This window comes from Rosa chinensis, chromosome 1, assembly GCF_002994745.2.
Source record: "Rosa chinensis cultivar Old Blush chromosome 1, RchiOBHm-V2, whole genome shotgun sequence".
In the NCBI taxonomy this organism is placed as follows: domain Eukaryota; kingdom Viridiplantae; phylum Streptophyta; class Magnoliopsida; order Rosales; family Rosaceae; genus Rosa; species Rosa chinensis.
This window is the reverse complement of record NC_037088.1, coordinates 47,418,615-47,490,703: the sequence shown is the minus strand read 5'-3', so window position 1 is coordinate 47,490,703 and position 72,089 is coordinate 47,418,615. Positions and strand designations below refer to the sequence as shown.

General features: G+C 37.5%; 4 protein-coding genes, 3 long non-coding RNA genes and 2 pseudogenes across 9 annotated transcripts in view; 4 read left to right on the top strand and 5 right to left on the bottom strand.

The window, feature by feature from the left end:
* The window catches only part of LOC112181520, a 14,943-nt gene extending 13,772 nt beyond the window's left edge, over nucleotides 1–1,171 (bottom strand). Inside the window, exon 1 of the mRNA XM_024319881.2 lies at nucleotides 617–1,171. Coding sequence (XP_024175649.2) covers nucleotides 617–1,171 — 555 coding nt within the window. The remainder of the gene's footprint in view (nucleotides 1–616) is intronic.
* A 1,659-nt stretch (nucleotides 1,172–2,830) lies between these two features.
* On the bottom strand, nucleotides 2,831–20,179 carry LOC112168214 (annotated as a pseudogene).
* A 1,883-nt stretch (nucleotides 20,180–22,062) lies between these two features.
* On the top strand, nucleotides 22,063–24,753 carry LOC112168208 (leucine-rich repeat receptor protein kinase MSL1). Its single transcript, XM_024305335.1, has one exon. It carries the CDS (start codon nucleotides 22,063–22,065, stop codon nucleotides 24,751–24,753), a length of 2,691 nt encoding a protein of 896 aa, XP_024161103.1.
* Nucleotides 24,754–27,141: 2,388 nt separating this feature from the next.
* Nucleotides 27,142–28,329, bottom strand: LOC112168204 (serine carboxypeptidase-like 17). Its single transcript, XM_024305325.2, has 5 exons — nucleotides 28,303–28,329; nucleotides 28,120–28,221; nucleotides 27,927–28,013; nucleotides 27,681–27,835; nucleotides 27,142–27,358 (listed from the first exon to the last, which is right to left on the bottom strand). The coding sequence occupies exons 1-5, from the start codon at nucleotides 28,312–28,314 to the stop codon at nucleotides 27,142–27,144; spliced, it is 573 nt and encodes a 190-aa protein (XP_024161093.2). The 5' UTR covers nucleotides 28,315–28,329.
* Nucleotides 28,330–28,574: 245 nt separating this feature from the next.
* On the bottom strand, nucleotides 28,575–29,823 carry LOC121051065. Of its 2 annotated transcripts, XR_005805017.1 has the most exons (4): nucleotides 29,624–29,823; nucleotides 29,463–29,490; nucleotides 28,734–28,877; nucleotides 28,575–28,654 (listed from the first exon to the last, which is right to left on the bottom strand). It is a non-coding gene; the product is annotated as an uncharacterized LOC121051065 (long non-coding RNA). The 2 variants fall into 2 exon arrangements; XR_005805016.1 differs by lacking the exon at nucleotides 28,575–28,654 and having other exon boundaries at nucleotides 28,668–28,877.
* Nucleotides 29,824–38,735: 8,912 nt separating this feature from the next.
* On the bottom strand, nucleotides 38,736–55,141 carry LOC112189450 (annotated as a pseudogene).
* Nucleotides 51,873–53,859, top strand: LOC112189459. Its single transcript, XR_002931931.2, has 2 exons — nucleotides 51,873–51,994; nucleotides 53,045–53,859. It is a non-coding gene; the product is annotated as an uncharacterized LOC112189459 (long non-coding RNA).
* Nucleotides 55,142–59,339: 4,198 nt separating the features above from the next.
* Nucleotides 59,340–60,533, top strand: LOC112168196 (receptor-like protein EIX2). Its single transcript, XM_024305316.2, has one exon. The coding sequence runs from the start codon at nucleotides 59,340–59,342 to the stop codon at nucleotides 60,531–60,533; it is 1,194 nt and encodes a 397-aa protein (XP_024161084.2).
* A 6,502-nt stretch (nucleotides 60,534–67,035) lies between these two features.
* On the top strand, nucleotides 67,036–68,088 carry LOC121052162. 2 transcript variants are annotated; one of them, XR_005808229.1, is made up of 2 exons: nucleotides 67,036–67,202; nucleotides 67,487–68,088. It is a non-coding gene; the product is annotated as an uncharacterized LOC121052162 (long non-coding RNA). The 2 variants fall into 2 exon arrangements; XR_005808230.1 differs by having other exon boundaries at nucleotides 67,036–67,230.
* The last annotated feature ends 4,001 nt before the right edge of the window (nucleotides 68,089–72,089 follow it).

Sequence of the window (72,089 nt, the reverse complement as noted above, 5' to 3'; positions counted from 1 at the left end):
TAGATAGATAGATGGGCAAAAAAGTGGTGGAAAACCCTAGCCTCCACTTTATTTCCACATTTTTGTTATGCATTATCATCCCTATGAGATTAAGGGCATGTTTGAGATTTGTTCTCAAATGCTTAAAAATGCTTTTTAAATTTGTAAAAGCAATTTTGTAAGAAGAAGCCCTTGTCATTTGTCAGGTGTTACTAAAAAGCTTGAGTCACCATGGGGGTAGGAGTGAAATCCTTTGATCCTCTTTTTGACAAGGAAAAAAAAGTGTTACTAAAAAGCTTATGTGAGACATAATCTATATATTTTAATTTTAATTTTAAAAGCACTTATATGCCTCAAAAAAGAATCTCAAATATGCCTTAAGAAAGAGATAAAGTATTAAAAAAAACTATCGATAACAGAAAGATTTAGTATGATCACATAAACAGAAGTCAATACTCTATACATATTGACTTTCGATACTACACACACACACACACACACACACATATATATATATATATATAACACAGTCCATGCATGTATTTATACAAAGACCAACAAAAGCAAGGAATAACAAACACTAATAGAAAGAAACAAAAACATCCAACAACTTTGACATACAGTATTGTAACTAAGCGTCAGACCATGTAATATCTAAGCCACCCCAGTTGTCTTTAGACACACCTAAAGCTTTCCAGACAGCCTTGGAGGCATCAACAATGTTGTTAGGACAAGGAGGCTGGTAATCATGATCAGCATCACATCCCTCAGTTGAGTCACACTCATCCACCACCATGGCCACCACGCTGTGCCCATTACCGTTAATTTTGATGTTGTTAAGGCACCTTGATCCACCATTGTACCATCCGGTAGATAATGCCACAACTGGAGTGTTGTCATTGTGGTACTTTCCATCACATTCAGATGGGCCACCCCCGTCACCACCCGCCTCAAAGCTGTTGAGAGTGAGGTATGCCTTAGTGTTGCCAGATGTTGGTGGTGAGCACGAATATGTCGGGTACATTTTTCCGGCTTTGCAACAGTCAGAGTCGTCTTCTTGGTTACATTGTCCTGGAGGGGGCTTCCTTCCCCTAATCCTTCCGCTTGGACGACATTGCTGAGCTTCACTAATCAAGCAAAATGCCAAAAGAAGAATGGCTATCATAGACCCTTTAGAGAAGAAGCTCCTCATTTTCTCTGTTTCTATTTGGCTTTATCTATCTCTCTGCTTGTGGGACTGTGTGGAAGGCTTGATGCATAATAGCATTAGAAGGCGAGTATATATAGCAATCAGAATACCAGAAAATACCAATCAAAAGTTCAACATACCTTTTTCTACGCAGTTGTGTATCACACTCACATCAACGTAACGGCCATGGCCCATATCCCTCATTGATCTTTTGAAGTAAATTCTTATCTGATCAATACATTTTCCCATTGCAGTGCAGGAATATTCATGTCTTAATTTGTTGCTTTTCTTGGTTAATTAATTAGTTCACATCAACATATCTTGTCTACTTAAAACTATATCCAATTTTTCAGAAGCACATACAATATAATAGTCTCTACATCAACATCAATATTGTGATTGCATTTGAGCTGTACAACTGCTAGTTAAGACAACAATGGTCCCTACCTTTTCACTAAGAATTTAATTTGTATTATAATTATCATGACTGTTAATATGGTAGTATGGTACCATCTTTACAAAGCACCATCTCCAACTGAGAAGCATCCTTGTGAAAGACTACTTAAGCTTAAAGCAGCATTGTTCTGGTTTTATTTTAACCTAATACGACGACATCGGGCTGCTCTGATTTTTCGTATTTTTTGTTGTTGTGAAAATTATGTTGTCTTCTCTGATTTGGTATAATTTTAGAAAATAGGCATGCATTTACTCATCAAGTTTTCTAGGATGGCATTGGCCATCATCGGTTCGTGGCAATCCGGTCGCGATCTTCCTTCGCGAGTGATTGTTGGCCTTGCTGGTCGGTGTACGTGTTGGCGCGAGGTATCCCCAATGGCGACAAGGGGAACGGAACGGTGCGAAAGTATGATGATCGTGGACTTGCAGGATGCGCGGACGTCGGTGGTGGCGCAGTTGAATGTCTCGGGTCCGGATCCTTTTAGTGGATATAGGGTTGCGACCTTCGTCATTAGTTCTAGGCCTCTGATTTCAGTTTTTGCTGGAGCGAAGTGCGTGTTGCAGCTGGATGATGTAGGGCCTTCGTCAGCTTCTGTGGCTGAGTTGGGGTCTTCCCCCAACTAGTTTATTTTCTTTAGTTCCTAAATGTAGGATATATTGTCTTCGGATTGCTACCCTAATCTCATCCGGTTACTTTTCGGTGCTAATTCACATAGCTAGAAAGACATTCATCTAGGCTTCTAGTTTAGGCAATGATTCAATATTGACATAGCCCTACTGGGGAAGTCATTGTCGTTAATGTTGCTTACATCTTCATTTTAATATGTACGTACCACATGAAATTCCCATCTGACTGATTTTGATCATTAGTTTCTAAATTTTCAAAACAAATTAACTTCTAATTTGTCATTGCAAAATGAACGGTGTTAAACAAAGTATTAGGTGTGATCAGCTCCAATTCTCATATTAGCCGGCCAAAAGGGTGGTCGAAACCCCTAGCCCTCCACTTTACAGAACTGGTTTTTATTTCAAATTATTACCATGTTTCTGTAATAATAAATTATCAGCAGTATGAGGTTAAGATACAGATAATAAACTAGAACAAAACACAGATGATGTACAGAAGTTTTAGAATTTTTAAATAAACAGAAGACAATGTTCTATATTGATTTTAGATACGGTACATACATATAACAGATTCCACCCAAATGTATTTATTCATAAACCAACAGAGTATGCAACTTGCAATACTAAAATAGAAAAGGAAAACAGAAACCGGGAACGATTTTGTCAAAGCACACGATGCAACTAAGCATCAGACCATGTGATATCTAAGCCACCCCAGTTGTCTTCAGATACACCTAAGGCTTTCCAGACAGCCTTGGAGGCATCCACAATGTTGTTAGGACAAGGAGGTTGGTAATCATGGTCTGCATCGCATCCCTCGGTAGAGTCACACTCATCCACCACCATTGCCACCACGCTGCGCCCATTACCATTGATTCTGATGTTGTTAAGACACCTTGATCCACCATTGTACCATCCAGTAGATAATGCCACAACTGGTGTGTTGTCATTGTGGTACTTGCCATCACATTCAGATGGTCCTCCTCCATCACCGCCTGCTTCGAAGCTGTTGAGAGTGAGGTAGGCCTGAGTCTTTCCAGACATCGGTGGTGAGCACGTGTATGTTGGGTACATTTTTCCTGCTTTGCAGCAGTCAGAGTCATCCTCTTGGTTGCATTGTCCAGGAGGGGGTTTCTTCCCTCTAATCCTTCCGCTTGGACGACATTGTTGAGCTTCGCTAACCAAGCAAATTGACAAAAGCAGAATGGCTAGAATAAACCCTTTAGAGAAGAAACTCTTCATTTTCTGTGTTTCTCTTTGCCTTTTATCTGTCTCTCTAGTTGTGGAATTGAGATGCTTGATGCATAATAACATTTGAAGGTGGAAATATATAGTACTCAGAATGCCAGAAGATACAATCAAAAGTTCAGCACCTCGTTTTCTACGCAGCTGTTTGTTACACTCCTTCAACGCAACGGCCATGGTCTGTTGGCCTCAATAATTGATTTTTGAAATATCCTACTCAGATCAAAATCTTAATTCTTAATTTTTATTAAAAAAATATATGCAATGTATCGCCATTGTTGGTTTCCTTGGTTAATCAATCCCCATTAAATCTTGTCTCCATTGCAGAAATAGAATTAGCTAGTCAATATTGATATCAACCAGAGGTCCCCATTGTTTTTGAGCTGTGAAATGCTAATTAAGATTACTATATAGTAATGTTGTTCAAGCATTTAGATAATGAGGCTTAATTACTACAATGACTGTTAATTTGGTGCTACCTTTTTTGAACATGATAATGGAAGCTATTGATTTTTCAAAGCTCCATTTGCACCCCGTAAAAAAAAGCATCCTCATCGAAGCATCGATCATTTTTGTTTTATTTAATTTCATCTAAATGAGACATCCATTTGTTTTATCCTTGTGAAAAAATGAACCACAATTAGTTTCGTCATTTTGTGAGAAAATTAGTAGGCATGATGAGGATTTTTTTAAATATTTTTTTAATTTTTATTCAAGATCCCCCGTTTAGTGCCTTGTTCAGTAGTTTGACCCAAACGACCGGCCCACCAGTTCAACTGTGAAAAGAGAGAAGCTGATCTAGAGGAACCCTAAGAAGAAAGTGTTCTAGGTAAGTCATTCGGCCTGGATTTGCTGATTTTTCCCTATCAAAAGAAAGAGTTTTAGAGCAAGTCCAGTGGTTTCTGTTTGATCGGGCAAAAACATGGAATGATGATGTGGTGACCGGACAAGACAGTTTTTGCAACTCCACTGGGCCAATATTGTCTAGCCATGTTTTGGCTTTTGATGACCCTAGTCAAAATAAAAGGCAAGCCAGTGACTAATTTTATCACCCATGTTGCCTAGCTGCTAGCTCGGCCCAGCATGCATGTGAGGTGACTGTTGCGACCGACAACCATAGAGTGACACGGAGAAGACGACGAGTGCAGGGGACGCACCAATGAGGCGCTAGACTGCAATTGCTGACCGCAATTGTTGACTGCTTTTGTCGCCTAGCGACATGAATTGGGAGGCAGACTTGGACGCGTGGAAGCTAGCCGTTGGATGAATAGAAAATTTGATTGCAACGGTCAAGTAATCTTAGCCGTATGTTTCAATTAACTTGCAGATCTGACGGCAACCAATTAATATGTATATATATTAAATCAAACGGTAAGAAAAAAAATTGTAAAAATTTCTAAAAATTTATCTATAAATACCTAGCATTTTCTTTACATTTCACACCCAAAAAATTAGGGTTCATAGTTACACCTTCCTCCTCTTCATATAGCTCTCATCATCCAAATTTTTCATTATCCAATATGGCCGAACAACCAAGAAACACACGTCCAGTGGCCGGACAAGAGGGAGATCAAAGTGAAGATACCCAAGATAAAAGGAGATGGACGGATGAGGAAGATGTTCAATTGTGCAAGTCTTGGAAAGTTGTAAGCCAATGTCCGGCTGTGGGCACAAATAAAAAAAAAAAAAAAAACGACTTATGGAGGCGCGTGAAGCCACATTTTGACGCAAATTGGCCGCAGAGCTGATCAGCCCAATCTTTGCAGGGAAGGTGGAAAATTTTGAAGGTTGAACTCTTTGAGTGACATTGTGCATTAAGGCAAGCAAAAAATTAGTACAAGAGTTGTGTTTGAAAATTCCTTTTATTAAAGCACACACCCTATATTCAAAATAGTAAATTGCATAAATCTCCATTATTATCATCTATTTACATTAAATATTCTAATTTAATTTTTTTTTTTTAAAAAAAAAAAATTTAATGAACAGTGAAAAATAAGTGAACAGTACAAATGAGCAGTTAAAACACTAAATGAATAGTTAAATTTGATGAACAGTGAAAGATGAACAGTCTTGACCGGTCAAGAAAAACAACGGGTGTAAACCCATGTCCAGTGGCAGTGAACAATATCTTGACTGGTCAAATTCTTGACTTCACGACCTTGATATTTCTTGATTACTGGTGAACTTGCTCTTAGGCTTTTACCGGATGTGATGGCGCTGTTCAATAAAGATAGCTAAGTTCGCTTACCGCTTGAGCGCTTTACTCACTCTGCAGAACACGTCTTTTCCAGCCAGCTTGGTTTCCCTACATAGAATCACTTAAAGCCTGAAATCAAAAAGATTTTCTATGCATGATGAGATTGATTTTAAACATATAGAGCTAATTTGACTTCTTAAAATTTGTTTTATATGAATGTGATATAATATTCCTCATATTCTAACTGTGGAAGCTAAAGAGCTCACTTTTGTCATTGCCCAAAAATCATGAACTGATCATTGATTTAACTACCCTTCTGCGCATAGGTGCTGCGAAAAAAGACATTTCTTTGAAGGAGTTGGATCCTAAGTTAATTAGCAATGGTTATCAAGTTAAGAAAAAAAAAAAAAGATTAGAGGATCGAATGACATTTTTCAACGAAAAAGCTGTCGGCAATGTTCGTCAATGATAAAAAATTCTTTAGGAATAACTGACAAAAATTCATGAGTCATATTTAAAAAATAAAAGAGAAAAATGCACCAACAGTCCCTCAACTCTTGTGCACCGGCCAGTTTGATACCCAGACTCACAATAGTATCAATGTGATACCTAAACTTAAAATTTGCTATCAATGACATACTTCCGTTAAATTTCCATAACGGTTTTGTTAAAGAGCTGACGTGGCAAACACGTGGAGAAAACAGAGATGGCAAATGACCAAAATAACCCTCAATTTCTACCAACAACTTAATTATTTAATTAAATGATTTTTTTATAATTTTCTCTCTCCTCTTCTTCTTCCTTGGTTCCTGGGTTTGTCGTCTGTGTTTCTCTTTTGTGAAGGTGATGGCGTCCAAGCGGATCTTGAAGGAGCTCAAGGATCTCCAGAAAGATCCTCCTACCTCTTGTAGGGCTGGTAATTGAGATTTTCAATCCCGATTTGTTCCTTTTTTTAGTTTTTATTTTGAGATTTTTGTGTCTGCTGCTGAGTTTGTTCCATTGGTGAATATGTATCTTGCCATGTGTTTGAATAGCTTAGCGTACTTGTTGTGGGATTTAGTTTTGGTTGTTGGATTTGAATGAGGAAATGAGGATGGATTTGACTTCAAAAAAAAAAAAATCCAGACAAAAAGGAAATAAAAAAAGAGAGAATTGAAGCAATAACCCAAATCATCTATCATCATGCGCTCTGCCTTTCTCTCTTCACAATCCACACCATCATCTATCATCTTCTTCACATCTATAACCCAAATGAATTTACATTTGGGTTTAATTCATCGAGGGAGTAGCAGATGTGTAAGGAGCCGTAGCTATGAAAGGAAGAACCTGCAAAACCTAGATTAGTACAAGTTTTCGTTGAGCGGATAGAGAGGAGTCTCCGTTGACGCGATGAGGCAGAGGAGGGGGGAAAAGCCATCTAGACATGGCGGGTCTGGGAGAGGACCAACTGGGGCTGGAAACAACGAGTGAGGATTTGGAGACGAGGGCTTTGCTGGGTAGAGATGGGAGGTGGGGTAAAGAAGGTGTGGAATGGAGGATTGACTGAGAGTAGGGCGGAGATGCGGCAGTGTGGATTGACTGAGAGTAGGATTGAATGAGGGTGTGGATTATCTTAATCAGAAGACGTCATCTGGGCTTGGATTTGTACTAATGGATATCCATTCATGGCTTCTTTTGGAGTTTACTTAATTGAATGGAAAAAGAGGACTCGTTCTAGATTAAGCAAGAGCCAAAGAAAGGGAAAAAATAAATTATCATGATGTGACCAACAAATAATTTTTTTTTAGTGTAATTCAATTTATTTTATTAACAAGTTAAAAAGACCTTTTTGCCCCTATCTTTTGCCCTACGTATATGCCACGTCATCATATTTGACGGACGATTGATGGAAGTATGTCGTTGATAGCAAATAATGAGTCTATGTATCACATTGATACCATTGTGGGTCTAGGTATCAAACTGGCCGACGCACAAGAGTTGAAGGACTGTTGATGCATTTTTCTCAAAATAAAATTAGGGGAGTGACCTTCTCCGACCAATATATCGTCGGCAATTTTTCAAAAACCAACAAAGATTCACTAGAAATTGTTTGATAACCGACAAAAATTCATCGGCAATAGTTGCCATAATCAAAAATAAAATTAAGGGAATGACCTTTAATGATGAAAAGGTTGTTGGGATATTTTATTTTGAAAGTGAATTTATAAGGTTTTATCTATGCCAATCATATGGTTTTTAAGAGTAATAAGCCATATTTGAGATGTTTTTTCTTTGAGCTCTGTTTTTAAGAGGTTTTTGATGGGGATATGAGTTGACAAACAGATGTGAATTAATCAAACTCGACAGAAACCTCCATGTACCAAAACGTACATATATATATATATATATATATATATATTTGGTTTTAGATATTTCACATATATAAACAAACTATGAGATTACAGGAGATTCAGTATATTCATATAAACACAAGTCAATGGTCTATATTGACGTTGTATAAAGTACATGTACATATACATAAAGAGCTAATACAAAAAGAAATATAAATAAACAACACCAAACCAAAAAGAAAGAAAAAGGCAAAATTAAATCACTATTGAGGCAATAAATTAACTAAGCGTTGGACCATGTGATATCTAAGCCACCCCAATTATTTTTAGATACACCTAAGGCTTTCCAAACGGCCTTTGGAGGCTTCAACAATATTGTTAGGACAAGGAGGTTGGTAATCATGGTCTGCATCACATCCTTCAGTAGGGTCACACTCATCCACCACCATGGCCACCACACTCTGCCCATTACCGTTAATTCCGATGTTCTTAAGGCACCTTGATCCACCATTGTACCATCCAGTGGATGATGTCACAATTGGAGTGTTGTCATTGTGGTACTTGCCATTGCATTCAGATGGGCCTCCCCCGTCACCACCTGCCTTAAAGCTGTTGAGAGTCAGGTATGCCTGCGTGTTATCGGACATTGGTGGTGAACACATGTATGTTGGGTACATTTTTCTGGCTTTACAGCAGTCAGAGTCGTCCTCCGTGTTGCATTGTCCCGGAGGGGGCATCCTAAATTCTTTTGATTCTTCCGCTTGGACGACATTGCTGAGCTTCACTGACCAAGCAAATTCCCAAAAGGAGAATGGCTAGAATAGAGCTCCTTGAGAAAAAGCTCTTGATTTTCTCTTTTCTCTTTGCCTTTATCTATATCTCTGTTTTAGTATGACTTTGCGGGTTGCTTGATGCATAGTAGCATTTGAAGGCGAGTATAAATATCTATCAGAATACCAGAAAATGCCAATCAAAAGTTCCACATATCATTTGTCATCAATTATGTGTTAATCTTCATCAGCGTAACGGCCGTGGCTTATTGGCTAAATGAATTTTAAAGAATTGATCCTATAGCTATGTAGACTACAAAGTTATCTTTTTCAGTCAGATAAGATGGTGAGATTTAGCATCACTGCTTACATGGTACCTGTTGGAAATTTTATGATTTAAAATTAAAATATATTTTATTTATTTATTTATTTTGGGGGTTATTTTTATTTTGTGTTTATTTCTCTATTTATGCTTTAACGGTTTTATGTTTTAAATATATGATTATTATTTAACCGTTATATGGTTAATGAGGCTATTGATGGTATGGTAAGTGTGCCCTATATAAGGGTACGTGGCTATGGTCGGAAGGCATATGGTGAGACATGAAACATGCACATGTGTGGGTGTTTAGATTGTCGGATAATGAGGGTATACATGACGGTATAATCCACCATAATGCAACCACTCTAGTCAAATACCTCTACTAAAGATATTCTTACAAACTATACATATACATACTTTACTTATACACCGTTTTGAGTGCACGGGTGATTAAGGTTCAATGGGGCTTCTTAGCTGCACGACGGAGCTCGAAGAGTTGTTGTATCTTGGGAAAAGTTCATCATTCAACCTTGTGCAGTAGGGGACGAATATTCTCTCAGGACAGTGCGCTTGCATGCCTCGACTCGATAAGTTTTCCTATATATAAATCCTATATATTATATTATATTATTTTCTTACTTTATTTCATTTTCTCATCTATATCATTATTCTTATTTCCCAAGATATTATCATATTATTTTGTGTTTTTATTTTACAGGAATTCCATTTTTTACAACAATCTAAGAGTAGATTCGAACGGAGTCCCTCTTAACTTGTTAATCAAATTTTTCTATATTATTAGTCACCTATTCTGCACTATTTGTTTATACTAATTGTCAATTCTATTTTTGCCAGTTTTTGTTCCGAAGCCGCAGTTGAAAGTAAAGTAATACAAGCATTATGGTCTTGTGCAACTATGGCAAACCGCAAATGTAATCAAGTGTCCTATTATTGAATGTCAAGGTTATAACTAGCAGGGAGTATGAAATGGTTTGTCATTAATTCTATTCTACTGTGTCTTGGTTATTCTACCATCGGGTGTCTAATGTCTATCGTATGAAGCTATCATTCCCTTCATATCTTAGTGACAATTTTTTGGGTTGTTGAATACCTTCATATGTGCATATATGTATATAGACAACTAACCAATTACAATTATTTTGATAGTTAATTGCCGGTTTGTGATTGATGACCATGTGAAAGCCTTGCTTAACTTGTTATATTTCCCAAGTATAATTGTCTGTATTCTATCAAGATCTTTCGTACCCACCAGAACTGCTACTATGGTACTAGTTGGGTAGCAGATATCTTTATCTCTGTCGACAGTGTAACTAAATTTTCATGCATAATATTGGCCACTTGGAAAAATCCTTATCAGGTGCATGATAATACTAATATTTCACTGTAAACTTTATATTGCATAGTAGTTTGTAGCTACTATAGATTGTATAGGCATATGTTTCTTGCATGCCAACATAATTTGTGTTTAATGGCAATAGCTATTTCTTGTTTTAATTTGTTTTGGCAATCAACCAATATTACCTTGAGCAATGATGGTAAAGAAACGTGTTACTATAGAGGTATGTACATCTTAAATATGAGATATTGTTTGAATTATATGAGTTATTATTTTAATGCACTTATATACATGGTAGTAAAACTTTTGTGCGCATACCATTAAATATATTAACAGTCGTTTAAAATAATAATATGTTAATAGTTATATTATGAATGCGATTGACCTAAAGTCTATTGCAGCTCTTTATATGTTGTCAGGTCAATTACAAATGGCATTTACTTTTTGTTTTTAGTAGCTTATATTTCGTTGGAGTTGCATATCATAATTAATAAGTGTCTATATTTTCTTTATCTAAAATGATGCTATTCCAAGTTTTGGTGATAAGTATTAATTTTGTCTCATTATTAGATTTTAATAGAGTTATTAGCAGTAATATTTATTGAGTTCTTGAGTTATTGCAGAGAAAGAAACAGTGATGGTATGTTTTCTTTTACTCTCAAAATTTAATTTGTAGATATATTACGAGATATACATATGCTATTGGTTATCTCATAGACTAGAATGCTTCAAGAATACTTGTAAGTTCAATTTGTGAGAAGATTTCATTTTGCTTTAATGAGTCAATAAGAAGTTATTTTCAATTTCAATAGTGGGGGTTACTATTTGAAATTTTAAATATTTCATCTGTATTCTTTAATGTTTATTATTATTACGGACTTTTACATAACTGATTTTGTTATGACTTATGAGTATTATTCTCTCATGAAGAGCATCTATCGTTGAGATGTAGGGGTAAGCTCTAGCTATAACTCCTATTAATATTTAAGATTAATTTCAGTTTACCCCCCTGAGGTTTGGGGGTGTCATCATTTCACCCCCTGTACTTTCAATTTTGAATTTTTACCCCCTAAACTTTCCAATTTCAATCAGCCGTGTCCAATTTCTACTATTCCGTCCAAATTGGATGTTAAGTTTGACTTTTGAGGGCTAAAATGGTCATTTCAACATAAAAAAATTTAAAAAAATAATTTTTTTTTCTGTTTTTTAGTTTTTTTTTTCGGTTTCTTTGCTTTTATATTTTTTTTGTTTCTTCGTTTTTTTTTTTTTTTTTTTTTTTTTTTTCTGTTTCTTCGTTTTATTTATTTATTTATTTTATTTTGTCTTCAACCTATACACCACAAGTTATAATAGGTTTATAAAAACAAAAAAATACTCTAGGTAGTTGAAAGCCACTCGCTGGTCTACGATATTTGTGACATATCTCCGATAAAGTGAAGAATTTAGGATATATCCCCAATAAAGTGAAGAAATATCTGTAAAAAATAATTTTACACTTTATCTATAAATAAATATCTGTAAAAAATGATTTTACACAGATATTTCTTCACTTTATTGGGGACATACAGATATTTATAGATAAAATGTAAAATCATTTTTTCAGATATTTCTTCACTTTATTGGGGATATATCATAAAATTCTTCAATTTATTGAAGATATATCACAAATATCGTAGACCAAAAATGATTTTACACAGATATTTCTTCACTTTAGTGGGGATATACAGATATTTATTTACAGATAAAATGTAAAATTATTTTTTACAAATATTTCTTCACTTTATTGGGGATATATCCTAAAATTCTTCACTTTATCAGAGATATATCACAAATATCATAGACCAGCGAGCGGTTTTCAACCGCGTAGAGTATTTTTTTGTTTTTATAAATCTATTATAACTTGTGGTGTATAGGTTGAAGACAAAATAAAAAAAAAAAAAAAATGAAGAAACAGAAAAAAATAAATAAATAATTTTTTTTTAATTTTAATTTTTTTTAAAAAAAATTTTTATGTTGAAATGACCATTTTAGCCCTCAAAAGTCAAACTTAACGTCCAATTTGGACGGAATAGTAGAAATTGGACACGGTTGATTGAAATTGGAAAGTTTAGGGGGTAAAAATTCAAAATTAAAAGTACAGGGGGTGAAATGATGACACCCCCAAACCTCAAGGGGATAAACTGAAATTAATCCTAATATTTATAAACATATCTTGAAGAACATTTAATATCATAGTAATCTGGGGGTTATGCTTTATTCAATATCAGGAAATGTGGGGGTTATGGTTTATATTTTTGTTCACCATTTAATATTTATTTCAATGGTGTTTAAAAATTTCCTATGGTAATGTGGGGGTAACACTCGTAGCGATTTATTTTACGTGATCATTAAATAATTTGTGTAGAATTATAAATTATCTTATTCTCATATGGAGGGAAAACACTCCTATGAGAATTGTGGCTGATGGTTTATTTAAGGCTTGCAGATAAATTAAAATATAGGGTTTTGTGAGCTAAAGGGACAAGCACGATAAGACCAAAAGGAAAATAAAATAAATAAAATATGACATAAGTGTTAAACAAAAAGCTCATTATGTGCCTTCATCAAAGAAACAGACGAAGAGGGAATCAAGCAATTACAAATCACAGCTTAATCAGCATTTAGTATCATCAACGTAATTGATATTTCCGTTGTAATCATATCCCTATATAAAGGGGTTATGAAATGAAATGAGCAGACTAACTCCAATTGTCATTTTACTTTAACACGTTATCAGCACGCTCAGAGCCAATAGCCAAAAGAAAAATTCTAGCTTCGAAATAGCCAAGAAAAAAAAACAGTTGTGAAGGCATAATGCCTCACTTTTAATTAGACTATTGTTTGGTCTTAAAGTTTATTTTCAATCATGGATTGATGAATAAGATTTCTGAACAAGACCATGATTTGATTATCGTTGGCTTATTAATAAATTTTGAATTTTATTCTGAAGCACTGAATTTATTCAAATCTATTTACTATACACATATTTACATGGTTCGACATAGCACTATAAAGATGCAAAGCAATACATCTAGAGAAAAATTATTAGAATGAAAAGAATACCATTCTACGCAAATAGAAATACTCTAAAGAATATGAGTTATATTTTCTAAATACCTCCCATTTATTTGTAGGAATGAATGGAGGAGAACTTGAGTGCTTAGATGATAGTGGGACTACCCACACAATATTCAAGAAATAGGCAATTATTCATTGAACTAATAGCCTATAATTCCTTTGTGACTACGATGATTGAATTATCACAACTAATAAAAGGGCGAGGAACTGCCAAAAATTTTTGCTGCCTAATGGCACAACATTTAAAGTCACAGACGCTCTATATGCACCAAGAGCTAATCGAACCTTGTTAAAGTTTCAAAGCTATTTGTGCCAACGGTTATCATGTAAAAACACACCGTGAGAATGGAACTGAATACCTTGATATTACATCTAATGACTGTGGAAGGAAACACATCTTAGAGAAACTTATGAGTCAATCTAGTGGACTGTACCTTATTACGATTCGGATCATTGAATCTTATACTGTCACCAACAATGAAATGTGGGACACTGACTCATACAGGCTTTTGCATGATCGCCTATGGCACCCAGGTCGTGACATGATGATCCGTATTTTTAACGAACTCAGACGGACATCCCTTCTTTTGAGTGAAAAATGGGAGAAAATCCGCCACATTGCAAGGTGTCGGTTCTAGTATTGCTCAAATGCAGTCATTGCCTTCTGAAGTACCAGAAGCACTACCTCCCTCCCATTATGCCTCATTGACTATTTCAAAGGCACATCACTCATTTTGCAAACCCTGCTCTTTAGCAAAAACAGGATTGAGACCTTCCTATGCTAAAGATACAAAACAAAACATTCCATTCTTACAAAGGATATAAAGAGATGTCTGTGGACCTATCCATCCAGAATGCGGACCATTCAAGTACTTTATGGTTCTGGTGGATGCTTCAACAATATGGTCACATGTCGTTTTATTGTCCACAAGAAATGCTGCAATACTCCTAGCACAAATTATTCGTTTAAGGGCTCACCACCCTGATCACCATATCAAGTCTATAAGGCTTGATAATGCTGGAGAGTTTACATCAAAAGCATTTGATGATTATTGCATATCTATTTGGATCGATGTAGAGCATCCTGTACCCCATGTGCATACACAAAATGGTCTCGCAGAAGCCACCATCAAAAGGCTACAGATGGTGGCTAGGGCTTTGGTTATGCGCACCAACCTGCCTATATCTGCATGGGGTTATGCAATATTGTACGCAGCTTTACTCATTCGTTTCAGACCCACTGCTAGCCAACCAGTTTCTACGTACCAGTTGGTAACTGGATATGAGCCTAACATTTCACACTTACGCATATTTGGTTGCGCAGTATATGTGCCTATTGCGCCCCCACAGCGCACTAAAATGGGTCCTCAGAGACGATTAAGTGTTTATGTTGGATACGAATCTCCAACGATTATCCGCTATTTGGAACCCTTGACAGGCGATCTCTTTACCGTTAGATTTGCGGATTGTCACTTTGATGAGACAGTCTTCCCGTCGTTAGGGGGAGATAGGAAAAAGGATTTTCCAAGGGAACGACAGGAATTGTCGTGGTTTGTCCCCACTCTGTCTCATTTTGATCCCCGCACTTCACAAAGTGAAAGTGAAGTGAAAAGAATAATCGATCTTTAGAACGTAGCAGATTCGATGCTTGATGCGTTTACTGATATAGCAAAAGTGACGAGATCACATATACCAGCTGCAAATGTGCCTGCAAGGTTAGAAGTCCCCAACAAGGGCCACGGTGCCGCAGATAAAGGCACTACAACCGCACTTAGTGGAGGTGTAGTTGAGGCCGTGGCTCCCCAAGGAAGAGAGGGAGGCCACTTGGTTCGATTGACACTCACCCAAGGAAGAAGAGGGTGAGTAAGGCACAAACCAATCATCAATGTATAGAATCCCTCTCATGAGATTGTCTCTGATTATAGTTATGTCCATGAATCAATACTGGAGGACGCTCCGATGTTAAAAATGATTCCAGAGAACAAAGAAATCTCAGAGGATTATGAGAGTGCGTATGAGTTGATAGAAAGATCTTCCATACACATTGATGATATGTACTGTTGCTCAAGGAATCATAGAGCACGATGATATCGAACCACGCTCTGTTGAAAAATGTCAACAAAGAGCAGATTGGCCTAAATGGAAAGAATCAATCTAGGTAGAATTAGATTCTCTGACAAAGAGACAGGTATTTGGTCAGGTAGTGCTAACCCCACCAAGTGTAAAGCCTGTAGGACATAAATGAGTCTTTGTCAGAAAGCGTAATGAGAAGAATGAAGTCCTCAGGTACAAGGCTCGCCTTGTGGCGCAAGGTTTCTCACAACGCCCTGGAATTGACTACGAGGAGACATACTCTCCCGTAATAAATGTTATAACGTTCCACTACTTAGTTAGCTTGGTAGTTTCAGAAGGACTGGAAATGCAGCTCATGGATGTGGTTACTGGATATCTCTATGGGGATCTAGATTCAGATATATATATATATATATATATATATGGAAGTGCCTGATGGCCTTACATTACCCAAGTCAAGTGACTCTAAACGACGGAGTGCATTTGCAACTAGGTTGAAACGCTCACTTTACCGATTAAAACAATCCAGGTGGACATGGTATACCCATCTAAGTGACTACTTGATGGGGAAGGGATATAAGAACGATGAATTATGCCCCTGCATATTCATAAAGAAAACAAGTTCCGGATTTACAATTGTAGCAGTATATGTCGATGATATGAACATAATAGGTACTCTCGATGAAATGAGAGAAACCGCTAGCTACTTGAAATCTGAATTTGAGATGAAAGATCTTGGGAAAACTCGATTCTGTCTAGGCCTTGAACTAGAACACCAAGTTTGTGGAATACTAATCCACCAGTCTGCGTATGTCCAAAAGATGCTCAGGCGATTTAACATGGACAAAGCGCATCCTGCTAGCACTCTCATGATCGGTCGAAGTTTGGATGCAAGGAAAGATCCATTTCGTCTAAAGGAAAATGACGAAGAGGTGTTGGGAGCTGAAATTCCCTATCTAAGTGTAATAGGCGCATTATTGTACTTAGCCCAATGTACTCAACCAGACATTGCATTCTCAGTGAACTTGTTAGCTAGATTTAGCTATCGCCAACACAGCGTCACTGGAATGGTATCAAGAACATTTTCCGATACCTAAAAGAAACCATTAACTTGAGACTGTTCTTTCCCTACAGAGAGACAAGAGGGACCACAGATGGAACTGCAATCCCTAAAGGAAATGTTGATGGCGAAAGCGCCACTTCCTACACTAAAACACCAAATGACGTTTTGGTCGGTTTTGCTGATACTGGGTACGTCTCTGACCCACATAAAGATTGTTCCCAAATTGGTTATGTATTTACCAATGGGAACATGGTGATATCTTGGAGATCAACCAAGCAAACCCTTGTGGCTACCTCCTCGAACCACTCAGAGATCATTGTTGTACATGAGGCGGTTCGTGTGTGTGTATGGTTAAGAACTATCATTGCACATATTCGAGGGATTAGTGGTTTGAGTTCTACCACTGAAGAGTCTACTTGCATTTATGAACACAATGTAGCTTGCATCGAACAGATGAAGCTAGATTATATTAAGGGTGATAACACAAAACACATATCGCCAAAGTTGTTCTACAATCAGCAACAACAGGCTCTCCTCAAGATTCAAGTGAATCAAGTAAGGTCTGAGGAGAATGTGGCAGATTTGTTCACCAAATTATTGCCCAAGGCCACATTTGAGAAACATGTGAAAAACATAGGAATGCGAAGTCTTTCCAAACTCCCTTGATTAATGCAAGTATCAGGGGGAGGTGTAGACTTCAGGGGGAGGTGTAGACTTCAGGGGGAGTCTAACACACACATGTCAGCCTCAAATGTAGAAGGTGCGTTGTGCTCTTTTCCTTCGACCAAGGTGTATTTTTTGTCCCACAGGGTTTTTATTGTTACTTGGCAAGGTTTTTAGTGAGGCAACAACTCATGCACCATTTCGTCTTTGACTTGGCACAATGGGGAGTGTTAAAGGAAAAGCACATTATGTGCCTTCGTCAAAGAAACAGACGAAGAGGGAATCAAGCAATTACAAATCACAGCTCAATCAGCATTTAGTATCATCAATGTAATTGATATTTCCGTTGTAATCCTATCCCTATATAAAGGGGTTATGAAATGAAATGAGTAGACTAATTCCAATTGTCATTTTACTTTAACAATAAGTCATATATATGCCTCCCGGATGAGGCTCTTCTAGTCTCGAGAAGGAAACTATATATAAAATCGCTGAAGGAGGATGTGCTTAAGCCCATAAGGGAGCCACCTAGAGAGGTAACCCAACTTCTGTGATTGGAGATCCCATGAAGGAAGTTCAATGTGGTATAAACAATCCATACTGTGTGACTCAAATATAGCACACATAAACTTTAAGGATATATCCAAAAGAGATATTATCTTGTACATCCCTAAGGCATTAGGTGTTATATTAAATGTGACGTTAGGAAGGGAAAACAATGATACCCTGAATAAGTTTAGAGACGGGCAAACTCCCGTAGGGTTTGGGCACACGTACCCTTGGAGAACTCACCTAAGTGAGAGTTGTTCGTGAGGCCGCGACAATGAGAATTGGGCTGTTCTCTAATACTCTCATGAAAATCAAGATACGCGTACGACCATAAATGCGCCAACACGCGAACCTGTCTAATTACCCGTACTGTGTGTGTGATATGTTAAAGTTTGGTCAAATGTATCAAAGTTCAAGAATGTGTCACTTTGGTTCCTCAAATGGAGACTATCACACTAAGCTAGGTTCAAACCCGAAAGGTACCTATGCCGATTGCACAGTAAAAGCACTCACTTATTTTGTTTTAAATGATTTTATTTTAATTTTAAATCAGTGGGGGATTGTTGGAAATTTTATGATTTAAAATTAAAATATATTTTATTTATTTATTTTGGGGGTTATTTTTATTTTGTGTTTATTTCTCTATTTATGGTTTAACGGTTTTATGTTTTAAATATATGATTATTATTTGACCGTTATATGGTTAATGAGGCTATTGATGGTATGGTAAGTGTGCCCTATATAAGGGTACGTGGCTATGGTCGGAAGGCATATGGTGAGACATGAAACATGCACATGTGTGGGAGTTTAGATTGTCGGATAATGAGGGTATACATGACGGTATAATCCACCATAATGCAACCACTCTAGCCAAATACCTCTACTAAAGAAATTCTTACAAACTATACATATACATACTTTACTTATACACTGTTTTGAATGCACGGGTGATTAAGGTTCGATGGGGCTTCTTAGCTGCACGACGGAGCTCGAAGAGTTGTTGTATCTTAGGGGAAGTTCGTCATTCAACCTTGTGCAGTAGGGGACGAATCTTCTCTCAGGACAGTGCGCTTGCACGCCTCGACTCGATAAGTTTTCCTATATATAAATCCTATATATTATATTATATTATTTTCTTACTTTATTTCATTTTCTCATATATATCATTATTCTTATGTCCCAAGATATTATCATATTATTTTGTGTTTTTATTTTACAGGAATTCTGTTCCATATTTTTTACAACAGTACCATCTTTTAATCATTGCAATTGAAGCCATTGTTTTTTTTTCGAAAGCACCTCTTTCTATAATTGTAAATATCCTTGTCAAAAAATTATGCTTAAATAAACATTGTCTTTATGTCAATGTGTTTCCACCAAAATAGTACTCATCAATCCTTTACCTATATATCTCAGATTGTTTTACCTTACTAAACAAAGGAGAAGCTAAGAAGGTAAGGAAAGGAGAAGCTAAGAAGGTAAGGAATAATTGCTTGAAGATGAAGTCAAGTCGTCTGCATTATTCATAAGTTGATAACGGATATGCTAAACTGTTAAATGCCAATCTAATATGGATTGAAGCGTTGAAGCCCACTCGAACTTGAGTTATCTGCATCAGCAACGCTTGAATATGAAGAACTTGAAGTTTGGGGAGAAGACTGGGTTACATCAAAGCCATATAAATCCAATGACCAAAATATCGAATATTATGGAAATGTCGATAGTTATAAAAAAAAAAATAGAAGGAAATATCGAGATAATATGGAATATCGATGAAAATTTTATCAAAATTTTAAATAAAGTTGTATGATCAGCTAAAAATATAGGGGCCGTGACCACTTACCCAATTTTAACCTAAAAATTGTCCACTTGCTCCACTAAGAGTTTTTTGACCCCATTTACCCAATCTAACTTCTACTGACATAATTACCCTCATTTTAATCTCTCTCTCTCCCCCCTCACCGATCTCTCTCTCTCTCTCTCTCTCTCTCTCTCTCTCTCTCTCTCTCTCTCTCTCTCCCCTTCCCCCCTCTCTCTCCCCCTTCCCCCCCAGCCGGACGGCCAGATGCCGAGCCACGACGCCTTCAGCACCATCTTCTCCGAGATCGGTGCCGGCAAGCATGTCCCAGGCGTAATCTTCGCCGAACTCGAGCCCACCATCTTCTTCTCCAAGATCGGTGCCGGCAAGCATATCCCAAGCGTAATCTTCGCCGACCTCTAGCCCACCGTCAAAGCCCACCATCTTATTCTCCGAGATCGGTACCGGCAAGCATGTCCCAGGCGTAATCTTCGCCTACCTCGAGCCCACCGTCAAAGCCCATCGTCCCAGTCGCTGCTGCTCGTGCTGGAAGCTCCCGGAGGCGCTGGTCTCGATGTGGGAATTTCGGTCGGATAGGAACATCGGCGTCCACCCCCGACTTGTAAGAATTCTTCCTCACCTCGGTTCTTGTGCTCGGCCGCAGAGACATTGCACCTCTCTTTGCATATCCCAGGCGCTACAGGTCCTCGTTCGTCTGGGCCTAGCGACGGCGCTGCTGGTGTAGCCGGAGGAGTGACATGGATTACTCCGGTTGCTGCGTTTTTTTTTTTTTTTTTTAAGTATTGTTGTTCAGTTCTTTTTTTTGGCAAGGAATAGTTTTTTTTTTTTTTTGAATGTCTATTGGATTGGAGGCCAATGATCTACTATATGTTCAACAATGTAAGTAATCTGACATTGCAATGTAACTGTGGGGTTTGTTTGATGGTCTACTGGGGGGCAGTAGACACATTATTGGCCCTCAGTAGACTTTGATACGAGGGACAGGGATCACTATAGTGTGGTGTTTTGATAAGTTACATGTTGTTTTCTGTGTATTAAAGTCAAATTATCTGTGAATCCTACAAAAAGGAGCATTTTTGGTGGTCTATTGGGAGGCAATAGAGACATTGGACTTTGTATTGGGGGGCAATAATATGATTATTGGGAGCCAATAATATGATTATAAATTGATCAATTGTGCCTGTAGTGTATTCATTTTGGTTTTGGGAGTTCATATAATTCACTGGACGGCAATAATATGATTATTGGGGGGCAATAATATGATTACTGGGGGGTAATAATATGGTTACTGGATATTATTAGGGACCGGTCGCCGGCGCCCTGCCACTGGTCACTGGAGGCCGGCAAGGTGGAGGATGACTTCTCCCTCTAAGTGAAAAAGAAGGAGAGAGAAAAAAAGTCTCAAAAAAAAAAAAAAAGAATTAATTGGGTAAAGGGGAAATAATCCCTTAGAGTGTTTTGGGTAAATGAGGTTAAAAAACAGTTGGTGGAGTAAGTGGGCAATTTTTAGCCTAAAATCGGATAAATGATCATTTCCCCAAAAATATATTTAAAAAAAATATCGAAAAGATGTTAAAATTAATATCGGTGTTTGTAAAAAAATGAAAATTTCTAAGATATTAAGGATATTGAAGATATTTTAATCCTTAATCTGATAGCATACTGATACACGCTCTTGCTAAATAATTTGTTCATTAATTATTGTCACATTTATTCTCTATAACGAAGGACTTCTTCGCAAAAGATGGAAAGAGTCACTGATAGTGTCTACAGCTAGCATTCTGGTCATTTTACCAAACTTTCACTCCCATAGGAAAATGACACAAGTAAAGTCTAATATTTTTTTCTTTGCAAAATTGAAGACTTGGGTAGTACCAAACAAAATAGAAGCTATGAGGGTGAGGCGTAATTGCTGGAAGACTTGGAAGACTTTTAGTCATGTCCTTTGCATTATGCATCACGCAAAGCCAAATGCCTTTGTCCCCATTTGGATGTATTTAAGTCTTGAACCTGACTTGAAGGGAAGTCGAGTTGCCATCGGTACTTGAGTACCTATCAAATCGGATGAAGAGATTTTAGGGTCTGGAAAGCAAGACTGGGTTACAGTAGAGGCCCAAACCCCAAACGCTTTTTTGCATAGGAATTTTCAGCTAATTATCCAGAACTGTTCGGTCAAATATCATTTTTTATTCACTTGAATATGTGCACTGAGATACTTTTTCATTTTGGTCACCCTCCTCTTTAACTTATAAATGGCATCCAATTAGAGCCAAGGAAATTCATTACAAGTCCCTTTCTTGGGGACAATGGGTAGCCACAAAACTTTCATTCATCTTCTTCTTCTTGTTCATTTTTTCCTTCGAGCCACAGCTTTTGCAAACTCTAGGGCTGCTAATGAGAGTTTCAGTGCGGCTTGCATTGAGGAGGAGAGGAAGGCCCTCCTTGAATTCAAAAAAGGCCCTTTCGAAGTGCTTCCTGATTGGGATGGGGTAGACTGCTGCAAATGGGATGGCATAGCCTGCAGTTACCAAACAGGCCATGTCATCTCGGTACACCTTTCCTTTTATGCACTCTCTGGTCCACTTCCGAAATCAATCGGAAACCTGTCACATTTGCATACCTTGGTGCTTTCAGAAAATGCACTCTCTGGTCCACTGCCGAAGTCAATAGGAAATCTGTCACATTTGCAGATCCTAAACCTCTCAGTAAATGCCTTCTCCGGTCCACTGCCAACGTCAATAGGAAACCTGCCACATTTGCAGACCTTGGTGCTCTCAGAAAATGCAATCTCTGGTCCACTTCCGGCGTCAATAGGAAACCTGCCACATTTGCAGACCTTGGTGCTCTCAAGAAATGCAATCTCTGGTTCTCTTCCGGCGTCAATACGAAACCTGTCACATTTGCAGACCTTGGTGCTCTCAGAAAATGCAATCTCTGGTCAACTACCTACTTGGATAGGAAATCTGTTAGATTTGCAAAATCTGGACCTCTCAAGCAATGTAATATCTGGTCCAATTCCGAAGTCAATAGGAAGCCTCCCGCAGTTGCAGATACTTCACCTCTCAGTCAATACAATCTCCGGTCCACTTCCGATATCAATAGGCAATCTGTCACATTTGCAGGCTCTGCACCTCACAGCAAATGTAATCTCTGGTCCACTTCCCACGTCAATAGGAGATCTGGAAAATTTACGCATGCTGGACCTCTTTGACAACTCAATCTCCGGTCCACTACCTACGTCAATAGGAAATCTGTCATGTTTACAGAGCCTGGGACTTGATGGAAACCCAAAATTGAATGGAACCATTCCAGAAAGTATCGGACAACTTAGCAAGTTGACGGATTTGTTTCTTTGGAGTGGTTGGAACGGCATCATATCTGAAAATCATTTTCAGAACCTCACAAAATTGGTACAGTTTGGTTTATCATGTCCTGCATCTAACTCTCTTGTTTTCACCGTCAATCACAACTGGATTCCTCTCTTCAATCTTACGTCTCTCTCTATCACTGATTGCAAGCTAATGAGCCCTGCATTTCCAGCATGGCTGAGAACTCAAACATTCCTTACTAGTATAACTCTCTCAAATGTTGGAATTTCAGACACAATACCTGATTGGTTTCTGAGAAATGCACCATTCCTTGGAATGGTGGATCTTTCTAAGAACCAGTTAAGGGGAAGGCTTCCTAAATCGGTAAATTCACTTCTTCGAAGTGTTTATTTGAATATCAACAATTTGGAGGGTTCCCTTCCATTTTGGCCAAATGTAACAGATCTCATCTTGGCAAGCAATAGATTTTCAGGACCAATACCCTTGAACATTGGCAATCAGATGCCAATGTTGTCTAATCTAGATCTTTCAAGAAATAATATACACGGTACTATTCCTTCTTTTTTGAATAGCACCGAGTTGCAGAGTCTTGACCTCTCAAGGAATTATTTATCAGGAAGCATTCCTATGGATTGGTCGGGGTTAGAAGGCCTCATAGACCTAGATCTTTCCAATAACAATCTATCTGGTCAAATTCCCTTCACTATGTGCTCACAACTACCAATGCTTGAATGGTTGAGATTAAGCAACAACAATTTTTCCGGGGAGCTTCCAATGTTCTTGCAGTATTGTCAATGGCTGGGTGCACTGGATCTTTCAAGAAACAAATTCTCTGGGGCATTACCAGAGTCGATTGGAGAATGCCTACAATCATTGTCATATCTACTTCTAGGAGCCAACATGCTTGCTGGAAATATACCTCAACAATTATGCGGTCTCTCCAATCTTCAGGTTTTAGACCTTTCTCATAATAATCTATCAGGTTCCCTCCCTAGATGTCTTGGCAAGTTGGAAAAACTGACAAAAGTAGGTGGTTGGCCAACCTTTGTCATTCCTATGCATATGGATTTAAATGTCAAAGGAGTAGAATACGATTATACTTCTGATCTTGTAGGACTCATATACAAGATAGACCTATCAAGTAATAACTTATGGGGAGAAATACCGAAGGAGATAACAAATCTCACCGCCTTGGGTAGTTTGAATTTGTCACATAACCGTTTGACTGGAAAGATACCAGATGGTATCGGAAGCTTACGTCTGTTAGAGGCTCTTGACCTCTCTAGTAATCATCTACGGGGTCCAATTCCTTCAAGCATGACCTCCATGACTTCACTAAGCAAATTGAACTTGTCACATAACAACTTTTCTGGGCCAATTCCATCAACCAACCAGTTCCTTACCTTCAACGATCCATCCTCATTTGGAGGAAACTCAGGGCTTTGTGGGCATCCATTGCCAACCGAATGCAGCTCATCCTCCAACAATGATAAGGATCCAGAGGTTGAAGAAGATGAATGTGAAAAAATGTGGTTGTATGCAATCACAGGGTTGGGGTTCATTGTGGGATTTTGGGCTGTGTTTGGCAGCTTGGTGATAAAGAGGTCATGGAGACATGCTTATTTCAAGTTTCTTGACAAGATGAAAGATAGGCTCTCCTTCTGGTAGTCGATCAGAGTAAAGAAAGGTTCAACCTTCGAAGATGATCAAGTTGAAACGACCGGAAGATATATAACAACTAGTAATTTTTATTCTGTACTTTAACCAGTTGGGTGTAGTGAATTGTATGTTTTATGTGCATGATGTGAAATTTGAATGATAAATAAATAAAGCAGAGAAGTAACTTTGTATAGGACTATAGGTACAATTCCCAGCAAAAGACCAAACTAAACAGAATCCCAAAAGAAAATCAAGCTTTACCCTTATAACCAACGGAGAAGAAGCTCCGAATTTGGCCACAACAACACTCCCAAAAGGTGATTTTCTGTCGAGAGCAACATGAAGGAAACTTCAATCTCTTGCAACTCGAGCATTGATGGCTGAAAGGTACGTGCTTCAATTGAGAGATAAGAATTTGAATACAGTATGATCGATGTCTACGAGACTACGGAAACTTCTTGAGACTGAGTGAGTTGAACCTCAAATGGAAATTGAAGTTTTTTGTATTTTGGGAAGAATGGGGGAAAGGTTATGGCGGAGCTGCGGAGAGTTTTGAATGGATTGCAGTTTAATCCCAGAGCTATAGTGTTATGGTTCTTTAATAAAAGAAGATTAAAAATTGTCCTGCCTAGAGGAAAAGTATCGAGTATGAATGTTTTTCCCAGTGGCAAATTTGTCTACCCAATCAAAAACCTTCTTTTGAAATATCAATAATTTTTTTCGTGTTTGTATGAAAAAAAAAACCAAAAACACTCAAATTTGCCCAGGCAACGAGCTATCATCAGATTTTCAAAGAGACACGAATAGTTTTTTTTTTTGAAAAGAGACACAAATAGTTTGAAACATTTAAATTTGTTTGCAGCAAACTTACATGACGTGATAATGGTGATAGGCCGGTAGCTATAGGTAGGAAAAGTACTGGACTTTACGCATTTAAATCAAGAGAGTTGAGATTATTTTATAAGGGTTGGGTCACTTACACCGTCGGTGCATAGAATAATTTCCATCAAATCAATTTGATATCCGTAACACCGAGTCGTTCAATTCCGACAAAATAATAGTATAGGAATTCCAAAACTTGAAATCCGAGGTCGAATATAAATTCATTTATGAAATTATGTGGGCTTGAATTGGAGCACTTTAATATGATGTAATCAATCTGCGACTATCCTAGTGGAACCAAATACAGTACTAGTGAGATACAATTTGGAGTCTTCTCTTACTAAAATAGGGCACCACATATGCTTATTGGATCATGAAAACCCATTATGAGTTTCAATGTGGTCTATTTAGCAGCGCTCGTAAATCTAACAATAATCTCTAATAAAATTGATTAACTTGATGCTTATTATTTGTAAAGTTTGTAATTGAAAGGTGCACAAATAGATTCTTTTTTTCCTCATTAATTTCATCAAATACATGTACAAGTCGGTACAACTAAAGTAGACGCAACCTCATATTAGGCATGAGTTCAACAATTACATCGAAAATTTTCCGCTCCTATTATTTTGGTTATTGGAGGTTATCAAACCCTGATTGAGCCTCTTTTCAACTCAATTTCTTACCCTTCTTCTCACCATTTGGGTAATCCTAAAAACTAGCTCTTATTTAGAATTAGAGTGAGTAACCACTACTAGAATTATGGCCCCAGACATCAGCCAAAAACCGATGAGAAACAAAAACCCAACCGATGTCTTTGTGGGTGATGAGAAAGATCCGGAAAATGCAGACATCGGTTTTTAGCCGATATCTAGTATTCGTGTAGACATCGGTTCCTAATTATAAATCGATGTAAATAGGTTTAAATGATAACAAACTTACATGTTTTACTATTGTTAAACCCACATTTTATTGTATTTAATGCTTAAAGAAATAGAGATTACACAACACAAGTTTGCGTTTTAACATCGTTAATGATTTAAGAACCGATGACTGATGCTGTTACAGACATCGGTTCCCATTTTGGAACTGATGTCTGGTACTCAGTAAAATATCGTTTTCGACAAAAAATCGATGTCTGTATATTTTAGTAATATCGATTTCTATTTTGGAACTGATGTCTGGTACTCAGTAACATATCGTTTTTGACAAAAAATCGATGTCTGTATATTTCAGTAACATCTATTTTCATTTTAGAACTGATGTATCTGTATTACTAGACATCAGTTTTTATGGTTAAAACTGATTTCAACTTTATATGTAGACATCATACTAAAAAGTACGTCCGCGCGATGCTGCGGGTTTAGGCGATAAGAGTAGTAATCACAATCTTATAATGTTTGCCGAATACGCTATCGTTTTACATATCATAAAAGCTGGTTCACAAACATTTTCACTAACTCTTACAAACACTCTAATTCTTCCATTATCAAATCTATACATTCCTCCATTTCTGCCTTACAGATCACCAGCCTCTTCCACATTGTAAGTTGAATTAGATGCAAAAGAATACTTCTGTGTGGCTGAAAATTCCAGCATGACCAACCTATATATAATCTCCTCCATTTTGGCTACAAGGGACGAATATGCCACAGCCAACAATTCCATAGTCAAAGCTTTGTTTTCTTTTCTTCTTTCACGTTTGCTCTTCTCTTCGTGAAAAGTATCTACACAACTGCAAAATTCATAAATCAATGATCAATGATCAATTCATGACAAAACAAACATAACAAAAATCAATCACTGTATATCACTAAAAATATAATCTTCCAATTACAAAAACACCTCCAATTTCTAAACTAAATGACCACTAATAAATTTCCAAAAACACCTCCAATTTATGAAGCAAACACTTGATTTACAAAGCCAATTACTAATTGCATAGTCCTCCAATCATGTACAGAGTCATGTGAGAAACAAGGAAAGCTTATGTTAGACAATCCATAATTCCATATCATGTAGCAGAGTCATGTGAGAAAGAGAGGAATGGTTGTTACCCGGCAATGCAGTTCAGGTAGCTTAGACTCTGAAAGGAGGTAATCCATAGTACTTGCTTCTCGAGCTCTAAGATCCCATCCAACTCAGTTCTTCTACCAGATGCAAAAGCACATTGGGGTTCCAAAATTTGTGCAAGATTTATTTGTAGAAGACACTGCAAGTTAAAAGGGAATGAATTTTCAGTTTCAGACTACGTGATTAGGACAGTGCTCATTATCAAAACAAAAAGTAGTAATGTTACTCACATCTTTAATTTTTTGAAGAGCAGTAACACAAAGTGTATTGTTAAGTTCCACATTGACATAGTCCCCACTGCAATTAGTTTTAGCAGCCTACAATGAGCATGGTATAGTTAAAACTTCGTCAAAAGTAATGTAAGTATGTAACAGATGCTGACAATATTATACTTCAAATGAGCAGTAAAAAATTATTATGCACCTCATAGATTTCATCTGAAATGAGTGACACTTGGTGAACATATGGGATTCTCTCATTTACATCAATAAAAGAATCTGAAACTGGATTTCCAAGCAAGTATCCCTGTTTCAAGCTAAATCAAATTATACATTGCCAAAGAAACGAATTAGGGGAAAACTAAAATGAGATTAGATAGTGTATTACTTGGAGTTGCATTCTTGGCCTTGACCCAGACTATAAACCTGCAATGCAGTATCCAAGGTTTAGGAAGTTAAATTAAGAGAATTTTTTGTTTCCTTCACAACACAATACTATTGTTCATACATTTGACCGACTGTGACCTCTTAAGTAGTGCATGATTCACTATAGGTTCCATATCAATAAACGGTTTTCAATCGGGTGTGTGCGCATTATTGATGCCAATATTTCTGCCATGAATATGAAGAGACTTACCTTCTAATATATTCTTAAGAAGAATGGGAACAATAAGTCCTGAATATGAGTCACCACCAATGTACAGTTGATTTCCCTAAAACCTTGGGTGTGCATATAACCACTGTTTCCAAATCATAGAAATGAGTAAGAGAAACTGCAAGATTTCAGAAACATGAAAATAAATGAACAAATAGAAGTACTTGTGATTCTTTTCTCCTTCCCTTTCTTAAGAAAGTATAGGTCTGTGCAGCTGATTTTGTATCGGAAGTATAGTACCCTTCCGAGGTTGTAGAGTATGAAAACCCAGCACCAACTGGTGCATCTATAAAGATTATGTTGGCCACCTACATGATTATAAGGATTTGAATGAATTAGATTAGCCCAAATCCAAAACATAATTAAGCACCAAATGCATAACTTTTTTATAAGCACAAAGTGGATTGAAATCTAAAAATTTGCACCTTGGTCCATGAATATGGATTCATAATTATAGTGGGTATGCTTCCATTGTAATGCAGATCATAATTATAGTAGGGCATACTGTAAACACATCTAAAGGTATACTTGTTTTAGCGTTTAGGGCATACTGTAAACACATCTAAAGGTGTATAAAGATTAGTAATATTCAAATGTTCTTATTTTTTTTTACTACCTGTTTTGTTCCTATTTTGGTAGGCCTACGATTTAGTATGCTTCTTTATCTGTCTAATTAAACATCAAAACTGCAGATTGGATAGAAGATAACAGTTATAAACTGCAACTAAACCACTCGAAGTAAAAAACCAATCTAGTAAACAAAGAAGAGCTCCCAAGTATTGTGCCAGCTCTTCTAATAAACAAAGAAGACCCTGAGTATCTACTTCCCAAATTCCAGTCATTCTTAACCACTCAAACAAAAGACACAGAAGAAAATGATCCATGAAACTTACCCTTAAGCACCCACTCTCCCTCCTGTTGCTGCAAATACATTCACAAATCAATCCAAAACAAACACAAAATGAAAAACAAAAATCAATTCCACAATAAATTCAAATGGAGATTCTCACCACGTCCAAAGTCGAAAAAAAGAATACAGCAATAGATAACTCACCAAACCTGCAGCTCTCCTGCTCTCTTCAACGTAATTTAAAATTTCGTCTCCCTCTCCTTGTTGATCACAAACCCAATATCACAACCGTAAACTCCTGCACACCAGTTTGCTAGTAGCTGTGGCACTCTCATTTGAGCTTGGGGCTGTAACAAGTGCCAATTCCCAACCTGTTCCATTTGCTTGAGGTTGAACCGTAGGTTGATCAGCTGCAAGAACCACAAAAGCAAATTTAGTTACTTTTAGAGACATACAGAGGTCTTTCATCAAACACAAAGGCAAGAAGCTTCATGCATATTTCTTTAATGATTTACAAGAAATTATTTATTATTATATCACGTAGATAGAGATGGAACACTTACAAACTGGAATAATAGCTAAAGCCATGGCATTCTTCTCATCTAATGCTGCAGTATCGGGAACAGGATCATTCAAACCCTAGCAACAAAAGAAAGCCAACCAATTTAAACTTCAAAAACTTAGAATTTTGAAGACTAATTCAAGAAACAATAGCAAAAAAAAAAAAAAAAGGGGGATTGTTTTGAGAACTACCAGCAAATCAAGTGGTGGTGCTACCACTTTTACTGGTTTAGCTGGAGGTGGGGAAGGTGGACGTGCCTCATCGTCTTGGGTCTTTTTGTCCTCTATGGCCAAGATTTCCTTGGGGGCAGAAATTTTATTGCCAATCACCTGTCAAAGTAAAGATTGAAGTCGAAGGAACTGTCACAAACTGTATCGATAAAGAGAAACAGTAACTACAAAGCAAAATGGAATACAAAGACAATGAAAACGAGATGTATAAAATCAAATATCAAGACTATAATACCAGAACATTGCATATAACATACCACCTTAAAATTCATTGAGGGCCAATATAAAAGGTACAAGATAATCCAGTATTAAACATAAAATCAAAATCCATAACTCCATTAACCAATACACTGTGATTTGTTATCAACTGGTAGATACTTCACTAAAGTTTATATATAAGTGTGCTCATTCATGTGATTGCATTGCATAATCTTTACAAGTGATGCACTAGTGTCAAAAAGCAAAGATTGGGTTTATCTCGTTTATGATTGACTCGAATTGATCCACTATTTTCTGATTGGGAACGACATTGGCTTCTTTTTTTTTGAAGCGAAATAAAGGCTAACTCATTGCCCTTATTCGAAATTTTATTGATAGTAAATAGAAGATACAAAGGAGGGGGACAAGGCCGAAACCACTCCCTGATGACAAGAGAAACAATAAAAAGCAGGGGACTACGCCAAAACCGCTTCTAATACAGCAATCTAAAACTAACAAAAGAAATAAACAATACAAACTGGAACTCCAAGTAAGAGCCCAAACTGAACAAAATGAAAGTGTACTAGTTAAATCTGTAGCTGGTGCGCAAAGAAACATCATGACCAAACGGAGAAGCAAGAAAAGATGGTAGCGAAAGCCACCAAATTGAACCCTCATGCATAGCGCCATAATTAGCCAATTTGTCTGCTACTCCATTGCCTTCTCTATAAATGTGTGAAACATAAAAATTCAGTTGCCGAGCTTGATGTAAACAATTGAGCCAATGGCCCTGAAGACGCCAGGGGATGAGCTTTGGGGATTTAAAATAAGTGAGCACTAGCAAAGAATTGGTTTCTAGCCAAATATGAGTCCAACGACGAACATATGCCACTTGAATGGCCTCAATTACAGCCAGAACTTCAGCATCCACTGCACTAGGAACCTCAACTCTCGCTGTAAAAGCACCCACAAATTGCCATTCGGAATCCCGGAAGATACCACCATAACCTGCTGTATTGGGGTCTCTAAATGACCCATCTGTATTCACTTTCAACCATAACTCAGGAGGGGGCCACCAAGTAACCGGCTTAAAGCAACGAGCATGGCATTGAAGCGGCGACAATCCCAGCAATTTGAAAATAGGGAGAGCACTATCAGATGAAGGATAGGGCTTAAAAACAATCTGAGCTGACTCCCTAACCATTAAAAGAAAGTGATGCTTAAATCTCTCAGCGTGGAAATCAGTGCATAAATTGCGAAGCCAGTTTCTTTCATTCCAGGTGTGCCATATTAAGATGCAAACCACCATTCTCCAAAGCAATTTGGATGCTGGGGTAAGATTACGCAGTAAATCCAGAGATAGAAGGGAGTGCACACCTATTATATATGCAGGCCGGATATGAAACAAAGCAAACACCCAAGCCCAAATATCATGCAAAACAACGCACTCCCAAAATAAATGATGAAAAGATTCAGAACAGACCCGAAAAAACGAACACTGTGAGGAGAGATGCACTCCAATTTTCTGAAGATAGTCATCAGTCTTGAATCTTCCATGAAAGGCTTGCCAAGCAGCCAAGCTATTCCGGGGTTGAATTGCCTTATTCCAAAGAAGCTTGCCCCACTCAACAACCATGCCAGGAGCAGCTAATGATTTGTAAGCATCCTTAGAAGCTAAAGCACCTGACGTGGTAGCAGTCCAAATCACTGTATCTGGCAGTGGATCCAATGGAATGACAGTGTCCCGAATTAGGACAATGGCCTCTGGAAATAAGTCAGAAAAAATAGGTGGCAGCACCCATTCTTTATCAACTATGAATTTACTAACTTTGTCCTGAAGAAAAGGTAGAACACTCGACTCCAGATTGTACATATCACATAATGGAACTCCCAACCAATTATCTTTCCAAAAGGATACACTCTCACCATCACCAATTAGCCACCGAACATTAGATAGGAATAGAGGCCATAACTTCTTCAACCCAGTCCAGACGGAAGACTTTTTATAATAAGAACAAGGTTTCAACCCCAATTTCAAGAACCGGCTTTTAAGAAACAATGCCGAGGGCGACAAACAAGTAGCAACCGCCCAACAACGCTTCAGTAAAAGAGCCTTATTTAGATGAAAGAGATTTTTTAACCCCAAACCCCCTTGGGATTTAGGAGAACAACACACGGACCAAGCAATAAGAGTAGATCCTCTCTTTAACGGATCTCCGGACCAGAAGAAATTCCTCGTCCAACTTTGGACTTTGAGCAATAGCGAGCGAGGCCACTCATAAAACTGGAAGCTATAAATTAACAAACTCTGGATAGTAGCTGTGATAAGTTGCAGCCTTGAAGCCTAAGAAAGCAGCAAACCTTTCCATGCAGAAAGTTTGCATCTTACTTTATCGGCAATAGATCTGAAATAATGAGCTTTTGGACAACCTTGAAAAATCGGCACCCCAAGATAAGTAAAAGGGAGAGAGCCCTCTCGAATCCCAAGAATACGCTGAATAATAACCTCTCGAGGCCTCGCAAATTTTCCCAGGAACACAGAAGATTTAGCTTTATTAATTACCTGCCCAGAATTTCGAGCATATTCCTCCAAGAAAAGCATTAATGCTCGAATACTTCGAGAATCACCTTGCATAAAAATCATGGCATCATCCGCAAAAAGTACATGAGAAGGGGGGGATAGTTTACCCGGGCAAGCGAGTCTATTAATTCTTCCTCCATCAACTAGATCAGACAATCCTCGAATAAGAACTTCCTCTGCAATGCAGAACAGCAACGGTGACAAAGGGTCGCCTTGTCTTACACCCCTAGAGCAAGTAAAAAAACCACAGGATTGACCATTCACTGAGACAGAAAGGTATGCAGAGTGTAAAATGCTATCCACCCAATTGATGAAAGTAGAGGAGAAACCAAAAGCTCTGAGGACTCTAAGTAAGAAGTTCCAATCCAGCGTGTCAAACGCCTTACTGATGTCTAGCTTCAGAGCAATATTTCCACCTGTGCACCTGTTGTCCAATAGATTAATACATTCTGAGGTTAAGATAATGGGATCAACTATAGACCGCCCCTTGACAAAGGCACTCTGGTTCGGAGAGATGATTCTAGCAGCGACTGGACTTAGACGAGTAGCAACTATCTTAGAGATTATTTTAAAAGCAAAGTTAGCTAGAGCAATTGGACGGAAGTCAGAAATTTTATCCGCTTCTTGTGTCTTTGGAATTAATGTAATCAGACTGGAATTAAAATGTGGAAGTACAAAACCTGTTGTAAAGAAGCTCTGAACAGCAGAAATCACGTCTGAAGCCACAATATTCCAACATTGCTTAAAGAAACATCCGCTATAGCCATCTGGCCCTGGAGCACTGAACTCATCCATTGAGAAAACTGCCTCATGAATGTCAATTGAAGTGGGAACTAAAGTAAGAGAGTTATTCTCCGAGTCTGTCACCAACCTAGGGATCACTCTCTCCACCAAGCCCGAATTTACTAGATTGTCATCTTTAGTAAAGGCCCCTTCAAAATGTCGGACAATGTGATTTGCTATCTGATCATGGTCCATCAGAATTCTATTTCCAGCCCTCAAAGAAGAAAGGGATTTATGAAGCTTTCGGATTTTTACCATGTTGTGTAAAAAGGATGTGTTCCTGTCCCCCTCAGTCAACCATCTTATTCGCGCTTTGTCACGAAGCAGTGAGTCCTGCATTGTAAGCGTACTCTGATAATGCTGATAGGCTACAAGCTCCCATTGCAATCTTTCTTCAGAAGGACCCTGAGTTGAAATTTCAGTTTGAACAAGATCCAATGCCGATTCTGCTGCAGAAACCATGTGATGCACATTACCAAATGAGTTGATATTCCACTCTTTCAACCGATCCTTCAGAGCTCTTAACTTCGCTGCAAGGACAAACATTGGGCAACCCACAAAGTGTAGAGAAGACCAGAAGGTACTAACCAAATTTTGAAATTCTGGATGATGCAACCACACACTCTGAAACTTGAATGTGGGTCTAACAACAGACGGTATTCGAGAGCAGGTTAATAATAAGGGACAATGATCAGAGTTTGTCCTAGTAAGTGTTCTGCAATCAAAATTATTCCAGGCCTCCATCCAGCTCAGACTACAAAGAGCCCTATCAAGCCTCTCATAGCTTCTACGATTCTTCCAAGTATAGGAAAGCCCCTTTGTATAAACATCCAGTAATTCACATGAAGAGCACATCTGCTGAAAATCTTGATAGGAGATGGCGCTAGGAGGATTCCCACCTCGTTTTTCATGCGCCCCAAACATGCAGTTGAAATCCCCAAAGACAAGCCATGGGCCATTCACCAAATTAGCATAAACGTGATGAAGTTCCTGCCAAAGAAACCTTCTGCCAACAATGGTTGTCTTAGCATAGACTGTTGTCAACCAACACTGGATTCCATCAAGCGTGACCGAGACAGTGATTTGTTGGTCAGTAGAAGAAACTACCACAGGTGCAATATCTTTATGACAAAGTAACCAGAGATTGGGGTCCTGTTCTCCCCTATCATTAGTAGCCACAGGATTAAGCCCCATGGATCTCCAAAAGGAGTAAGGAAAAGAGTGAAGTGAAACAAATGGTTCCGATAAACATACGATTACAGGATTATGAGAACGTACCATTCTACGTAAAGCCTGTTGTGTATCCGCATTTGCGATTCCACGAGCATTCCAGTCTAAGATCTTCATCAAAAATGCCTAAGACTAGCCCCCTTGGTAAGGGCAGCACGTCCAGCTGGTTTTCGGGCAAGGGTTTTCTTCTCACTCTTTTCAACTTGTTTCTGTAGTTTTTTTGATTTTTTAGAAAGAACTGGAGTAAACTCACGTTCTTCCTGAGCATCATCTAACTGATCATCTTCAAGGATGCTTTGGCTATGATTATGAACTAACAATGGAGGAATAAATCCTTCTACTGCCGGAGTGGAGGTAGAGCTTTCAGCTGGCAGCTCTAAGTTAGTTTCTCGCCTCGTGAAACCTGGAGGGATGCTATCGCTAGAGTCAGGTTGGATTACAGGAGCCGTAGGGTACGACCCTGCCGCCACCGGACTGGAAACCATGACTGCGTTTGTTGGTAGATCGCGGGCCGCATCTGGTGGAGGAGAGTTGACCGCGTCTGCATGAGGAGACTGGGTCGCATTATCCATGCGAGAATGAGCCCTATTCTTGCGAAACTTGGCGTTTCTCTTTTTTTTCCTATGGTCTGATCTCTCCACAGACCTACCCCTGACCGTTACATCTTGACACTTCTCAACCACACTGGAGCGACAAGAACCTGCATCATGTCCAACGACATTGCATTTACTACAGATTGAGGGTGCAGATTCAAAGTCCACACCAACCACCACAACCTCACCGTTAGCTTTGGTGATACGAAGCTTGTCGGGGAGTGGTTTGGAAAGATCAACATCTATCAGAATTCGGGCATAGAGACCCACAGTACGGTCCTTGGTTCTTTGATCCAGCTTGAGAGGCGTTCCAACCCCAGATGCTATTTCAAATAGCGTTTGCTGGTCCCAAAACGCAAACCCTAGGTCCCAAAAACGAACCCAAATTTGTGCGAAGGAGTTTTTATAGGTTGTAGGTGAAAAATCCGGTGACCATTTGATAAGCCGGAGCATACCAGATTGAAGGCGCACTGATCCTGACGACCAAACACGTTGCATGTCCACCATGGTTTTAAACTGCAGCATGAAGAATCCCCTTCCTAGAGGGGCTGCAGTCCAATTGTCTAATCCAGACCAATGCATATTCAGTTGTTGTACTAGTTCATGTGTTTTGATCGGAGAAGTTACCCTACCAATCAAATACCCTAGGGATGTTTTGCCGTGAAAACCAAAGGGAGGAGAGAAAGTGGCGTGAAAAATCAAGAAGAAAATAAAAGATTACGCAAGAGATTTTCTAGGGTGAAGTTTATGGAAAGAAAAAGTGTGGACATCAAGAAAAGGACCAAATGGCGTCTAGATTCATTCCTAGAAACCCTAAGTATATTTTGGCCAAAATAAGAGAAGAAAATCAGAAAATATTCAAGGAATTTTGGCAAGAATATATTAGGGAATCTTCTTGGAGTTTTGTGATTGGTTGGATGACACACTAGGGCTTATTTGGCAATTTCTCATTGGTGGAAGGCATGTGGAATTATTAATTTAATTCCTTGAGAAAATAAACAGAAAATCACGGCTTGGAGGCCAAGCATTGTCGTTCCCTATATATACAAGCACCCTAGACGTCTCAAGACAACACCTTACAATTCAGAAAATTCTCTCTTCGTGCGAAAGCTCTCTCCATTCTCTAGTTCAACCTTTGGCGTTTTCAAGCAAGGAAGGAAGAAGCAAGAACTAGGCCGTGAGCATCTCCACCATTCCACCTTGAAGCCGTGTACTTTGAAGTTTGCTTTCAAGTTTCATTAGTTCATCATTCGAGTTATTCATCCATCTCTCCATTCACGGTGTAATTCAACCTTCTTTCTTGTAATCACTTTTGATTCTCCTTGTTTGATTTTGTTAAAGATTGTTCTAGTTAACATTTATGTTTGAACAAGGTTTATAATCTGAAATTTTATGATTGAATAAAGTATTTCGAATTCTATGTTGTGATTCCAAAGTTGCTTATATGTGATCGTTCGATTTAATTTGCTTTATAGATATCTTTTGTATTTTAATCTTATGTGGTTCGAAACACTTAGGGTTTTGATATGAATGGTGCTAGATTTAAGAACATGATTCAACTTTTTGTGTTATGAACTTAAATCAAAAGTAGTAAAGGTTTTGGACAAAAATCGAATTCAATTGAAAAGGATTGCAATTAGATGAACTTATTCATACTAAGTTGTACACTTGAGTTGATAGCCTTTCTATGTGTTTCTTGCGTTGAATATGTATGATTGACTAGTTTTCTAGGGCTTGATTACATGTTTGATAGGATTAATCTTTGTGCTTTCACTTAGGTTAATTAGCGTTGAAAGTAAAATATGGGAAATCGTTTGCTTTCTAATGTTTCACATGATCAACTCCTTTCACATGACTTGGAAGAACAATGTAGGATTAATTCGAATTTAATCATGAACTTGGTTTTAATCTTTGTTTCTTACATTTCATTCTTGTATTTGTGTTTTTGTTTATACTTAGTTTTAATTCTTGTTTTTAATTTTCGAAAAACCAAAAAACCTAAAACCCCCCTAAATTCGTGAATAGTGTTTATGTGTAAATATTATACTTTGTTTTATTTTAATTGTTTAATTGTCCTACATTGACAGGTGTACCCTCAATCCCCGGAATAGAACGATCCCTATTTGCTTATACTACTAATGATGTTTAAAGGGTTAAATTATATGCTTATTTTAAGCGTATCAATTGGCTTGTTTTCTCCCAAAATAACCGAACTTACAAGAAGAGTATTTTCATACCTCCTTGCGAACTATTGAGACACGGGGAGCTTCTCTGACATACTCTTCCATGGCTTGTAAAAATGATGCAGGGGGCTACATTATAAACAAATTATTATTTCAACAGGTATAGTTGCAAGGAATTCAAATCCGAAATCGAACCCTCAAGTCTGTAAGTAAAGTGAGTAACCAAGCAACTTACCCAGAAATTCGAAATCGAACCCAGCCTTCAAGCCTTCAAGAATCTGAAATCAAAAACTGAAATCGAAGTATTGATTGAACCCAGCCATCAAGCCTTCAAGTAAGCCTTCAAGAAGTATCCTAAGAGTTGCAGAACCAAATCTTGTAGGGAGTTCATGTCTGAGATTGACGAGCTCATGTCGGAGAATGAGCTCGAGGTAAGGTCGGAGAAGGAGCTCGAGGTCAGATCGGAGAACAAGCTCGAGGTGGCTCGAGTCGGAGAAGGAGCTCGAGGGGCTCGGGTCGGAGAAGGAGCTCGAGCAGCTCGGATCGGACGACGAGCTCAGGCCAGGTTAGAGAATGAGGTCGGGGAATCAGGGGAGGTCAGGTTGGAGAGAGAACGAGGTTGACAAGGTTCGAGAGTTTTCAGAAAAGTGAGAGTTATTTGGGTTCGATAGTTTCAGACAGAGGGAAAAAATACTAAGTGGGGGAATGAAATAATTGGTCCTGCGTTTCTCAAAAGTTTCAAACTTAGTCCCTCCGCGTTTTTGAAAATTTTTCAAACAAAACTTTTCTTATCGTTTTATTTGTTGACTGATGTCTATAATAACAATAGAAATCAGTTTTTTCACAAACTGATGTTAACATGTTTTTTAACATCAGGTGCAATCCTGACCGATTTAATAGTGGCGATGTCTAATGACATTATTCTAGTAGTGAACCTTATTTAGTATTACAGAAGATTAGGCATCAGACCAGTGTATTTCCATTTCACCCCATTCACTCTTTTTAACTCCCAAGGCCTTCCAGACAGCTTTAGAGGCATCAACAATATTATTAGGACATGGAGGCTGGTAATCATGTTCACCATCACACCCCATTGTGGAGTCAACACTCATCTACCACCTTTGCCTTCACACTCCTCCCATTAGCATGGATGGTAATGTAGTACAAACACCTCTTGCTATTGTTGAACCATCCTGTTGACAATGCCACCACAGGGGTGCTATCCGAATGGTATCTACCATCACATTCAGATGCTCCGCCACCATCACCACCTTTCTGAAAGCTGTTGAGCGTCAAGGTTGCCTTCGTAACACATGTGGTGAGCACTTGTAAGTGGGGTAAAGCTTGCCTTTTTTGCAGCAGCCGGACATATTCTCTTTGTTGCATTGCTTTGGAGGTGGCTTTCTTCCCCTTATCGTGCCACTAGGCTTGCAGGTTTGAGCTTGAATGCTCAGCCAGTTCGTAACAAGAACGATAAATATCAAGAGAAAGGCCCAGAAGAACAAATTTGGATCTTCATCTTCCTCTTTAATGCTCTGGCTTTCGTTTGTGTTGGTTTGTAGAAGTTGAATCCTAAGTTAGCTATATATAGAGAGACCATGAACTGCCTCATATTATGACACATTCGTCTCTGTAGAATCAGCATATTACTATACTGTTTCTTAAATATATCATTATCTGCTAAAAGGTACGTTAAAAATTGTCATATTGAACAATTTGATAATGTGCAGACAGATAAATATCCTTAAAAACTTGTATTTGATGTTTGGTTTTGTACCAATACATAATCTTGTGTGAGATACTTGGCTGATTCAATTTTTGAAGTGCCATCAATAGAAAAAGACAAGAGATCGAGATCCTTTGGGATTCACAATATTCTAGAATCTAGTGATACAAACACCATGATGAGAGCTCCTATAATTATACAAAACACTCGAACGTTGCTGTTATTTCACTTTCACCTAAACTTAACGTCTGATTTTTCTTTTGGACGAGGTTGACGTATGATTTGATACATAATAGGGTTGTTGTGTTGTGTCTTATTTACAGTTGAATTACGAAAAGTCCGATTTGGTAAGTGACAAGCAGATGAGAGTGGTGATAAGAAGTGGAGGGTTTTCTCAAGTATAACATACCTTTCATGCCAAGGCAACTCGATCAATAAATACATATCTTTCTAGTTTTTATTGATGAATTGCAACATAATCCTCGCTCCCTGTTATCGTACTGAGTTGCATGTAAGTCAATCCGATATAAACAAAACCCTTGATAATTTTAAAATCAACTAATTGAAATCAGATTTATTGTATTATGTGTGCTGCTTAATTTGTAAATTCAATTGATCGATCGACTTTATTCAGATCACATTTGAGTCACATATGAAGGAAGCGAAAAAAAAAATCAAAAGATTCTATGGAAAATATGTTGACATAATTAAGAAGAGCCATTAGAATAAAACAAATTCCACATCATAGCTAGAAAGCCGAAAAAGTAAATGGGAGGATCTTGTAGACGTAAAATATGTCTAAAGACACCCTATTTTATTGTATTTGGGAGACTTTCCAATGAGTAAGTCACGGGAAAAGGTAAATTTTTCAAGTTTGAGGGTGTGACTTGCTTTCTAAATTGTCTGCTTCCGAAAAACTGATATAGCCTTGTCCTTTATTTAAGATAATAATATAACAAGGTTTCATAAAACGCTTCGCCAGCAAATGTGTACTAGTTTCTTTTTTATGAGAAATTTGCTAACAAATAATTAGTCGGAATAAGTGTATAGGAAAATTAATGGCCATTCACACAACTCTGCCAGAATGATTGAGTAGTTATTCACTTGTCCCATATCTATTGGGATCTCATTTTACTACAAGGTTTCCTACTCCTCTTTCGATTTGGTCGGAAGGTTTCCTACTCCTTTTCGATTTGGTGGGCAGGTTTTAGTATAAAAGTTCATCTCCCTATTCTCTACGCATCACGTACGTTAATGTCATGGCCATCAATACGGTACCACCTCACTTACCAGACCTTGTTATCCACCGAATCATCCAACTACTTCCCACAAAAGCCGCCGTCCGCATGAGTTTTCTCTCCAAGCAATGGGAAGGTGTTTTGTCCTCGGTCCCTATATTAGATTTCGATGAGGGTGATGAGAATGACAACAACCTGGTTCGACATAGGAAGTTCGTTGACAACATTTTGAAAAGGTCTTTGGAATTGTGTGAGAAAGAGAAGCAGAAACAACTGCTCGATAAATTCAGGCTTTGCATGACGAGGTACTTATCTGCAGACGCTACCGTAGTAAATAAGTGGTTGCGTTATTCAATGGAGAGAAGTGTGAAGGAGTTGGATATCAGCCTTAGGGTTGATAAATCCTATTGGCTTTGGGGTGGACTGAGAAGCTACTACTGCTTGTCTCGAAAGGCACTTGCCAATGCAAACAGCATAACTACTCTGAATTTGGAGTACATGAGAATAAAGAACATTAGCAGATTTGGCAGCAGTACTGCTAAGCCTATACGCCTTCTTCCCTCTTTGAAAGCTATGTCCCTTAAAAATGTGCACTTTGATACTAATGCTCTCTTGTACTTAACTGGAGAGTGCCCTTCCATGGAGTCTTTGTCACTAACTTCATGTTCCTTCGCAAATTTCGAAATTTGTGTTTCAAATTCCAGTCTCAGATCCTTTGGTGTTAAGCAGTGTAAGGCTGGTGAAATTCGAGTTTACGAAGCAGTGAATCTTGAATCACTTACTGTTGTTTCTTCGAGTTTTGAGCTCGAGAGTATGATCTTTAGAGAGTGCTACAATCTGAAATATATGAACATATTTGCTCGGCATTTGAAAGTGTTTCAGTTAGATGGATGCTATGATGTGAAAGCCACAATCAATGCCCCGAAGCTCTGCGATTTTAACTTCGAGGGTTATCTGAAGTCCGAATTTTCTTTGAAAGCTCCGAAGCTGTGGTCGGCCTCCATCCTACTATGGGACAATTGGGACGGAGAGTTTCTGAATTTCGACGGACCATGGAAACATCTTCCTAGATTGAGAGACTTTCTTGGAGAATTCAAAGCTACCAAAGGTATGACACTTCTCGTATCTCATTTCAAGGCACTCATCTTTCCGAAAGAATTCAGAGAGACCTTCTCTTCATCTTCACCAAAATTGCTTAATCTCAAAGTTCTTGATCTGGCGATGGAGAACGCCCCAACAAACATGAGAGACAAAAAACACTTGACGAACTCCTTACTTTGGATGGCGCCTACTCTACAGGAAATTAATCAATTAGAATACAATGAAGAGTTGGAAATGTATGAATAAACAGGCCAGTAGTACGTACGCCAGCTTATTGTCTTATGTCACATGCTTAGCTTACTGAAATTTATGATGCATGATATTTTCAAATCTTTTTCCTTAATGATATATGATATGGCTATATGTTTTGATTTGTTGTAAATACTATTATTTATATGGCTATCCACGTAAATACTTATTAGTTATGTACTTTGATGCAAACCCTACCTCTATATAAATGAGGCTAATGAGACTGAATGAGGACACTTCTATTTCCTCCCTACTATTCTCTCTCTATCTTCTCCCTACTTTATAACACGTTATCAGCACGCTTGCTCTATTTTTTTAGACTCCATGATGATCTTAAAGTTTTTGGAGCAGCCTTGTTGCTTTTGACCTTAACTTTGATCTATGAGTTTAATATCTTCATTCATTGTGCGATGTGGAAGTCGATCTCCCAATCTTGTTCTTGACATGATAGCACAATTTCCATTACACATACCACTTAAGCTTGCATCGGTTCCTAATATATTGAATTTGTTTTCATAGCGGTGCGCACCTTTCAATTTTGTCAGGATCCATCTTCTTCTTCTTTTATTAGCTATAGTGTACTAGGTTTGCTATATATTTTGTTTTTTCATGATAGCTTGCATCCATTTTTTTTCCATCAAAGCTTCATAATTATACATGTGGTTCACTTAAGCTTGCACTGATATAATTGTTACTCTAAGATCATCCATACGTCCATAAACTTTGGACGGCATATGGTTATATAATCATACAGGGTTGCCATCTTTTGTTTTATATACATACAATTGTTCCTTATATAGTATAATTACAATTATGTAAATAAATGTTTACTTACTTCCAGCACCATGACGTTTCATCTTTTTAGTTTTTGTATTTGAGTATGATACGTTTTCCTTAAGTCTTGTCATGATTATAGACAATATATCTCAATAACTATTCAAAACAGAATTGTTTTTTTTCTCTCTATCATAGATATATATATATATATATATATATATATATAATTAATATATCTACACATATAATTCATTCATAGTTTATTTGACTTTATGTCAACTCGAACTAGAAGTTTCGAGTAAATTTTCATATGTCGATTGATACATTCTTCTTTTATGCCTGCTTAAAGCATTCCACCTTAGACCTTGAAGTTCTAATTGTGCAGACTCGAGCCATAAGTCTCGAGTGAATATATAGACAATTTATCATAAAGTTTTAATCTGGGTCAACCTCAAACCTGAAGATTTGAGGGGATTATTTTGACACCAATTTAAAAGTAAGCAGATATTTAACCGTTGGTTTATGACGAATGAGTATGAGTATACCCCAAATTTGTGATCGTGAATTTTTGTAATTAAAAGAGATCAGAACCTGTAGTTCTTTGATCCTTAATTACATGTGGACTTGAAGTTCCTCAATGATCATACTGACTAGATGAGCACCTGAAGTTTCTCACTTATAAGTTTTGGTCATGAAACTTAAACTTGACATTTCAAATATATCATTTTGGCCATAAGTTCAAAATGCATTTGATGTTAATCTACATCAAACAATAATACAATAATTGAACGTCATATTTTAATTGTAGAACACGGACCAGAAGCTTCGTGTATATCCTATGAGATCCACCGTTCAATTCTTACAAATTTATTTTGTGTCATCTTCAAACTTATGTTTTGAGTGACTTTCAAGCAATGCAATTTTATTCATGGTGTCCAGAAAACATTATTAAGGCTTATGCTTATGAGACTAATATAACAATCATCTCAGATCTTACATATCTGATTGATGACTCCAGAAGAGCACATATTATTGTCTCTTTGCATCCTGCGTCTCCAATATTACCAGGATGTATAAGCTCTCCCTCTGGATCTCATTGATAAGAAAGTCGATTGACATGGCTATTCCATGAAATGCCACCAGAAGTGGATCATGGGAATAGAGAAACCATGAGTCAATGTAAATACTGCCCTAACATCCACACATGTGAGGAAATTGTAAATTAGGCTTGTGTCGCCTATGGTACACTATATGGTGGATGTTTATCAAGCCATTTTCAAAATGGCACTTGATTTTCCACTGAAACTAAATGTTTCTTAATCTGATTATCTAGGAACCTGATGTTCCTTAAGAGGTTTTTATAAATTGAAAAATTGAAACCTCAAGTTTCTTGGATCTCCAATTATATGAGGACCTAAAGTCCCTCCTCTTTATGACTACACATTTATATGTGTGAGGTTCTCCACATGATAAAGTTTTATGGATTGTAGTCTTCAACTCGAAATTTCGAGTATATCATTTTGGCCAGTAGTTCAAAATGAAGTTGGTCCATTCCAATTATCAGTATTTCACAATTAATGTTTACTGAAGCTAAGGTAACAACCATATCAAGAGTTGTAGATCTTGATCTATGGCTCCAAATGAGCTACTATCATGTTACCGAATTTGAAATATTGTTGCATTATTTGCTTATTATATGGTTGGAGAAGACTTTATGCCATCGGATATATACTGTATCGAATTTTCTGCAGTAAATTAAGGCATATAATGTCATGAACCTGAAGTTCCTTGAACCAAATACACTATTTTGGCATGACCGGTTACTTCATCTTTTGTCTACCATGTTGCATGGAATCACTTACAAGTTTGATGATTGCTAATCTTACTCACAAGCAAATTGTTTATTTACATATTTGCGAGTTGTCACTTTAATGAGACAATCCTCCCGCAATGAGGGGGAGAAATATTGTTCCTGAAGAACGATATGAATTGGTGTGAGATATTTATCCACCGTCTCATTTTGACTTTGAGAAATATCAAAACTAGTGAATTGATAAAAGAAAGTGACAAAATTATATGCTAAATGCAAAGACATCTGCTTGGGTTAAAGTCCTTGAGACCAACCATATTAATACAAACAATGTAGACTCCATTTGATTTGTAGGATGCAAATGTATCCAATTGACATGGTTCTCCTGACGAGAATGTCATTAAACAATATCACAGCTCCTAATATGGCTACACATACAGAGGGTGTAAGTACGCCATTCGGAAATGATGTCTTAGTGATACAATAATAAATCAATATGGTTGATGCTAATGGACAAAACATTTTTGACCTAAAACTTGGTTTTCGCCACCAGCCAATGAACACCTTCACTCCAAAGAAAGTGATAGATTTTTGAATGCATCTTTTGAGCATGGTCAAAATAAGACAGTCTTCCCGCCGTTAGGGGAGGAAAGACTACTGTCATTTAAATAACGGCGTGAATTTGTGTGGAATGTATCCACCAGGTCTAAAGTTATAAGCTTCCAAAAGAGGGAAGTTTATACAAGCCCTATATCGCTCTACATGAGATTATAAGTAAAAAGATCCACATTCTCGACATAATCCATCTATAAGAGATGATTGTCCTAGAAGTGACAATATATGCCCCAGAAGTGGCATGGGTACCCAATATCAATAAGCTTATTACAGCTAATGCATGAATATAAGAATGTGTGGGATCTATGATTAATGATCATCGATGATAATTTACATATGGTAGCTACCAAAATCATTAAGGGCTGTACTGATGCTATACCACGTTTCATTATGAATGTCGACAGAGTATATTATTGGCCAAATTGGAAAGAGGCAATTCCAATGAAATTGAATATTTGAAACGTGATGAAATACTTAGACCTTTGAACCCTACAAGTTACAAAAGGGTATTTATCAAAAGTGAAGATAAATCACTGATTACACGCATTTTTATGCATGTAATTGTATCTAAAACACTAGAAATAAGCTAATCCTTGAGCTAATTATAATGTAATTAATCTAATTTTATTTATTGTGTAGGAAATAAGTGGAATTGCGGAAACCAAGAGAAATTAATTCAAAATTGGAGCAAATTAGAGTTTCTGAGAAAAGGATGAAATAGTCAATGCGGGTCAACATGGTCAACGCCATCAAGGGAGTGGAATCCAATTATCTCCGATAACATTTGCGGAAGTGCATTGAGAAGAGAAGAAGAAAGCAAAACGAAGGAAGAAGAAAAGAAAAAAACAAGAAAAAGAGAAAAGAAAAAGAAAAGAGAGAGAGAGAGAGACTTTGCGACGTCAGCATCAGAATACTAACCTTCCCCCCACCCCCACGTGCAGCCATACCTTCCTTTTTCATTTCCCTTTTCTTTTATTTTCTTTTCTCTTCTCTTCCCTCTCTTCCTCTCATAAGCTGACACCTCAGCTCAGCTTATCTTTATTTTTCTTCTCCTTCATGCCGCACACCAGAATGGACTCTCCCCATTTTTTATTTCTTCTCCCTCATGCCGCACCTTTTCTCTCAAAACCAGCCGCACACCCAGAATCCTAGATCCCCTTCCTCTCAACGCACACCACCATAATTCCATCTCACTCTCCCCCATATTATTTTTCTCCCTTGCTGTCGCACACCACCAACACATCTCCCCATCTAATTTATTTTCTTTTCACTCACACCCATCTATTCTAATCCTCATCAATTTGAAGGAGCTTCAAAAGGAAAAACACTTCAAGCATAAAGAGTTTAATCACCACTTGGGTAAAAGGGAGAGATTATAATTCCAAGACTTGTTATGTTTGCTTTTTAGCATTTGTAACTTGTCTTGGTTGTTTTTCCCTCTTCTATACCTTTTCCTCTTTTGTTTGTATGAAATTGATGGAATTGATGATGTATATATTTATGGGTAGTGAGTAGAAATTTTGTTGGGGGTTAGGGTTGTGAAGCCCTAACTCATCTTGTATAAATATTGATGCTTTAATTTTGATAAATGCAATTTTCATTGTGTATGCTTTAAATCCGAATTTATTGGTCCTTAGAAGCATGTTTCTAGGCTTTGTCACCCTTTGAAATTATGTTGTGGGCAATTGTGATGAATGGATTGATAAATTGACAACTTATTGGTCTTGTTGCATCTAGGATTTAAGTGTGGTAACCATTAGCTAGCTTAATTGTAGCTAAGCTTGCTTGGGTCTCTATTATCTTGCAGTCTAGGCCTCTAATTTTAGATATTGCGGCCTTAACCGGCGTAATGCCTAAGTTAGAGAGTTGATTGTGGCCCTAACCGGCATAGTCAATACACCGAAAGGATAATTGGTTTAGTAGCCTTAACCGGTACTAGATACGGGACTCGACACATATAGGAAATGCATGCATTTGTGAAATTGGTATCGATATTTGCAAGATAGTTAGTGTGAATCACCCGACACTCTCATGTTCCCATTAATTTGAAAATCAAAATTTAATTTCTTGCTTGATAATTAGTTGTTTGCTTTTATTTTAGTTTGCATTTAATTTAGTTAATTCCCAATTCAAAAATCCCAAACAAAATTCTACATTCCATTGTGCATAACTCATTTGGACTACAAGTTAGGCTTAGTGTGAGCTAAGCCGAGCATTACCGAGGCTTGGTGCCTTGTGAATATTTTATTTTACTTTATTTTATTTTTATTTTTACTTTTTCATTGTATGCTTTTGAGTCACTCTAGCGCCAATTACCTCGGTTAGGTCCAACACCTAATCCCCGAGGTACGATAATCAAGGTTTCAATATTTCCCTTATTTGACAACGATTCGTACGCTTGCGAAGAGTTTATGAACCAAGTCAATCACTATGACACAATGTCTATTTATAGAGACATGAGATTATGAATATCTTCCCTTATATGAATGACAATTTTCTATAAGTACAGTGTTACATATAGCTGTTATATTGACGAGAGATTTATGACACTTTGTCATCGTATATTGTGAAGACACATTGCTAAAAGCAAAATCTCAAAAGCAAAGTGTCATAATAAGTGTATTTCTTATCAAATCCTCAAGGGATTCAAATACATGAATGATTCAAATGCAAGTCCATGAAAGGTTGAAAGAGCCTGAAGCTCACTCATGGAATCAAAGAGTCTAAAGCTAGCTCATATGTACTCATTTCGTTCTAGTCAACGAGATCTAAATTGCCTTAATGAGTACTATGACGAGACTACTATCAAATTCGAATTATGATTATAATGTTGCAACATATTCTAACTTTTGCAAAGTTATGAATTATTTAGAGCTCTTGAAGAGCTTATATGAGACATATCAATACACAAAGATATTGATGTGTATGGCTAGGCATGCCATAATGATTTTCAATGTTTTAAGCTATACAAAGTTAAATGTGTCAATTTCTTTATATTGTTTAGCTATTACTCAGTGAATGAATTTGAGCATATGAGATTGTTTCTAACCTTATTATATGAGGTAAGACTTATTGAAAATCGTCTAGCTTTGTTGGTATTGCTTAAACTTTGCAGGTATGAAAATTTGTGATGAGCCCCTATATGCAAAGCACACATGGTCTCACTTCAGTGATAGACACATCAAACCACTATACATGGTACATGTAGCTTATCGCATACATAATTAAGGCTTGCAACAATCAGGGGAAGATTCTCATCAGGGGGAGCATCCAGAAGCATGCTAGCTAGGACATATGCGCGTTGTGCTCTTTTTGTCCTTCGATCAGGGTTATTTTTGTCCCACTGGGTTTTTGTTACCTGGCAAGGTTTTTAACGAGGCAACAATAAGCGCGTCCAATATCATCATTCATTAGTGAACATCCAAGGGGGAGTGTTGTAAATATTATTATTTATATGGCTGTCCACGTAAATACTCATTAGTTATGTACTTTGATGCAAACCCTACCTCTATATAAAGGAGGCTAATGAGACTGAATAAGGACACTTCTATTTCCTCCCTACTATTCTCTCTCTATCTTCTCCCTACTTTATAACATGATTGCGTTTTTTTTTTTTTTTCTTTTTCCCCTCCTTACAGTCAGTGATTACATATAGTACTTCAAAGTAACACATCATAGAACACAGGACACAATATAAACAAATCCACGACAAACAAGCCCAGTTTCCTCTCTATATATATACACATGCATGCATCCGAACAGAATGATAATGTTGTTATATATAGTCATGATCATCGATCACATTCCTTAATTAGTAGAGTCACACTTAACCACGTACCACCGTGCACGGCCACCACACTGTGACCGTTGGCCGCCATGAATAGTAATGTTGCGGCACCTTCCTCCATGAGTCCATGGTTGTACCATCCTGTAGATCGAGTGTAGACGATGCTACGATCATAGTGTTGTCGTTGTGGTATTTGTTGTGCCCATTCTGATGGACTTCAACCATCACCACATACTTGATAATACAGCTCGAGTTACTGAGTGTGGCTTTTTTAAGCTCATTCGGAACCGGATTTTAAATTAAATAAGCAAGCTTGCCATTGAGTGAGTGAGTTTAATTAGCTATATATGCCGGCTTGCAAATAGAGTGAGCAACTCGTATTTAATCGTGAGATAAGTATTAATTTGTTTCAAGCTCGAATGAAGTTATCATAGCTCTCATCTACGGCGTTTCTAGGCTCTGCTCAGGTCGAATTACTTCTTAATATACAGCTCGTATGTTAAAAGAGCTTGAGTGAGACTCTTTTGTCAATGTAAAAATGAGAACCGTACCATATATAGTATCTATAATAAACAATTGGATATATGTTTGACCTCCATGCAGTCACGCTCTAGCATTATTGAGTAATGAAAATCTATGTGAGTTGAGCAACTCGGTCCTTCTCATCAAAAGTTTTATGGTGCTCGGGAAAATTGAAATTCCGGAACCGTCATCTCATAGCCTTCATTTACAAAAAAAAAAAAAAAAAAAAAAAAAAACATAGACAAGACTACTGCAAGTGTCTAACCTCCTTTTTTTCATGAGCCACAAACGAGCTAAACACAGGTTATTATTAAAACCCAGGAAAAAAGAAAAAAGAAAAAAAAAAGGGAGCTCGAGACGAACACATTTACAGATTACAGACTTGGCACATATCAAGTGTACCAGTTCTTTTTGAGCTCATAATCAACTGAAGAACAAGCAGTATACGATAGCATCCAGAAGTTCTAACTTTAATAAGAAAAGTTGATAATCCAATTAAATTGTGTCGCGAAATTTAAAAAGGAAAACATCACCACCAACACCAAGTTTAAAATTTACGGGCAATCACATCACAGCATATACAAGAGCCTTCAAGCTCTAGCTTCTCACATGGAGGCTGTGTTAAACCTTTTAAGCCAGATGTATTTTCCTCCCAGTATGCGAAAGCTCTTAGAATAAACTCTGTATCCCAGAATTTCATTGACAGCTCCCGGATTATAGAACTCAATCCAAGCGTGCAGAGGGGGACGATCACGGTCCATTTTGATCCGATGCACTATACAGTTGGGAAACGTCCTGCAGTCAAGTACAAAAAAGTTAATTCAACCATGATCGAACTTTTAACAAATTTGAATCAAATGTAAATTGAAATTGAGAAAACCGATTGAACTCACCACCGGAAAAAGTTTCTAACATCAGTGTTTGTCACTTCCGGGTGGCAACTTGAAAATGTGGCGTACAGGCTATATTTTTCTGAAACAAAATCAAACATTCAAAACCAAAAATTCTTAGTGACTATACCTGTAGTGGTTCAATGTGTATTTTGTGTGCCAGTATCAGTATGCTATAGTTATGTAAAGATAGGAAGTTTATATACATTTATGTTGTTTGTTTTGTAAAGATGTAGATTCTATTTATGAAAATCAAGAGCAAAGAGAGACAAAAAAATATTACCATCAAACCTTGTGTAGTCTCTTACTCTTTGAGCCCTTACTCTGTTTCCTGAAGGCACACCAAGCAAAAGACTTTACATTATGACCATTTGGGTTTTCTTCAAATTGATTAAGAATATAGGAAGCAAGACTTATAACAAAGTAAAAGGAATCAAAACTCACCAGCATTCAGATTCTGAATGGGTATGTTTCTTGGATCATTTTCCCATACGTTTCTTGGTTCTGAAATGCCAAATTACTATATGAGCTAAATTTGAAAGAGACGAACTGAAATATGAACTAAAGGATCAGATAAACGAATTCTAACCAAAAATCATGTTCTGGGGCGGTCCGTTCATGTACATATCGTCCAAGTTTCTTCCCAAATTGAATCCTCTGTTTCTTGGTACTGAAAGCCAAAAAGGAGAATCATTTCTATAAGTTCAAGAATCATTGATTGAAATACAAAAACAGAAATAAGTGAACCGAAAATTACCATTATTCATGTTATGATAATTAGTATTTAAATCTTGGTTCTCATTTCCAACTGGGTTGATTCTTGGTGCAGAAGTTTGGTTTCTTGGTACTGAAAAGAAGACAAAGAACATGCTCTGTTTTCTGTGTTTAACGAGAATTGAAGTGATAATTCAAACTGAAATTGATTAAAAACTCACCGAAACTAAATCTATGATTTCTTGGCACACCATCATCCAAGTTTCTGGAATTGAATCGTTCAGCAAGAGGAACATTACGCATACGATGCTTGCCTCCACCTTTAAAAACAAAAACCCATAAGCTCAAGGAAACGACTCCTCATGAAGAAGGACAAGGAAAGAAGCATAATTCACTAACCCATTTTCTTGAACAGAAAACTAAAACTTTATCTTCTCGGTGGATCTCAAGCTTCTGATACTGGTCATGACTCTGGTTTGAAACAGAGAAGGAAAAACAGAGTGAAGACTCGGACGCATTTCTGTTATGTAAGTTAGTTCTGCACCTGGCGTCATCTGTCATTGCGACACGTGTGCTGAGAAAAATTTGGTTAAAGTTTGAAATGACCATTATAGCCCTACACCCAACAAAACGCTGTCGTGTGCTGCCCAACAGTTCTATTCATCACTCTCCGATGTCAGGGTTTGAAGATTTAGGAATATGGAGGGGAGCTGCAATGTCGAGCTTGGAGGAGGCGTACCAAGGTTTGCACTAGAGTTCTTGGGAACGGGTCAACGTTGGCATCAGGTGAGTTGACTCAATTTTACTGGGTTTGATTGTATCAAAGTGAATGATGATGAACGTGTAAGCGAATATGATAAGAATTTGATGGGGTTAGTTCACATGTGAACAAATAGAGAGCCAATGGAGATTCTCCAGCCATTTATGCTAAGCCTGTGTCAAGAAGGATTAGATCAGGCTATGCTAGGAGATGGTAGAGGAAGACCTGCGGGTGTTTCATGTTATCCGAGAGAAGGAGAAAGGAAAGTGCTTGGGAAGTGAAGTTGCTAGGAAGTAAATCGGGAAGATAGTTATGGTTTTGGAAGGAAATTAAAGAGGCCATTGGCTGATGAGTGGGTGCAGCGTAGTTAGTTAAAAAATGTAGATTTTGAAACACCGGCGTTTTATGTTTTCTTCTTTGATAAATATGTGGATCTGCACCCGGTGGTGGTATGCAGATCCAGGCTAGAATGTCCTCTAAGCATTGACCACCTGGGTTTCAATGTCTGCTAATGTTGCTGTTTGGTTTGAGTAATTACCAGTAGTTTCTGTTTGCTTCTTTGGATTTTGGTGTCTTGTCTTCTGTGGTGGCAATGTATGTTTAGTGTTGAGTGTTGACTGATTAACTATTCCTCATTTAGCTGGTAGCATCTCTAGCTATTTGCAAAGCAGTAAAGCAAAATCAGCTTGGCTTGTAGCAATTTTTGTGTAGATTTTAAACTTAAGGGTTAAAACCTAGGGGATGACACCATTCTGATTAGAGAAAATATTTGGTCATAAAATGTACAATCTATTGGTATGTTACTCTTGCGCTTTAATCATGACAGCAAATTCTTTAAAACTATACTGTTGGATTCTATCCATTGGTTATTGAAAACAGCCGAGACAATTAATTTGTGCCAAGTATATATCCATGTTCGTAGATGTATATTTGTAGCTTTGTGCATTACCTATATGTGTTTTAGTTTATATGAGCACACACACATATATGTGCTAGTGTTCACATCAGTTTGAGTGCTGTTAGAAGATCAGTATTTTCATTTTTTGTCTCTGATATTTTCTTGTAATTCCCTATAGGTTGAGTATATATACTAGATTTGCTCCAGCCAGCAAAAATGAAAATCAGCACCACTAGTCTCTGGCTCTCTGTTGCATATGACTAGCAACGCGAAACATGCAGTTGAGAATTTTCACTGTTAAAAGAAGATTTGAACTATATGGACCACCGTTTCTCCCTCAGTCTTTCTCACTAAGCACAGATGTTTGTACTGCCATACCTCTGCAATTTAGGTTCTGCTTGGTTTAAAAGATGATCTTTGCTATACCTCCATGACTTGAGTTTGCTTGACACAACCATTCTCCAGTACTAGTCACTTGTGCAGAAATCACAATCCATACCCGACTCCCTTGTCCTACCCATTACACCCTGGCTCCATGAGGTCGTAATCCATTCCTGTCCAATGCCATGAGTCATTGTGCAAAGTGGTGGTGGATTTTGGACCCCAGAGTGTTGTTTCTCTGCTGGAATGGTTATGCTCCAAATGAAGCAGCAGTCAAGGGTTAAATTTACCATATACTTCAAGTCGAGATTTTTGAGCAATGGTGTCAAATCACGCTGCTAGTTCTATTAATCTTTGTAATTTCTGGCATGCTGAGTGGACAAGGTTTGTATTGTATCTTGCTGCAGCTACTAACAATTTTGAGAGGAGAAGTTTGGTTACGGAGGAGATGCAAAGTGTTTGGCGGGTTGTAAGTCTCCACCATTAGTAGTCCATCTCCATTAATATGGTGCAATAATATATAAGACATTCTTATATATGTTTTTGCTTTAAGAAACTTTGATTGGTGGAGTTGTTTTTTGTATCTGATAACTTTCATTGAAAAAGAATACAGCATACTAGTTCGTTATTGGTTCTGCTCATCTTCATTCATTAATTTTTCATTTTCTCTGGTATTTCCTATTCTCTTTTGCTTCATCCTCCGCAATGGTAAAAGTCGATGAGAATATATATATTTTTTAATTTAAGAGTAAATTGGAATTTAGTGGGTAAAGAATATAATTTAGGGTTTGGGATTTTTTTTGCTATGTTTTTCTTGCTAATTAACTAGAATTATGTGTTTTATTTTTTATTTTCTTTTATTTTTTGCTCAATCTCCTGATATGCAATTAGCAAATTTGGTGACCACAATCTTTTTTAAGCTTGAGAGTATGATTTTTAGAGAGTGCTTCACTCTGAAATAGATGAAGATCCCCCAACAAATCTGAAAGACATAAAAGAGTTGGTGGAACTCCTTGCATTGGATAGCGCCTGCTCTAGAGGAAGAATTGGATATATATGTATAAAGACGGTCAGTATTACGTTACCCTAATATATATCCAGCTTCTTGTCTTTTTTGGGAACCAACAGTTCTTATTGCTTATTGATACTCACATTCAAATTATCAAAAAGTTACAAGGTGACATATTATACCACAGGACACGTACATAAACACAAAATACAAAACCGAACAAGCTAAACATTTACTAGTGTAACTAATTAGGCGTCATTCCAGGTGACATCTAATCCGCCCCAGTTTTCTTTAGACACATGCAAGCCTTCCCAAACAGCCTTGGAGGCAACAATAATGTTGTTAGCGCAAGGAGGCAGGTAGTCATGATCTGCATCACATCCCCTAGTAGAGTCACATTCATCTACCACCATGGCCACCACACTGCGATCATTAGCAGTAATTTTAATGTTGTTATGGCACCTTCCTCCATTCTTGTACCATCCAGTGGAGAGTGCCACGATTGGAGTGCTGTCATTGTGGTATTTGTTATCGCATTCTGATGGAAGACTGCCATCACCACCTGCCTCGAAACTGTTGAGAGTGAGGTAGGCGTGGGTGTTCCCAGACACTGCGGGCGAGCATGTGTAGGTCGGGTACATTTTACCCGGTCTACAACAGTCAGGGTCTTGCTCCTGGTTACATTGTCCAGAAGGAGACTTCTTTCCTCTTATCATTCCACTTGGACGACATTTTTGAGCTTCACTAACAAAGCAAATCGCTAAAAGCAAAATGACAAGAATAGACTCTCTTGAAAGGAAGCTATTCATTTTGGCTATTCAATTCTCTATGGCCACTGAGTCTCTCTTTCTATTTGTAATCTGGTGTCAGAGGCTTGATGCATGAAACCAATCTGATCGGTATATATATATATATATATATATATATATATATATATATATATATATATATATATATATATAGCAAAGTACCGGATAATGCCAATCAAAAGTTCAACATTTATTTTGTAGTTTTGCCGATTGAAGAAGAATCAAAGAGAGATATATGTCATATAATCACAAGAAGCCAATCTTGTGTGACACCCACTCAAACAACGTAACAGCCTACAGCATTTTAGTCATATATATACATATAATCACAAGCAGCCAATCTTGTGTGACACACACTCAAAGTCTCAAACAACGTAACAGCCTACAGCATTTTAGTCATATATATATATATACATATAATCACATACATCCGATTAAAATTGCTCTTAAAATATGCCTATTTTTCCAGCTAAGATATATCTCTAAAATTTTCGATCAGCTGCTGATTATTAAGACTGTAGTTCTGTCCACTTATAGTTATTGAAGAATTTCTTGAATAATCACAGTGGTAAGCTTGTTCAAGCATCTAGATAGTGAGGTTTGGCTAGGACTATACTGAAACCTAAGCAACTGGAACCAAGTTTGAATAATGATCCAAACGTTTGAACTCAGGTTACTCGGCACGGCCTGACAGCAAAGTCTGCGTAAGCGCGGGCATCATGACTGTCAATCTGGTACCATCTATTGAGCATTTGCAAATTGTAATTAATTCCTATAAGAAATATCCCAGAAGGTTAATAATTGTACTGCAAAACTGGAAATTCCTATAAGAATATGCCAAATACCTAATTTTACTGCAAAACTTGAAAGCTAGAATCAAATATTTCAAGAAAACAGAATGAGACTAATAGCAATATCAATCTTGGGAGTGTCTCCTCCTATGTTAAATGATTGTGGCGCATTTCTTCTATGGACTGACGCTCAAGTTTAGCTTAGATCAGACAAATCCTTTTAGATAACAAATTATGAGAAGATATTACACGATTTATCACGTTCATCTACCCAAAAGCCACGCATATACGGTACACGATTTCCACAAACATCATTAATACCTTATTCACCCAAGTCAAAAATAGCCCTGCACCACAATGAAGTAAATTGCTGCAACATATGGGTCCTACTTGCATGAGAATTAACAGCAATCTCAACACATACAACTAATTCAACTATCAAAAATTTTTAGGTTGATTTAATTTCTAAGACTGATAATGATGAATAGCAATGAATGGGCATTTACCTCACCTTGATTACCATCATCATTTCTCTGATTGTCAACCATTAGTATCTAAGTAATTAGTTGTCAATTGCTTGATCTTAGGATCTTCATTGTATTGCTTGTAATTGTTGACCTATAGGATCTAAACTGATCATCAGTCCTATACTGTACTTACTGTAATAGCAGATCTTTAGGATCTAAAATTGATTCATATACAGGACTGAAAGTTGAAAGTAGCACGGGTATGGGTACCCGGATACGATACGGTCTGATATGTGGACACGGCAAATTCGAAATATTTTAGAATACGGGTACAAGAAGGATACGTTAGCTAAATATATATTTTAATTTATATCTATATATATAAATTAAAATTTTAAAATGTAAATAAACCATGTATAATATAGAGAGAAATCAACCATGGCTTACTAATAATAATCCTTCATAACTCAGCTAACGGTATGCCATATATATGTCAGTTTTCCTCATCATCAATTAATGCACACCAAGAATTACATCTCTTTGGTTTTCCTCTAAAATAAAAATAAAAAATACATTTATAAGCCCATATATAGGTGGAGCATCTATTCATCTAACTGTAAACACAAACTTAAATGGATAAGGGTGAATTGAATCCAATGTTGGATACGTATCCACACTGTATCCAACATTGGATGCATTGGATATGCGTATTTCCCACGTATCACACCTGTATCTCGTATCGGTACGGGATACGGACCCAAAATCACGTATCCGTGCACTTGAAACACATCAATGAGAGATCATAAAACATTTTCTCCCAATTTCTTTAGAATAGTGGCCATGCGTTTCATGCTGCTGCCTTTGCAGGTTTGACGGACAGTATAAAACGAATGCTGCTGCCTTTGCTTGTTTGAAGCCTTGAAGGACAGTATGAAAGGACTGAGCAGCCTTGGAAGGTCATGTAAAAGTAGATTATAGACTTACGGTGTTTGGTGACTTTGGTCTATAGTAATTAAACTTCTCCCCTGGACAAAACTCCAAAGTATTGAGCAACAATAATTCTGTTGTAATATTAGACGCAAATACTGTGCTGAACATCCCTGAGAATTCCATTAGAATTTATCTTACTAATCCAATAGATGAAATCTCAATCTTTGCTTAACCAGAAGTACTTACCTGTAATACGCTTAGAGCAAGTCGAGGCTACTTTTACTTATAAATAGAATTGAATCAGAGGGACTGGTACCCATTATCTACTTCCTTACCCAGGAACAAACACAATGGCTTGCCACAAAGTAGCAGCTGCTTCCTTTCAACTTCTTTCTCTAGTTAGTTTCCTTCTTTTCTTAAATCCATATTCTTCTATTTTCCTTGAAGCCTCAACAATATTTGCCAACTCCAATACTGTCGATGATGAGAGGTCCAATGCAGCTTCCATTGAGGAAGAGAGGAAGGCCCTCCTTGAATTCAAGCAAGGGCTTCAAGATCCTTTGCTTGAGCTTCATTCTTGGGTTGGCAAAGACTGCTGCAACTTGCATGGCATAATCTGCAACAATCAAACAGGTAACATCATCGATCTTCGTCTTCAGGATGCACAAATCTCTGGTACACTTTCAATGTCAATAGGAAGTTTCCACTCTTTCGCATTTGGAGACCTTGATTCTTAGCAGCAATTCGTTCTCTGGTCCACTTCCGATATCAATCGGAAATCTTTTACATTTGGGGTACTTGGACCTTTCTTCAAACTCAATCTCCGGTCCACTTCCGATATCAATCGGAAATCTTTTACATTTGGGGTACTTGGACCTTTCTTCAAACTCAATCTCCGGTCCACTTCCGATATCAATCGGAAATCTTTTACATTTGGGGTACTTGGACCTTTCTTCAAACTCAGTCTCCGGTCCACTTCCGATATCAATCGGAAATCTTTTACATTTGGAGTACTTGGACCTTTCTTTAAACTCAGTCTCTGGTCCACTTCCGATATCAATCGGAAATCTTTCAAATTTACAGAACTTAAACCTTTTTTCAAACTCAATCTCCGGTTCACTTCCAACATTGATTGGAAATCTTTCAAATTTACAGAACTTAAAGCTTTTTTCAAACTCAATCTCCGGTCCACTTCCAAAATCGATTGGAGGTCTTTCACATTTGCAGACCTTGTTCCTTTCTTTAAACTCAATCTCCGGTCCACTTCCAACATCGATTGGAATTCTTTCACATTTGCAGACCTTGTCCCTTTCTTCAAACTCAATCTCCGGTCCATGCCACTTCCAACATCAATTGGAAATCTTTCAAATTTGCAGACCTCGGACCTTTCCAATAACCCAATCTCAGGTCCATTTCCGATATCAATCAGAAATCTTTCAAATTTGCAGGAGCTACGCCTCGCAGGGAGTGCAATCTCAGGTCCACTTCCAACATGGATAGGAAATCTGCCATGTTTACGGTGGCTGGAACTTTCCAACAACTCAAAAATGAATGGAACTATTCCAGAAAGCATCGGACAACTTAGAGAGTTAAAGAACTTGTTCCTCCACGGTTGTTCATGGGAAGGCTTTATATCTGAAAATCATTTTCAGAACACTAGCAGATTGGATTCGTTTTATTTATCCAGCGAGGCATTTAACTCTTTGGTTTTCAACGTCAGTCATGACTGGATTCCTATCTTCAATCTTACAAGTCTTCAAATCATTGATTGTAAACTAATGGATACTGCATTTCCTGTGTGGCTCAGAAGTCAAAAATTCCTCATTTACTTAACTCTTGAGAGAGTCGGAATTTCAGATACAATACCGATTGGTTTTGGAGATTTTCACCATTCCTTGATGGTGTGGTATTATCTCATAACCAGTTAAGAGGAAACCTTCCCAAGTCTGTGAGTTCTCCTCTTCAAAACGTTATTTTGAAAAATAACAGTCAGGTAGGTTCCCTTCCACTTTGGCCAAATGTAAAACAACTAAGCTTGGCAAGCAATAGATTTTCAGGGCCTATTCCTTTGAACATTGGCCACGAGATGTCAAAGTTGGTGTTTCTTGATCTCTCAAGGAATTATTTCTCTGGAAATATTCCTAGGGATTGGACGGGTTCGCTAGATTTGAAGATCATAGACTTTTCAAATAACAAGCTATCTGGTGAAATCCCAAGCTCCATGTGCTCCCAACTACCATCACTCAAATGGTTGAGATTAAGCAACAGCAATCTTTCTGGGAATCTTGAGTCGTCTTTGCAAACTTGCAGAAATCTCTCTGCACTTGATCTGACAGGAAACAATTTTTCCGGCACCATACCAGATTGTATTGGAGACAACCTTCATACATTGTCTTATTTACTTCTAGGAGCCAACAAGTTCACCGGAAATATTCCTCATCAATTATGCGATCTCTCCTCTCTTCAGGTTTTAGACCTTTCCCAAAATAATATATCTAGCTCCATTCCTGCATGTCTTGGTGGTTTGAAACAAATGACAACAGGAGATGGCGGCTTGCTTGGAAACAGCTGGGTTATGAACTTGAGGATCTCTTTGAGTCTTTACGGTCCTATGCATATTGACTTAAATGTGAAAGGAGTAGAATATGAATATATTGATAATATTCTAGGACTCATTAAAAAGTTTGACCTGTCAAGTAATAATCTATGGGGAGAAATACCAGAAGAGGTGAAAAATCTCATGGCTTTGGGTAGCTTGAACTTATCCCATAACCATTTGACAGGAAAGATACCAGAGGGTATCGGAAGCTTACATGAGCTAGAAGCACTTGACCTCTCTAGTAACCATCTTTGGGGTTTAATTCCTTCAAGCATGACCTCTATGACTTCACTGAGCAAATTGAATTTGTCATTCAACAACTTCTCTGGGCCAATCCCATCAGCCAACCAGTTCCCCACCTTCGATCCAACCTCATTTGAAGGAAACTCCGGACTTTGTGGACCTCCATTGCCAACCCAATGCAGCTCAGCGTCCCATAATGATCTAGCTCCGAAAGTTGAGGAAGATGAAGAAGATAAGTATGGAAAATTATGGTTCTATGCAAGCACAGCATTGGGGTTCATTGTAGGATTTTGGGTTATTTTTGGAAGTTTGGTGATAAAGAGGTCATGGAGACATGCTTACTTCCAGTTTCTTGACAATATGAAACAAGCTTTGCTTCTGCTTTTGGAAGTGACTCGTTTATCGAGGAGTTTAAGGGCTTGGAAAATGGTTGATTGAACTGAAAAATGTGTAATAATTTGTAATTTATAATTATTGTGTTTTTTAGTTACTAGAAATTTAGATAGATTGGGTATATATAGACCTGCATCTATCTGAAATATGATCATATATATGTAGAAGTGTTTGTCTGCTCCTTGCCAAAAAAAAAATAAAAGTGTTTGTCTGCATGAACAAAAGTTCTATCTGAAATGTATGTTGAAAGAGGAAACAGACAAAATATGAAATTGGTGGAGAAATTAATACACTAACCAGTTACAATATGATGATAAGTTATTGACAGTAAAATAGCAAACCCAAACAGAGAATAGAGAAAAGGCCTTCACCTCCATATCAATGGAGTAGCGAGAGTGTCACACTTGTTCATGGCATTGTTTTGACTACTGTAAGTACTTGGCCTACTCCCTTCAACACATGACTTTCCCAAGATCTCAAGGACAACAGACATGCAAAGAACTAGGAGAGATACTCTCCTAATTGTTCGCAGAAACAAAGGAAATAAAGCAAGATCGCATGAAGAGAATTTCAAGGAAGCTATCTCACTGATCTTGAGATAAAGGTCTATCTAATACATATCATATTTACATGATTCTTAATTGATATGCATTGATTTTAATTTATCTCAAAATCTCTTTATATATGCATATCCGATTACATGCTAAAAACAGTTTTAAAACCCTTCCATGTTTATCTCATTCTGTGATTAAGATACGATTTGTTTGAGGGGGAGTCCTGCTCCTATAAAAGGGTTTTCAAACTAATTCATCCGCAGAGTTTTTGTTTTTGCATAAAATTGGTTTTTGCTTGAACTTCTAGCCTGGTTGTTCAAATCGGTCTTTGAAAACTCTCAGTGTTTGTTTCATGTGTTTCATTGCTTAATCAATCACTTGCATAATTCATTCTCAAGATCAGTGAGAAGATTGAGTACGAGGATGATTGAATACAGATTAGCTAGTAGTTGATGTTGAATAAATTAGAAGTTAGAACAGTTGTAAAACAAGTTAGCATCTGTTGCTAAGTGAAAGTGTTTGTTGTGAACAAACATTACTTGTATACTGTAAACTTGATTATTTCATATTGGATTGATTTTTCGTGTTGGCTACGTAAAAAGCCACGCAGTGAAGTTTCCTCAGTGGAGAGGTTTACACTGCGTTAGCAATTCTTTGTGTTTGAGTTATTTCATTTGTGTACTAGAATAGGGTCAACCTTCAAACCCTACTAAAATTGTTCCATCTTGTAAAAACAACTACTCAGAATGAATTTTGGGATAATGCCCGGCTTGAACCTTTGTGCAATCCATTGGCAAAAAGAAATGAAGTTTAACACAATATGAAGTTCTAAACTAGTATAAAAAAAATAAAAAAAATAAAAATATTATGGTAGTTAAAGCTGTTCTTGATGACATCTTGGGTATTGCTAACACCCGAGAAACAACAACAACAACTTGGTCGTTGCATAGTGTATTTGGAGCCTTGAGCCTTCTATTAGAAACAAAGTTTCAGGCAACAACAACAACAACTTAGTGGTTGCACAGTGTATTTGGAGCCTTGAGACTTCTACGTACTAGAAACAAAGTTTCAGGTGAAGGCTGAGTCGGTTTTGGCCCAAACCGCCCACCACACTACGTTTTTGCACCATTTTTTGGTACCAACCAGCGCCAATCAAGCCTAACTGACATTTGACATGCCGAGAAACCTGGTCGGTTTTGGTCAGTCCTCCAATGCTGCAAGGTCTGCTAGAAAGTCATTGTACCATCTTTGAGAAATGTTGACCCACAACAATTGCCAAGTTGGCAGTTCCCTTGCAAAAATGTGGTACCGGAATTAAATTCTCTCATCAACTAAATGGATAGTACTCGTGTATTTTATGCTGCTACCTGTGTTTGTTCGGCGTACAGTATGAAAGGAATAAAGCAGCCTTAGAAAATGATGTGAAAGTACATTGATTCATTACTTCATTTTGCAGACTATGGTTAGTAGGAAACTTGTCCTCAGAAGAAGGCACCCATGGATATCATAAGCACTTAACATCCCATGTGAATTGTGATTGGGATGACTGAGATAAACACTCTTCATCAAGAATTCTACTATGTTAATTGTGATTGGAAAGCAACGTCTATCTCTTTAATGTTTTCCTTCGAAGAATGATAATTGTTTTACTATGCTTATAGCAGAAGGGAATTTAAATATTGGGACACAAAACGACCGTACTAATAGAAATTCATTAAGTTTTCTAGGCTGAGCGCTAAGATTTTTATATCAGTAAATTGACATATAAATGCATGTTGGGGAACTTCATCCATCCAAAAATATTCTGACCAGGAAAAGAAGAAAGGAGAGGAAAGGAAAAGAACTTCGCGCAATACTTTAGTAATTAGGCAATTATATAGCCTAGCTTCTGAATTTTTGTCACGCAGTTGATGTACAGTATCTGACTTCACCATTGTGATACATGTGTTCCTTGCAGTATGATAAAGTGAGTAGAAAGTTACTAGCATTGAATAACTAGAGGACCTACATACTAGTTATCTACTTCCTTACTACATTAATGGCTTGTCACAAAGCAGCTGCTTCCTTTCAGATTCTTTTTCTTCCTAATTTCTTTCATTTAATTTAATATTCTTCTGTTTTCCTTGAAGCCACAACAATATTGCCAATCTCCACTACGGCTTTTCATGAGAGTTCCAATGTTGCTTGCATCAAGGAAGAGAGGAAGGCTCTCATTGAATACAAGCATGAACTTATAGATCCTTTGTCTGTGTTCGACTCTTGGGTTGGGGAAGGCTGCTACAGATGGAATGTCATAGCCTGCAACAATCAAACAGCTAATGTCATCGAGCTTCTTCTTTCATATAAACAAATCTCTGGTAAACTTTCAATGTCAATAGAAAGTCTTTCACATTTGGAGACCTTGAACCTTTCCATCAACTCAATCTCTGATGCACTTTAGGCATCAATTGGAAATGTTTCACATTTGGAGACCTTGGACATTTCTTGGAACTCCATCTCCGGTTGACTTCCAACATCAATAGTAAGTCTGTCACATTTGGTGACCTTGGACCTTTCCAACAACTCAATCCTCGGTGCACTTGCGATATCAACAGGACATATTTCTCATTGGCAAACCTTGAACCTTTTCTTGAACTCAATCTCCAGTCGACTTCAAACATCAATTGGAAATCTCTCACATTGGCAGACCTTGAACCTTTCCTACAACTCTATCTCGGATCCATGCCACTTCCAACATCAGTAGGAAATCTGTCACATTTAGAGACTTTACATATTCCCAACAATTCAATCTCTGGTCCACTTCCAACATTAATTGGAAATCTGTCACATTTGCAGACCTTGTACCTTTCCTACAATAAGATCTCCGGTCCACTTCCAAGGTGGATTGGATATCTGCCAAATTTGTAGTTGTGCCTTTCCTCCAATCCACCAAATTGGGAGTCGTTGTGCCTTCACTACAAAAAAGAATTCAATTCGCTGCACCAATTTGCGTCGGCGTGCAATTGCCGTCGCTAAAGCCTACTCTTTTGTGACGGCAAAACTTGACCGTCGCAATTGTGTAAAAGTTATGCAACCGTATTATTTCCCGTCGCTAGTTGTGGTCACCAGCCCCTATGGTTTACTTCGGCAAGAATTTTCCGTCGCAAGGTAATAACAATTAGAGACTGCAAAAGACTTGTTGTCGCTTTATCCTAATTAACTCTGCTCCGCCCTCTTTCGTCTTTCAGTTCTTTGAGCCCATAACTCCATCTCGATCTGATACCTCGATGATTACCTAGATCTCGATCCCGAGTTCACCAATCTCTTCAAGGTATCATCGTCATGCTTCTAGCTCTAATATATGACATTTTGTTTACAATTTGCGTTAACAAATTGCTAGGATTTGTAGCTCAAAATAGACATAGCTAGCTGCTCTTCATCAACTGGATTACTTCTGATTTGTTTGGGTCACTGTGAATATCGACGCGGTGACGACGAATCACCGAGGCGGGAAGGCCGGAATCTCTGACTGGACTGCGTATATCTATGGTTTATATAAACCAAGGTATTCATGATATTATAACAAGGTATTTGTGGTTTATATCTGCTTATGCTTCTCTTCTTCTGTAGGCTTTAGGTACTTCAAAGGCTGGTGGACCGATTCCCTCCTTTAAAGGCATTTCATTTGGTCCTTGACGACACTGATGAGGTATGGCATTGTAATCTCATCTTTTGTTACTTTGGATCGTTGTTTGTTGCAACTTGGAACCCATTCGTTCAGTAACAGTAAGAAAAGTGTATTATGTGATTCATTGATTTGTAATATTATAATGACAAGTTAGGGGATCGAGAGTAAACTGTTTTGTTCAGTTATGTTTCAGGGTGAGGATAACTTATGGGTTTAGTTGATAAAACTGTGTATTATGAGTGAGATAACTATACCTTATTGTCTTAGTTGATAGAACCGTGTGTAATGAATAAGATAACTCGATGTATTATCGAGATTTTGTAGGTGTTCATGATCCTGGTAGGTCTGGTTTCAATTGTTTCATGAAATATGTGCATTTGTAATTTTTGTACTTTACCCATATACATAAAATAGCCTAGTATATGTTATGAATTCTTTGTATTGCAGCTATGTTTATTCTTTTGGAATTACCTAACTAGAAGGCTCCTATATGTACAACATTTCAATATCAGATTTACTTTCTGTTTATTCTGGCTGGAATTGCTTAAGAAGGCTAAGAGTAGCAGAGGTGTGCTTTATTTCGACTTGGTCTTTAATTAGTTACCTACAAAATCTCATATGTACACTCACGTATATGCTTTTGCAACCCATCCTCTAGGTGAAAGGTGCTAGGCCTGTAATATAGTAGTTCCCTTTCCTTTGGATTTGATGTAAGGTTTCTGATTATTTTGATGGTAGATCGTTGAGTTAAGAGAAAGAAGATGACAAACTGAAGATCTTCGTTGAACAAGGTGAAATTTGTGCAATTGGTACTATCCTGTAGTGATTCATTAATTTCTACTATGGCTTTTCAATTGATTGTTTATATTTTGTATTCTTCCAGTTTAGTTATCTATCTTCTTTTTGCCATTCTTAATGAATAATTGCAGAATCTGTTGGAAATTGATATCCGTTGTAGAAATATTGTGTTCTTTGGAAGAACATGAGTCGTTAAGACTGAACAATGCTGGGTTATCAGTTTAGGTTACTTAAGAATGCAAGATATATATGCAGTGTTTTGAATTTGAAGATATATGTATAATGTTTGATAACCATTTCAGTTTAGGCATAGCAGTGGCATAATAATGAAAGAGTACCTGCAAGCCCTTGATGATTAGTTACTAAAATTCTTTGTCTACTTTGTTTCAGGCGTAGCACTAGCATAAGTATATATATAATTATAATTGTTGTGAACTGGGAAAGTTTGGTGTTTGTTGATGATAGTTGCAGATTATGATTATTATTACCAAGGATAAATATCTAAAATTTAAACTACATTATATATTTGAATGCAGTGATGGCACCAAAAACTATAATGAGAGGAGCAAAAAGATTGTTAGAAGAGTGTGATGATGGAAATCATGACAATGAACAAAAAATTCAACAAATTTCGTATGGTGAAGATTTTGTTACAAGAAGAACTACATGTAATCGTGTTGATCAGATTATATCATGTAGATGGAAAAGAGGTAGGTCTATTTTATGCTTTTCAAAATGTTGATCTATATAAATAGTTTTAATAAAAGAATGATGTTTGTTTGGACAAATCAATTAATTGATGTTGTTTGATTTCTAGTTATAGTATCTCATCCAGAAACTGCTGAAGCATCAGAGAGTAACAGCCAAGATATTATTGCAGCTCCAAATGAAAATGCACATATGATTACAGAAGGTAAATTTTTTAATTAATTGAATATATAACATTCATTTTAATCATACTTTTGTTCAGCTCTGTTTGCTTTTTCTGTATCAAGGAGCATATTACTCTTCAATTTTTATGTTAAACTATACTACAAAAAAGAATTGTTTTGTCTTATATGTAGCTATATGTAGTTTTGAACATTGAATTTTTGATGTTTCACATAAGAGATAATACCTAGTACGTTCTCCTTCTCTTTTTCTTGAATATTGGATTATTATATGTTCTTTCTGGTATTTGTTCATTGCTCTTTTTATTTGTCATTTTCATGTTTGGTTTTAAGCTCTCTATTTCTTCAATGCGGGCTGTCAATACAATTTCATTAAGTACCTATATTACTTTCTATTTTGATATTCATGGAAATATGCATAAATATAATGTTAGCACCATTCATCAGACCTTAACATATTCAACATCTCAGTTGCCCTTCCTTTTGGCTTAGCAGCCCAGTAGAATAGTTATTTAGATATTTTCCCACGTCTCCTAGACGCGTGTTGAGTACAGCTGTAATGAAATGGTCCCTAATAGTAGCTACCTTATATGCTGTATTTCCCTTCAGTATCGGATATGAATGTAAATATGAAGCTTTTCTGAATTTCCTTTCCTTTTCTTATTGCTGTCTCTTTATCATATAGGCTGAAAAGCAGCTGAGATCTAGTTGGATTCTCATGTGAGCTAGTAGTCTCGGAGTACCTACAACTATTGAATGGCTGAATGATGTTTTGGCCCCTGGTGGGAGAGTTGGCATTGACCCTGTGAGCAATACTTCTTCTCTTAAAATGGGTGCTTCACTTATCTTTTTTACATGTTTGCATCATTTAGTTGTACTGTTTTTATTGGCTTCTTGAATTGGTTACTTTTGTATATGGATTTCAATTACCTCTTCAATTCTAATCAGTTACATGAAGCACAAGGTGACTGATTACTTATGTCTTGTAAATTGAATAGGTTCTGTTTTACTTATTCCTTGTGAGCAATACTTCTTCTCTTAAAATGGGTGCTTCACTTATCTTTTGAACATGTGTCGTTTGTTTTGCAGAGAGGAAGTGACATTCCACATTCACCTGTTATGTATGCACATCTGATTGTGGAGATCGACAAAACAAAGTTATATGTAGATACTTCCAAAGTAGGCATGAGGTGTAGGATCACCTGGCGAATGCGAGTTTCAAGCCATATGACTCCATTCTTTCTGAAGTAGAAAGGTGAGTTTGTGAGCTAAACCCTTTGTGCATAGTGAACATTTTTTCACAAAAGTGGTGATCTTGTACATGTAATCACATTTACAGCTTCAATAGCAGTCACAGTCCAACGACAGATTATGACTTCTAGGCTGTAATAGTTAGGCATACCTTTATGTATTAATTATGCTTCTAGCCTGACCTTCATTTCTTTTAAGAGGAAGGTGAACTCATTTGGTACTTAGGAACACAACAGATTGGCATCTAGCTGAATTAGGCTGAGATACATAATCGTTGCAAGGCTCTTTGGGTTGCTGGTAATGGATTTGCAGAAGAGATTAGGTTGGTGAGGATTTGGTCTTAACACTACATGTATTTTAACTTTGTGAATTTCATGTATTTGAATATTGGTGAATATGTATTAAATTGATATTGAAAATTAATCTAATGTATTTATTTCTTTTTTGCCCAAATAAAAATTTAAAATATTGCATGCAATTTGCATGGCAGATTTTTTGTTATAAATAATTCACACCTTGCAACGGCAATGTTCCCGTCGCGAATGACCTTTCGCTACGGCAAAATTTCCTTGCGACGGCGTAAATACCGTGGCTAAAATTCATGCGACGGCGTAATTGCCGTCACAAATAGCAATGGCGATGCCACCAACGACATCGGCAATTTTGCCGTCGCCGTTGGTCTTTTGCGACTGCAATTTGGCTTTTGGCGACGGCCTTGCGCCGTGGCCAATCGAATTATTTTTTGTAGTGCTTTTCGGCTTTCCAACAACTTAATTGATCTCTGGCCCACTTCCGTCATCAATTGGAAATCTTTCATTTGCAGACCTTGGACCTTTCCTTTAACTCAATCTCCAGTCCACTTCCAACTGATAAAGTAATAAGTGGTTCACATCCAAAAGCAATTGGCAATGAATGGAGTGGCCCAAACCCTTATAAACTCATAGGTAAGGTCCAATTTTTCTCATGTGGGATGTATTCTCAACACGCCCCCACACCTGTGGTGAATTTTCAAGCCATACACGTGGACAACTTGGGTGACGTGGAGCACGTGTGGTCGTTAGGCATGCGCACGTGGCTAACCCGCTCTGATACCATGATAAAGTAATATGGGGTTCGCATCCAAAACCAATTGACAATAGATGGAGTGGCCCAAACCCTTATAAACCCATAGGTAAGGTCTCATTTTTCTCATGTGGGATGTATTCTCAACACCAACATCAATACGAAACTTGTCGCATTTAGAGGACCTGGAGCTTTCCCATGCATAACTCAGTTATTCTAGAAAGTATTGGACAACTCAGAGAATTAGAGTACTTTGGTTCTCAGGGGTTGTCCATGGGAAGGTTTTTATATCTGAAAGCCATTTCCAAAAACTCACTAAATTGGTGAGTTTTGAACAATCATGCCAATCATCTAACTCTGTTGTTTTCAATGTCAATCATGAATGGATTCCCTCCCTTCAATCTTGCATTTCTCACTATCACAGATTGCAAGCTTATGAGCCCTGCATTTCCAGCATGGCTCAGAACTCAAAATTTCCTTGGAGACATAACACTCACAAATGTTGGAATTTCAAATACATTACCCGATTGGTTTTGGAGAATTTCACCTCTCCTCACGTGGTTGGAACTCTGACAACCAATTGAGAGGAGAACTTCCTAACTCCATAAATTCTCCTCTACAGTTAGTATTTGAACAACAACAGCTCCACTTTGTCCAAATCTAATAAATCTAAGCTTAGCAAGCAACAGATTTTCCTAACCAATTCCCTTAAACATTGGCAGTGAGATGTCAAAGTTGAGTGTCCCAGGTTTTTTGAGGAATAATATGAATGGTAGTATTCCCCCTTTCTCAAGTAAAATGAAGTTACTGGTTTTTTTCTTGATCTCTCAAGGAATTATTTATACGGAAATATTCCTAGGGACTGGATGGGTTCACAAGATTTGACCATCATAGACTTTTCACACAACAATCTATCTGATAAAATTCTAAGCTCTATATGTTCCAAACTACCATCACTCCAATGGTTGAGATTAAGCAACAACGATCTTTTTGGGGATCTCGAATTATCGTTAAAAAACAGTGGAAGACTCTCTGCACTTGATTTAAGGGGAAATGAATTCTGGAATCTGGACCCATACCAAATTTTCGAAGTCCACAATATCGTCCACTGATTAATTGAATTTTTGCCTCCCAAAACGTGGTTTTGTGTTCATAGCTGAAATGAGTGCGGCTTTTTCACATACACTTGATGTGCATAAAGATTGGTCAAGCACAGTGACGATAAAATTATCCGATTGTAATCCGGAAATTTCCCGAAAATGTAATCTTGTGGTCTCCACCACTAATTCTAGCACATTGAAACCCTTCAGCTCAATTGAACCCATAGCAAGCACATATATAGTCTCTTTCGCCATCTGGGTCTGTATGTTTCATGTTATAATTCCCAGAAATGCTTCACCATTTTAGCATTGCAGTGGAATTTGATAATGTAAAGCTTAGCGAAGGGGAAGAAGGTTTTGTCTCTCCCTGTTTTAATATATATGGCCGAAACTACCCTTACGCGCCAAAACTCGTATTTAAACGAAGTCAATGGGGTTTAGTCAAGTTTGACATCAAGGTATTCGAACTCGTTAGAATATTTTCTAAAGAGATCAATCTTTTGTCTCAATCTCGAATGGTGTTATTAAAGCTCAACTACGGCATTGCTAGGCTTTGCTCCACTCAAATGTTGAAATATCTGGGAAAAGTTTCAGAACAATGAATGAATAATATGACTGAAACTTCTTATCTTCATTGAATATCTTCCAGTTACATATATAGTAGTCCACACGAACCACTTTGACTCAAACTAAGGAGATAAAACAGCAACAAACTTATCCACTACAACTGAACAATTTAAACTTCTAGGACTCCTAAAGACTTGGTCAGTAGCAGGAAATCCCAAATGAATAGGACCTGCATCCACGACTTATTCAAACTAGAAAAACAACTTATTCAAAGCAGAAAATAACAACCAAGTTCCAACATTCCCTCCCTTAAACTGAATGTCCTACAAACATCAGTTTACAGTAGAGGAAACTCCAACAACCCAGCTTTTCATCATCTCAACCAGCCTCCTTTCTTGAACAAACTCCGAGCAGACTTCGAAGCTTCTCAAACACAGCTATCTTGAGAGGTTTTGTCATTATATCTGCAATCTGATCCTCACTCTTGCAATAGATAACATTAATAACACCATCCTTGCAGAGATCACGTAGGAAATGATACCTCACATCTATGTGTTTGCTCCTCGATCCCATGCAAAACTGGATTTTTTGAAAGTTTGATGGCAGAAACATTATCACAATAGATATCAGTTGGACCTTGCTGATTGTTACCTAACACCCCAAGTAATTTTCTCAGCCAAATGGCTTGTCACGCACCAGAAGTTGCTGCTACAAATTCTGCTTCTGTTGTAGACAAGGTCACAAGTGGTTGTTTCTTACTACCCCATGAGACAGCTCCTGACCCCAACAAGAAAACATTCCCAGAAGTGCTCTTCCTATCATCAACGTCACCAACATAATCGCTGTCAGTGAATCCATATAAACCAACAGACATTCCTGCCTCAGTCTCTCTTTTGTACCACATACCAAAATCAATGGTACCCTTCAAGTACCGAAAAATCCTTTTAGCAGCAAAAAGATGCAGTTCAGTTGGACTTTCCATGTACATGCTTATGAGACTCACTGCATACATAATGTCCGGTCTGGTCGTCGTTAAGTACATCAAACTCCCGACAATCTATTTAAACAGAGTAGCATCAATCTTCTTTCCTTCTGAATCCTTCTTGAGCTTTATAGTTGGATCTGTTGGGGTAGTAACTGAGTTGCAGTCTTTCATCTGAAACCTCTCCAACACTTCTTGAGCATACTTTCTTTGTGTAACAAAGATTCCACCAGATGATTGCTTGACTTCAATCCCGAGAAAATAATGCATCAACCCAATATCCGTCATGTCAAACTCAGACATCATGGATTTTTTAAATACAGCAAACATGGCCTCATCATTACCTGTAAAGATCAAATCGTCCACATACAAACACACAAGAAGCACCTTACCTCCATCTCCAATTTTTGTGAATAAAGTGTGCTCATATGGACATTTGTTAAAGCCCTCTCTAGAGAAATAGGACTCTATACGACTGTACCAAGCTCTGGGTGCTTGTTTCAGTCCATAGAGTGCCTTCTTCAATTTATAAACTTTCTCTTCATTCCCTTCCTGTACATAACCCAAGGGCTGCTCCACATATACATCCTCCTCCAAGTCACCATGTAAAAATGCTGATTTTACATCCAATTGAAACACAGACCATGCATTATGAGCTGCCAATGAAAGTACTAACCGAATAGTGTCATGCCTCACAACCGAAGCATAGACTTCTTTAAAATCAACTCCA

What these genes read in the sequence shown, in the direction of transcription:
- LOC112168208 (XM_024305335.1), top strand. Translation starts at nt 22,063, where the DNA reads ATGGGTAGCCACAAAACTTTCATTCATCTTCTTCTTCTTGTTCATTTT.
- LOC112168204 (XM_024305325.2), bottom strand. An exon ending in CTCTTCAAAAAATTAAAGAT is followed by an intron (nt 27,836 to 27,926) that starts GTGAGTAACATT and finishes TTTAACTTGCAG; the next exon opens with TGTCTTCTACAAATAAATCT. An exon ending in TACCTGAACTGCATTGCCGG is followed by an intron (nt 27,359 to 27,680) that starts GTAACAACCATT and finishes TGAATTTTGCAG; the next exon opens with TTGTGTAGATACTTTTCACG.
- LOC112168196 (XM_024305316.2), top strand. Translation starts at nt 59,340, where the DNA reads ATGTCAAAGTTGGTGTTTCTTGATCTCTCAAGGAATTATTTCTCTGGA.